General features: G+C 41.5%; 1 protein-coding gene and 1 long non-coding RNA gene across 4 annotated transcripts; both read right to left on the bottom strand.

Annotated features, from left to right (window-relative positions):
• Window positions 1–3,860: 3,860 nt before the first annotated feature.
• Window positions 3,861–39,020, bottom strand: CAPRIN1 (cell cycle associated protein 1). 3 transcript variants are annotated; one of them, XM_084774973.1, is made up of 19 exons: window positions 38,829–39,020; window positions 38,097–38,306; window positions 25,236–25,298; window positions 25,036–25,122; window positions 21,459–21,697; window positions 21,281–21,363; window positions 20,226–20,363; window positions 18,234–18,286; window positions 18,065–18,151; window positions 17,174–17,329; window positions 16,981–17,089; window positions 14,583–14,644; window positions 13,611–13,721; window positions 13,314–13,463; window positions 12,549–12,699; window positions 8,633–8,827; window positions 7,611–7,711; window positions 7,244–7,307; window positions 3,861–5,711 (listed from the first exon to the last, which is right to left on the bottom strand). In XM_084774973.1, exons 2-19 carry the CDS (start codon window positions 38,304–38,306, stop codon window positions 5,647–5,649), a joined length of 2,124 nt encoding a protein of 707 aa, XP_084631099.1. In that variant the 5' UTR covers window positions 38,829–39,020; the 3' UTR covers window positions 3,861–5,646. The 3 variants fall into 3 exon arrangements, with proteins under 3 accessions (XP_084631099.1, XP_084631100.1, XP_084631101.1); XM_084774974.1 differs by lacking the exon at window positions 38,829–39,020 and having other exon boundaries at window positions 38,097–38,453; XM_084774975.1 differs by lacking the exons at window positions 38,097–38,306; window positions 38,829–39,020 and adding an exon at window positions 30,633–30,655.
• LOC311593629 lies at window positions 35,465–38,090 on the bottom strand. The gene is made up of 2 exons (XR_014777789.1): window positions 37,541–38,090; window positions 35,465–37,115 (listed from the first exon to the last, which is right to left on the bottom strand). It is a non-coding gene; the product is annotated as an uncharacterized lncRNA (long non-coding RNA).
• Window positions 39,021–62,583: the final 23,563 nt, after the last annotated feature.

Below are 62,583 nucleotides of genomic sequence, written 5' to 3'. Positions count from 1 at the left end.
GCTTTTTTCATTTCACTTGACTCTCCATCCCGCCGCTACCGGGGGATCTGAGTATTCGAAGATTTTGTACCCACGACCGTGGTCGCTAATCTTCGCAGATCCTTCTCAGGCTCGTATCATGCCAAGTGTTCCAAAACCCACCTTTGGGGCTGAAGGCTCGTCCAACATCTACAAAGATTACTCAGTATTTTTGCCTGCCTTTGGCCACGAGACTCTTAACTTCGTATATCCTACGTTCTTGAACATCACTAGTTCTGATGTCCAAAAGGAATTCCTTCCCAAAACTTAAGCACTTCCAATTTTACTATCTATACTTTTAACTCGATTAGCAAAACAGTCCTAACTTTAATACTAAAGTTCTAAATGCACTTGGGGCGGCGGGGGAGAACTACCAGTACTTTCTATAGGTGGGCAGAGAAGCCCTATAAAGTCGGTAACATAACCCCAAATTTATAATTAATGACCTTTAAGGGTATTCTACTTAATAAAACAAAGGATAGTACATGGGGAAATACTGGACCAGATATGTGATTTCAGTAGCAATGAAATAGCCACTGGAATTTCTGGGACAGAACCTGTGTGCCGACTCCCTTTAGCCATTGCAAAACCTGATACCATCATGTCAGGGTAGTTAAATGCCTTAATATTGTATAGTTCTAGTTTAGAAAGCGAAAGGGGCAGAGCAAGGAAAGCTGGCCAGCGCTAGATGGCGGAACTGTGTTGTGGAACCACACGATTTACGTAAGGCCTGGAGTATAAAGACATCAAAGACAGCGTTCCATTTACTGCCCCTACCAAGAGGTTGGACTGAAAACGGTGGAGTACGATGCCAGTTTGGAATATAAACAAAATGCCTAACCATATTTATTTAGAGACGATGGGTATGGGCACGGCACTGCACACATGTGGGAGTTGGAGTGTCATGTCCCAGGAGAAAGCTCGGATGAGGCTTGACAAGTGCCTATGCCTGCTGAGCCAGCTCACTGGCCTAGTATCAAGTACTTTAGTGTGAGTTTTGAATTTGAGGAGCGTGGAAATTGGGTTATTTCTAAACAAAATTTTAAAAGATCTGATATTCAAAACTGAAACTGGATATCACCTGGATTAGCATAACCAGAAATGAACTGCATCAAATAAGATTTGCAGAACCAGCACAGGATACTCGGTGGTGACAGGGAAACTGAAATCCTTTGACCACTACCATCTTAACATCTCAATTTTTGCTGCAAAGAATGAGAATGGTGAGCCTTCTAGAGTCGACTGACCCATAAACTTTTGGTCTCAACACTGCAGTGAAGGTCTTTTAAATGGCAGTTTTATTGGATGGCCCACTATCCCAACCCCCAAACAATACATACACCATTTTAAAACCTTCAATAGCTTCCAAATGTTGAGACAAAAACTAAACATGGAAGAAAACTGCCCTTTCCAGTTTCACCAGCCAAATCTTACTAGCACTTAAACCAAATAGCAGTCAATGGAGTGTGGGCCTCATTGATTGTTTTATCTAGTTTACCATTCCTCATCCATTTCTTTATTCAATTGTCTTAATAGAATCTTTCCTGGTCATAAAGACTATGTCTCATATTTATAATTAACCACACTGTTAAATCATGCAACTTAGTACACAGACTTGGGCCACTCCATCAATGTCTTGAGGGGTTAGCTTTGTCACCAGTGAATGGTTAACGCTGGCCATGACTGGCAAGAGATAACCAAATGTGCTAATGTCAGGCTGTCTCCCTAAACAAACAGTATTTAGAGGAAATTCATACTTACAAAATTTGACTTTAAGTACATACATCAGAGAAACCTCCACTTTCAAATAGTGAAGAACCAAGGCCGATACAGGGAACTGGTTAAGCCTCAGAGCAGCTTATTAATATACAGTATTACTGGTATCAAGATTGAGAATAGTCGTCTAGCTTTTTTTTTTTTTTTAATGTTTTGTTGTTGCTTTTGAGACATGGTTTCTCTGTGTAGCCTTGGCTGTCCTGGACTAGCTTTGTAGACCAGGCTGGCGGTGAACTCAAGAGATCGCCTGCTTTTGCCTCCCAAGAGCTGAGGATTGAAAGTGTGCACCAGACCAAACTTAAAGAGTCTTTTCTTCTCTCACAAGGACCAGCTATGGAGTGGAGTTTTCCTCAGATTATATGCAAATCACAGGCTTTGCTTAGGGGCTATGAGGAATCAAGTTATAATTTAACCTAATGATATTTAAAACATTCTCTATTTTTTTCCAGAATGCTTATAAATCCAAATAGCAAAGGAAAAACTTCATTTACTTTTAATTTTTAAAGAGATTTCTATTCCAGTAACTCTATGAAGGGAACAAGCTCAAGGGCAGAACGGATTGAAGTATGATTTATACTCAATAAAACTAAGAGTACTTGCTGGGCGTGTTAATGCACACCTTTGATCCCAACACTCGGGAGGAAGAGGCAGGTGGGATGTCTGTGAGAAGGCCAGCCTAATCTACAAAGTGAGTCTAGGATAGCCAAGGCTACACAAGAGAAACCCCGTCTCAAAAAAAACCTGAGAGTATTTGATAACCCAAGTGGATTCAGATTCAGAGCTTAAGGTTGAAATTCAGGCTAATCTATACCCCATGTCCCTTAATTTTATGTACCACTTAAGATATAAGCAACAAAACAAATTACCTGGCACACATATGAAACTGCTCAACTACATTTTGCACAACATTCTGGACTTGGAAACTGGTTGCCAGCTAAGCACCTTAGTGAATGAACCTGAGAATAAGCATACGTTCTTACGTCTCCTTGAAGTCTCTGTAATAACACTGTATGAGCACATATAAACATGTATATATATATACATATAGAGACAAAAGAACTATCAAGTTAATTTACTATAATCATTGAAGGTCATGTGTTTTAATATCAAGATACAATGATCAAAACAAGAGAGGAAGGAAACACACCTCTTCATTTTTTAGGACTATTTAGAGCCGGATAATAAAATGGCCCTAAGCAAAAAGTAACCAATGCATGCTATCTTTTAAGAAAGCTTTTTTTTTGGGGGGGGGGGTGGCGGGGGAGGTGGCATTTCATTATATGTGTGGTGTATATAGACATATTAGCAATTGTGTATGTACAAAATGTTTTATAGGGGTACCACACTGAGACATGGAGCACAGTTTGCTACACTCGGCTAAAACACATACACCCCTTGTGCAACTTGACAGGCATTTGCATATTACATAAGATACTGAGTAACAAAGACTCAGATCTTAACTGAATTCTTTTTCTTTCTTTCTTTCTTTTTTTTTTTTTTCTAGATAGTCTGTGTTAGCCTTGGCTGTCCTAGAGTTGTTTTGTAGACCAAGTTGCCTGCCTCTACCTCCCCAGTGCTGGGATTAAAGGCATGCGCCACCATGCCAGCTAGATATTAAAGTTTTAAGCATTAAAACTGTAATGGTAGATTAGCACCTAATATATGGTGCTCTTGAAAGGAAAAAGCAACTTTTAAAAAAGAGAGGTCATCAAACTACAAGCACCTTTTACATTCTGCCCTTCTGTGCACAAGCTTGAAGTGTAAAACATTCTCTACATTCAACTCAGAACTAAAAATTAATAGTACAGAGCTTTACTTTTTGACTTCTAAATATGAAATTATATTCTACACACATAGCAAATGTAATTCTCTATATTACTTCAAATACACATACCGTCTAAGGATTCTCCAATAAACCACAAATACTCTATCCATCCCACTAAAATACAACTAACGTATGGTTGTGGTACATCCCAGGCAATTGTCATTTAAAGCACACAAGGGTAGGTGCTGGCAAAAGTAAACAGATAACCCTTCCAATATGATGTACCACAACCACACATGAGAAAAGTTGAGAACTTACTTTTATTTATTTTAAAATAAACATTGAAGCTTCCCCATTATCCACCACCCTACAAAACTTCTGAATGTGGAATGTTCAAGAGCCTAACCATTTTTAGTAGGCTACAAAACCAGCAAAAACTCCAGTTGTCTAATGATGAATATCTGAGAATAATTGGCTTTTGAGTAGCTGATTTACCTGCTGGGGGAAAAAAATGTTTGCTAAAGGCTAAAAGTAAATTTTAATTTCTGTTGAGAAAAATAACATTAACTTGGTAGCCTTTGTTAACATGTGGATTAATTCTCCATGAAGTAAAATGGAATGGGACAACAAGCAGCATTAAGTTCATAGGCACACAGAACTAGTGCTCAAACTGCTAGCACAGATTCCAACACAGAACATATGGCTAAGTCACTGCTAAACTTTCCGTCTCCATCAAACTGTGTATTCTCCCTATGCATCTAAGGCAAAGAATCAACACTTTGAATGTAAATGTCTCCACGAGAAAAGGAGACTTCAATTAGGGCTAAATTAGACAAACGATAAATAAAAACAGCTGCTAGACATAACCACCAAGTGTGCGACACTAACAATGTATGGATGACTCACTTTTGCTGCTAGCTGTTGAACACCAGTGTTTCAAGATACAACTTTTAGAAACATGTTTTATTTGTTTTGCTTATACCATCAGAACTGAAACTGTCTGTCATTTCCCTAAAACAGGGAAATCAACCTAAAACACATCTGGTGCTTTTCAAAAGATAGCATTTTAAAAGGTTGGTAGCAGCAGGCATTTGTTATCTTTTTCTTTTAAGAACTTTCAGGCTGCAGGAGAAAAACATGTGACCAAAAGTGTTATGATTATCCATCCATTAGAGCTTTTCATCAGTACCTATACCAATTTAGGCAACAATACAGCAAGATCCAAGGATTAGTGATGACAATGCACATTATCGTGAGGAATGACAAACAGGACCAATCCTCATGTAAGCCATTGTTTCAGAGAAACTGTTAAGTGTTCAAATTATCTAAATAGTTCACATTGAGCACAGAAGCAGCCCATCCAGATTATGCCCCGTATTTGATGTGTATCTTCCAGAAGAGCCGACCAAAGGCCTAGTTTGCATTTTGGCTTTGTCTTACACAGTATCCACTACTAAAAAAGCAAGTTACATGTGTTTTTAATCACAGTCGTTTGGCCAGATGACTAGTGCTATGTCAAGGCTGGCAACCAGCCTCACTTGTGTGATTAAGGACCCATGCATAATTTGGTATGCGTCTACTTAGTCGGTGCTCCAATTTAACGGGAAAAGCTGTGAAATGCAGTTGTTTTGCCAAACCACACTCCACTCCTTCCATCTTCCTCTCAAGGAAAACGCTTTAACTTTGTCAATTACCATTGAATAATTCTAGGGCTGATTGTAGATTTTATCCAATGTCAGAAAGTCAAACTTGCATTTTTTTTTCAAGCCACTTCAAATAACTATGGAGATATTATCACCCCATAAGTAGATAATGTTTTACTCCTAAGCAAGGGTGAGAAATCTGAGTATCGTGTGCAAGGCTCAAGATGACGCTTAGGACAGAACATGCAGAGTAAAAATAGTTTCCTTCCATATCCAGGTAATATAAAGCTGACAATTGTAGTCCTGTCTTTATGGGATGAAAACAGTCCCTTTACAGTAAGTTTCCTGAAAGGGAGAACAGATAGACAATAACTCTTCTGGTAACATATTATAGTACACTGGCCAGTGTGTTTTTGGCGATTAAACATAATCCTGTGAATCACATTAATTCACTTGCTGAGTGTTCATTTGCGGCATCCCTCTGTTGGGTCTTGGGGGCCCTCCACGACCTAGAAGACAAAAATGGCATTTGATTTTTCTTTCAAATATTATTTGTTTTGCCTTCAAGCAGACTTTCATCTGAAGTCAAGAAGCATGTGGACAGCTTGTCAGCACATTTGTTATGCTTAAGAGGCCAACTCTTCAGCGTTCAAGCTTCACCTGTCCTGGGGGTTGTCATGTGCAATTTGCTCATGTTCTCTAGCTAAAAGAAGAGCAGAGCTAATGGAGCATTCCACCAGTACTCACTCATTCATTCATTCAACAGTATTTATTGAGTGCCTACTATGTGCCAGGCACTGTCATGAGGCGTTGGAAATAGATACAGCAGTGAAGACAGACAAGGTACCTGCTCTCATGGAGCTTACATTCTAATGTACACGCTAGCTTACATTTATTTCAATAGAAGTAACATCATACTATCAAAATTAATAAAAGCACCAGAATGAAAACAGACCTTTTTACCTAAACTGTTAAAAAGAAACTACATAACATCCAAAATTGTATAATGACTTGTAACAGGTAAAATAACTTTTTACATGCTGTTAAAACATATTTTAGCTATCAGTTAACTCAACGTTCATAGAATATGCTACAAGGTGGGATAGAAGAACACAACCCACATTTACATGCAAACGCCTTTGATACTTCAAGTCGGTATTTCCCAGGTGACCTGTTATCCTTTTTAAAAAGTACTTTCTTAATGATCAATTGCCACTAGCATTCAAATTAAAGTACTTTATAATTCCTCCTTAATATACATTTTATACATGTCATGGGCAGCCGATAACTGTAAGAAACCTAATTCTTTAGCTTCCTTCAATCAGAGAACCATTTAGAACTTCAGATTACATGAAATGCTACCTGTAATTGTTCAGCAGATTAACTTCCTGCCCACATAAGAAATTATTTTCCATTACTTGAAACACACACCAAACATAATACTGTTAAGCCTTTCATTTTTATCTCTAATGATGTTAAGTTCCTAAGAATTGTGTAGTTCTGTTTAAACATCAGAAATATTTGGATCATTAACATTGGTCTTCAAAGTAACCATATTCCAAATAGTTGTGTCACTTCTAAATGGTTCTCTAAATATAACTGGCTTATCTAGCCATTTAAAGGGCTTTTTGAGCCTAAAATATAATATGCATGTTTGAAAAATCAAAGAGGGTAATAAATTTATATAAATGTTCAATCTCGTTCCAAAAATGTCTTACAAAAAGTATCAGTAAGTACTTCCTAAAAACATTTAGCAGGTTTTTAAGACCTGAAAAATAAATTTCCAGTTGGAAAAACAGTTTCTGAGGCAGAGAAAATGTTCTAATTTTTCAAGACAATAACAGGGCAAGTCATTCAAAAATTAAAATTTGGATTTAAGATGAAATTTTAGAAACAGAGCATTTCATTTAATCTTTAGCAACAAGTCTGGAAAAGATAAGTGTACTCCTAACATGTAGCTACATGCAGACTATGAACAGCTCTTCCAAGGCCAGAACAGAAGCTCCACATAAGAGCTAGGATCACCACCACAAAATATTACCTCGTGGGGCTCCCCGTGGTCCACTCTGCCCAGAGCCTCGCTTGAAATTCTGCTGATATCCATCCTAAAAGACAAGCTAGTTAGTAATGAAGGGAAATGTAACTTCCTTCCCTATCTAGTCAGACAGCTAAGCACTAGCAGAACACACAGCCCCTTCTACACACCCGTGTGTCCCAGCCAAGTCACTCTTACTGTGTGCTTCTCTGAAGCTCAAGAATATTCTCCCCTAATTCATTTGGAAAACTACTTTTAGCAAACTACATTAAATGGTTAAAAGCAAACAAAAACACAAACTCAAAGTATGTTGTACACCACAAAAGCCACCCCAAATCACTTAGTTACTGAGCTTTACCCCGTGTTTACATACCCGCTGGTAGCCAGAGTAGTCCCGGGGAGCACTGAACTGAGACTGTGTGTAGCCACTGTTTGGAGTGTTCGAGAATGAAGGGCGGTAACCATCATATCCTCCTAGAATTTACAATAAGAAAATAATTTACCTTTCCTTACAAGGACTCAGCTTTCTTTCTTTCTTTTAAAGATTTATTTATTATGTAAACAGTGCTCTCATGCCAGAGCCAGAAGAGGACACCAGGTCTCATTATAGATGACTGTGAGGCACCATACGGTTGCTGAGAACTGAACTCAGGACCTTTAGAAGAGCAGCCAGTGCTCTTAACCTCTGAGCCATCTCTCCAGCCCCCCGGGACTCAGCTTTCTTAAAGTGTAAGAAAATTATAACCAACACTAGTTATTAAAAATAATTGTGAATTCACTGTCTTGATCCAATCAGTATCTAAGTACCATCTGCCTTAGAGGATGACACCCTTTGTCCTCCTAGGATCATGCATGTGCACACACAAACACACAAATCAAATCTCTCAATTGGTAATTCGGACAAACCAATAAACACATGTTTAACACCTCAATTTTTCTCTCCCAGTTTTGCTACTTAGAAACTGTAGTAATTCAGGTAGTAAGGGGACATAGGATTCTAATTCTAGCACTCAGGAAACAGGCAGGAGAATCTCTGGAGTTTGAGGCCACACACATACAACACACATTTCAAATGTTTGGGGTTTTTTTTTTCCCCTTGGTTTTTCAAGACAGGGTTTCTCTGTGGAGCCTTGGCTGTCCTGGACTCACTTATAGACCAGGCTGGCCTTGAACTCACAGGATCTACCTGCCTCTGCCTCCCAAGTGCTGGGATTAAAGGCGTGTGCTACCACACCTGGCTCAAATGTTTACATTATATATTAAGGGACTAATGCAGAGAGGTAATTACAAAACAACAACAAAAAATCAGGAGAGATATTTCTACTTAGTTTACAAATTAGAAAAAGACTTGAAGCTGCAAAAAGTAATCAGTAGTTGCTCTATTTATTTGTTTACCTCTAAATCCATTGGCAGGGCCCCTGTATCCATTCATCAAGCCTCTGGCACCACGAGACCCTCCTCGGGACACACCTCGACTGTTGTAATAAGGCTGGCTGCTACGTGGAAACCCAGTGTTCTGCTGGGGGGGCTGCTGGTGGCTCCCAGGCACTTGATGGGGCTGGTCCTGGGAACCATGGTAAGTTCCAACCACTGTTAAAGGAAAATGTATATACAAAAACACAGTTTATTACTGTTCTTTCTCCCACATACTTTCTGAACTATACAAAATCTTCTGCACTCCTTTTGTTTTGTTTTTGAGACAGGGTTTTTCTGTATAGCCTTGGCTATCCTGAACTAGCTCAACAGACCAAGCTGCCCTCAAACTCACAAGAGATCCACCAGCCTCTGTCCCCAAGTTCAGGGACTGAAGGTATACACCACCACTGTCTGGCTCCTGCACTCCTGAACTATTTTAAGTTCAGTTATTTGAATAAATTTGCCTACTAATATGAAAATTATAATGCTACTGAAGGCCCTATTTGTGTCCTACTTCACCTGTAAGATTAAGCCAGAGAGTCATTTCCCTAACAGTGTTCTAAACACTAGAAGCAGAGCACACAGCACCACTCACTCTTCTATACACAGAATTTGAAAAGGCTCTGTATTACCAGTACCTGTTGAAATTAACTGACCTTTTAGCAAAAACAGACTACATAATTCACAAGAGTCATATGACCAAACAGGGTACGTCATTATTTTTCATTATAAATCTTAATGATTTAAGTTTGTTTATTTCCTTTGGCACTTGTGAAACACACAAAAATACTTATAGCTAAGTGGTTAGACAGAAAAATATCATCCATTTCATTTCTGAAACATTAGAGGCTTTCAGATAGGTGCCTATCTAAAATGACAATTACAGCCAACTTAGAAGACAGCTAAATGGTGCTCACACTGGCATCAAACCTATGGAAAGGGCTGGTTCTAAAAAGGCTCACATTACTTTGAAAACAACCACCCACCTACCACCCTCCATAATGGAAGAGTTCTAAAAAATAAAGTCAAAAATTAAATATTGACATACATTTTCTGATTGTTATTCCAGTTTTTATAATTCACAGGAGAGTAAGGACAAGGAAAAAAAAAAGAAGAAGAAGCAAAAAAGGACCCGATACTAGGAATGACTTCACCTGTACCTACAACACTGATTCCTGGGAATGTAACTGATGTGTCCCAGCACACCGAAAGGAATTCCAAGTACTCTCCTCATTTTATAGTGCCCTTTTTGTCATGGGGAGGTGGGGGTGGGGCAGAAAATGCCTGAAGAGAATAAAGGGTCACAGCTCTTCTTGAGCTACTTAGCTGAACTATATTTTATTATTCATGATATAATCTCACTATATAGTTTCTTTTATTATATTTTCAACATAAAAATCTCAAACAAATGCAAATTACAATATTCATTATCTTTAAGAAAGTTTACCAAGGCTGGCATCAAAATCACATATCACCTGCCTCTGCCTCCCAAGTACTGGGATTAAAGGTGTGCATCACCATGTCAAGAAAGAAGTTTTATTTTAAAAGAATTTTACTAATTTTCCTTTTTTTTTTTTTTTTTTAAATTTTCGCAACAGGGTTTTTCTGTGTAGCCCTCGGTGTCCTGTACTCTCTTTGTAGAGCATGCTGGCTTGGAACTCAAAAGATCTGCCTGCCTCTCCCTCCCAAGTGCTAAGATTAAAGGTGTGCACTACCACACCCAGAAAATTTTACTAATCTTGATAAAAATGTCATTCCATCAAACTCACAGTAAACATACGATTAAAACTTGATCTTTATTTTAATGTAGCAGAAGCCAAGCCCGGCACTGTGATGCATCCTTCAGACCCAGAATTCAGAGGCAGGCTTCTCTGTCTATTCCAGGACAGCCTGTTCTACATATCAAGTTCCAGGCACAATAAGACCCTGTCTCAAAAGGGTTTTTTTTTGGGGGGGGGGGGGAGTTGGGTTTGTTTGTTTGTTTGTTTGTTTGTTTTTAAGACAGGGTTTCTCTGTGTAGCCTTGGCTGTCCTAGACTTGCTTTGTAGACCAGGCTGTCCTCAAACTCACAGTGATCCACCTGCCTCTGCTTCCCAAATGCTGGGATTAAAGGTGTACGCCACCACACCCAGCCTCAAAAGATTTTTAAAAAGAAGAAAAAACCAGGCAGTTCTTTCCCAGGTTTTTTTCATATAGGAACAAGTTAAGAATTAGATTTTATTGAAATTGGTACCAGGCCTAGAATACACCAGGCAGTTTTCCAAACACAAGGGACATAAATTACCAACACACTGTCATGTTCATGTAGAAACTTACTACTCTAAATAGAAGATGATGAAGTAAACAAGTCACCAAAAAAGTATATTTGGAGAAATGAAAGTAAGTATACATACAGATCTGAAAGCCAAAAAGCAAGTACTAAGGAATTAAATTCAAAAATCTCTGTTATACATTTTAGTCTATTACAGGGCTAGTGAGAGGGATCAGTGGATTAAAAGTGTTTGCACCACATCAGGCATGGTGGTACACGCCATTAATCCCAGGACTGGGGAGGCAGAGGCAGGTGGATATGCAATTTTGATGCTAGCCTGGTCTACAAAGCAACTCCTGAACAGCCAACGCTTACAGAGACTCCTGCCCCCCCCCCCACTGTCTCAAAAAACCAAAAAGAAAAGAAAAAAAAGGGGGGGCCCAAATTTACCTATTGTTTCTAAGCTTCCTGACAAGCATCATAGCAGTAAGCTATATAAATGAGGAACAGTTAAGTCTCAATAATTCAGTAACAAACTCAATTCCAGCAAAACTGTAACATTAATTGGTATACAATAAAAACTTCTTAGGCACAGGCACTCTAAATAAAATCTAAAATGCCCTAATACTGTCATATTAAAAAAAATAAAAAATAGATGGCTGAGCAGATAAAGGAATTTGGTGCAGAAATATACTGAATTCAATCCCTGGGACCCGCATTAGGTCCCATGACCTGTACAATACATGCTGTAGCAACACACCCAACATGCATCTCTCACACGTGTACACGAGAGAGAGGGGGGGGGGAGGGTTAGTTTAAACATTTTATAAAGATGAAAATCTCCTAACCCCTTAACAAAGAAATTGCTCTTTCCAAATGAGACCTTTAAGAAAACCACAACCCGCCACTCCCAGCAACACATGCTTTTAATCCCTACAGGCGCTGACTGCAGAATTCAAGGCCAGCCTGGTCTACAAAGCAAGTCCAGGACAGCAAAAGGCACAGAGAACCACGTCTCAGAAACCCAAAGAAAAGAAAAAGAAGAAAACCACAACCAAGTAAAAAGCAGAACTGTGGTGCCCAGTCCTAACTGATTCAACTACAATGCAACTCTCCTGCACCTAAGGTCAGGATCATTGCAGAAGCAGAGATTCTCAGAGCCAGCAGAACATGCACTTTATTTTGAGGTTCTGTCTCCTTGGAGTATCACAGGCTCACTAACATGGATTCTTAAACATGACCTAAGCAAAGAAGACACCAAAAGGTATTATAAAGTGAATGAGGGAAAACCTATGAGGCCTCAAGCCGGGACAAAGAACCAGAGGTAACTGAGGACTGCTGAGAGCAGGCGAAATAGTCTTCTCCAGGGAAGAGCACAGAAATGGGTTATCCTACACCAAATGCTCAGCCCTGAAAACATGCATACAAGTGACAGTACACAGACTGAGCAGGTTTTAATATGTATTTAGGAGTAAATAAACATCTAACAAAATAAAAACAGGCAATGAACTTGAAAGGGAGGTTCTGAAGAAAGGCGGAAAAATGACATTATAATCTCACTGTAGTGTTTTCTCAAAAAACAAAAAACTATTTAAAAAAAAAAAAAAAGGACTGAATAGAAAGTTACCCTAGCTTTCTTCTTACCCGTTTGCAGCTGATCTTGTTGAAGCTCTGTTTGTTCCACTTGGTGCGGCTGACTGGAAAAACTCTGGTTATAACTGGCCTGGTACTGACTCTGCTGCTTTAAAGTCTCTTGCTCGTTGACAGGAGGAACTGGAGCGTTCATATTGAACACCTATAGCAAACCAGGTAAACGATCAGGTGCTTAATCTTCAGACATTGCTTTGCACACTAATTCAATCATATTCAGTACTATAGTACTACCAGAAATTATACAATTTAAATTATTGATGGAAACAGCACTTGCTCAACATCTAAATTTACTTTTAAGTATTTCAGTAAAATAAAGATTAAGCTAAAGAACAAATGTTACCAGTTACATATCTAGATTATAGCTTCATGAACATTTTATACCCATGCTTTTTGTTTTAAAGATTTAGTGTGTGTTTATGTATATGCACTGCACATGTTGAGGTCAGACGACAACTTTCAGAATTCAGTTTCCTTCTGCCATGTGAGTTCCAGGGATTAAATATAAAAGCATCAGCCTAGGCAGCAAGGACCTCTCCTACCTATCTGTTTCTTTTTTGTTTTGTTTAAAACTTTGTTAATCTTTTAGCCTTTAGAGTAAAGCTAAATATATATATATATGTGACTCATAAGGCTCAAAGGTATCACTGAAAAAGCCTCAGATTCAGAATTTAGTGTTCAGTAAAAGTAAGTTACATATCAAGCTGAGCTCGGTCTAGTATGACACACAGTGCACACTAGAAAGTGCTCACTGCTCACCGTTTGCATGGATTGGAATGGAGCTGCATTTACATTGATTCCACTGCTATGCAAAGGTTTACTTGTCCCAGCCTGGAACACTTGAGGCTGAGAAGCAGCAGGAAGGGATGATGATCCTGTAGTCTGGTCTGTATTTAAAGATATTGTTGCCTAAACACAAATAAATAAATAAACTTTAGTGGCAAAATAATGCAAAATTTTTACATGTTAATAATTTATTTTATGAAAGAAAATAGGACCAAAAGAAACCAAACAAAACAAGTACCATGCTAATTCATGCTAGGTAACAAAACTTGCCTGAATCTGGTCGATTGGCTCCTTTTGTGGCCGCTGCTCTGTAGCATGAGAAGGCTGGTACAAGGGTTGAGGTGCTGTATACCCCTCGCTGGTGGAGGAAACCAAAGGAACCTATACAGATATAAAGATCTCAAACTTTATTTTGTCCTAACAAAATTGACCATTAAAAACAAAGAAACAAACAAAAAACTAATTATACCAACTCCAATAAAGATTCAAAGAAACTTCTGTTAAGTGAAGAGAATTTCTATCTTCATTTTGAGACTTCAAGATTTTATACAATATGACTGGATAGGCAGCACACACCTTTAATCCTAGCACCGAGAGGACGCAGAGGTGGCATATATCTGTAACTTTAAGTTCTACATATCAAATTCCAAGCCACTAAGCAATATATAGACTTTTCCAAAACAAAATACCTAAAATTGAAAATTATACTGATATTTAAATCTCAAAGTTAAATTAAACCTTTGTCTAATTAAGTCCCAATCTGTAAAATAGTAAACTGTTTTAATGACAACCGTTGTTTTTTTTTGGGGGGGGGGGTTCTGGCATTTGGTTTTTAAGAGACAAGGTTTCTCTGTGTAGGCTTGGCTGTCCTGGACTCACTTTGTAGACCAGGCTGGTCTCAAACTCACAGAGACCCGCCTGTCTCTGCCTCCCGAGTGCTGGGACTAAAGGTGTGTGCCACCACTGCCCGGCAACAACTGTTTTCTTTTAGTGTACATAACCAAGAATTAATGTGTGTTTTTTTTTTAATTGTAAGACAATGTCCTGTTATATGGAAGCATGAAAAATTTTAGTCCCCAAAAGAAAAGCAAACATAAGCCATGTGGATAAAAGCACCTCACTGCCCATTGCAATGAATCTGTAACAGAACACTTGCAAAGTGATCAAATGTATCCCAGCCTAGCCAAGGTAAGAAATGAGTGCTAAGTAAAAGACCTAAGTAAACTACATATTCACTCTTACCTGTGTGGCTTCTGGTTGTACAGGAACTTGATTAGGTTGGGCAAGTCTAGATTCAGAATGAACTGTAAAATTAAGAGAAATATCACACAAAACCAAATCTTTCTTAAACATTATCTACATTAGTATTATAAGCAAATTTCTATAACCAAATGATTAATGAACATTTTCATATCAATGAGGTCTAAGATTTCAGCTTTCAAATTAGCAATTTAGTTTATTTGCAGTAATTATATTTTACTCGTAGTTGCTTTTCTTTTGTGCCAGTAATAGAAGTACTTGCAACATGAAGTAGACACTGAGATAATATCCAGTGCCAGCACTTTCGAGACCTACATGCCTGGCAGGTAGGATTTCCTGGTTGTCACACTCAGATGGCCTGTTTCAACTCCTGGAGTGGTAACCTCAAAATCTGGTCCCAGAAAAGATCCTTAACAGCTAAGAGCACTTGCTCCTCTTCCAAAAGACCAGAGTTCGGCTCCAGCATCCACAGCAGGCAGCTCACAACCACCTAGTAACTAAACCTCAGGGGATCCAACACCCTCTCTGGCCTCTGCTGCAGGTACGAAAACACAATGTCATATGCATGTGTATATAAATATACACACTTATATACAAACAGAAAAAAAATTATTTCTAAAGTAGCATAAAAAGTAAAGTTGCTTATATTCAAAACTTTAACAAGGGCTGACGAGAAGGCTGCTTGCTGCCAAATCTGAATTCTTTTTATCTTGAGGACCCCCATGTTAGAATGAAATAACCAACTACAAGTTGTCCCTCTTCTTGCACTGCCCCTTCACACACACACCACAGAGAAACCTTGTCTCAAAAGGCAAGGGGGGGCCTTAAGAGAAAGAAGAGAATGAAATTTTAAGAAAATGCTTGGAGGGCTGGAGAGATGACTCGGTGGTTAAGAGTGCCGCCTGCTCTTCCAGAGATCCTGAGTTCGATTCCCAGCAACCACATGGTAGCTCACAGCCATCTATAATATGTTGTGATACTCTCTCTTCTGCATATAAAGCACTCATATGCAATAAATAAAATAAATAAATAAATCTTTTTAAAAAAGAAGAAGAAAGAAAGAAAGAAAATGCTTGGCGTGGTGGCACACACCTTTAATCCCAGCACTTGGGAGGCAGAGACAGGCAGGTCTCTGAGTCTAAGTCCAGGCCAGGCCAATCTGGTCTACCTTAGTTCTGGGACAGCCAGAGCTACACCGTGAGATCCTGTCTCAAAAATTCATTAAGAAAAGCACGCACACCTTTAATGCAAGCACTCAGGAGGCAGAAGCAGGGGGTTGTTGTGAGTTCAAGGACAGCCTGGTCTACAAAATGAGTCCAGGACAGCCAAGGCTACACAGAGAAACCCTGTCTTGAAAAACCAAAAAGAAAAAGAAAGGAAGGAAGAAAGGAAAAACAAATAATAGATTTCTTGTTTGCTTACAGTACTTTAATGTGTTCTGTTGGGAAGAGCAAGATGCAAACTACTACTCAACACACACTGGCTCTTTAGCTGCTACTTCAATGATGTGGGTCTGAGTGCCTTATTCATCTCTTCCCCTCACGCTCATGCATCCCCTTCATGGCTGTATCATCAGAAATTCTCCCTCAAGAGCTACAAGCATCCACAGAAGCCACATCTATTATTTTTACTCCTAATATTTTTGAAGTTGATACTAGTTCTCACACCCCTGCTAAGCAGCTCTGAACCACTTAAAACTCTAGTTCTAGAGAGTCAAGTCTCTAGTCACCAGGCACACTTGAACTCACACATATATATATCCAGAGACACACAATCAAACTTCTGAAAAAAGATCATTGAAATTTAAAACACCATACAAAATTTCACTAACACAAATTGTAGCAACTGTCAAATAATTAAGACTATCAGAAGGAAGCTGCTGTAACTGGATGAGGAGAGAGTAGTTCATAAATGAGAGAACAGTGTGTAGATTCCTGGAGCACTAGTAACTTTCCATTTCTTGACTTAGATGCTGCTGTGTTTAACTTGTGAAAAGCTATTAATTCTATATATCTATGCCAAAAAAATATTACACGAAACAACAGAACTAGTTTTAACTTTAGAGGAACAATTACTCATCAAATTAAAGAACTAAAAAAAAAAAGCATTAAAAATTAGCAAAATTAACTCTGAAGGCTATAGTGGGTCTCATATTTATTTCTTATACAAAAAGGAGGAAAAAGCATTGATGGGCCAGGAGTGGCTAAAAACACTTTGGAAACTGATAAAATGGATCAGAGGATTACAAAAGCAGCTTGCCCCACCCAGCCTGATGATCTGAGATTGTTCTCCAGAACCCACTTAGTCAGAGGTTGGGACTCAAGCAGCACACATGCCACATTCTCTAAAAATGAAAACTTTTACGATCATCATTACTTACCCTGTGGGCAAACCAGCTGAGGCATATCCATGTTTTGTGTAGGGTTCATAGGCTGTGCTGATACAATGGCAGGATCAAGCGTCTGATTTTCAAAATCCAACATTGAATCCTACAAGTCAGGATATAATTGAATTATATCAAACAACATACATTTTCATTTACTGTTAGTAGTACTTTGCTAAAATACACCTACCTGTATGAAATTATAAGGCCCCTGCATTTGTGCCATAAGATCTTGTACTCGCTGCCGTCTTACAAGTGGATCTGACTGAGCCACTGGAGTCAGAGAATGGGGCTCTGGTACTGAAGGAGATGCAGCCTGAGGTTGCTGCTGGAGTGAGTTTACCACCTAAAATAGGAGGGGGGAGGGGAAATCTCCATTATTTTAACAGCCGTTTCCCAAATATTAAGTATGCTGTCTATATTGTAATGAGGAAAGTAAGCCTTAACCCCACTCTACCCTCCCAAAAAATCATTCCCACCCAAACCTGAGGACAGGAGTTCAGTTCCCCAGAGCCCATATGGTAGGAGAGAATCAATTCTTTCAAATTATTCTCTACCACTATCATGCACCTCATGATACAAATGAACATGCAAAATATATTTTTTAAAAGGCTGTTGCCGGGCATGGTGGTGCACGCCTTTAATCTCAGCACTCTGGACGCAGAGGCAGGCGGATCGCTGTGAGTTCAAGGCCAGCCTGGTCTACAAAGTGAGTCCAGGACAGCCAAGGCTACACAGAGAAATCCTGTCATCGACGTCGTCGTTGTCCCCCCAAAAAAAAATTTTTTGAGACAGGCTAGGATTACAGGCATGCACTAGCACGCTGTGATAACCCTTTTTATTTCACTCTATTACATCTTAAGTGCAGTCTGTCTGTGTAACACAGAATGGCCTTCAACACCACCAAGTGCTGGGATCAGAGACTTAATACCAGACAGGCAAAAATCTTTTAAATATATATTGTGATGTGTTCATTATAATTATGTGCCAATGATACAAAAGTCTAATAACAACCTAATTTTTCTCAGGAAAGATTAAAAATCACCAAAGTCAAAAGACTCACAATACTAAGAACTTTTACCTCAACTGTTTCAACTGCCCACTCATCCACTTGCTCCTTCTCACCACTGCTGAACTGTGTTTCTGCCATGAATTGCCTATTGACATACTGAAGAGAAAAGTCAATGTTTGGGACGTCTGTTTGAAAAGTACAAGGTTCAGCAGTACTAAGCTTTTTTAAGAAGTCATACCTCTGTTGATTCAACCTCACTTTGCTCTGTGTACTCTTCAGTTGGCTCAGGTTCTAAAGTTAAAAAGGAAATAAAACAAAAGAGATTTATTTAGGTTGGTGAAACTGTAACAGCAGAAATCTGTTAGATATTTAACTAAATCAACAGAACCCACAAGAAGCCAAGGGGAAGCCACATATATTCAGGTGAAATATACTGGGCTTGTCTATTATAACACATGTATCTCTAACAGGAAAGATGTAGTAAGGAAGTATACCATTGAAGAGGAAAGACAGAGAACAATAGGTGTTTTGCCTATGTCTATGTTTCATGCATGTGAAATGCCAACAAGTCAGAAGAGCATGACAGATCCCCTAAACTAGATTTACACACAGTTGTAAGCTATCCTTTGGGTGCTCAAAATCAAACCCTGGTCCTCTGTAGGAGCAGCCAGTGTTCTTAACTAGGGAGCCATCGCTCCATCCCACTACTAAAACTTCTCTAAGAAAAATGTCTGGCCAGGGCACAAGTCTGTAATCCCAGCACTCTGGGAGGCAGATCTCTGGGAGTTTGAGGCCAGCCTGGTCTACAAAGCAAGTCTAGGACAGCCACAGCTACAAATAGATCCCTGTCTTGAAAAACAAAAAACAAAAAAAAAAAAAACAAAAAAAAAGAAAGAAAAAATGAAAAAAGAAAAGTGTCTGCTTGTAAATGATACCCAAAAGTGAGTGTAATGTTATCAATTCTACTTAAAAATAACTGTATCATGACATAGTCACACAATCTGAATATTACTAATAAATTCTTCCATTTTAACATTTTTATAGCCAGTAACTTTACTTCTTAAGTTTCTTTATTCCAACAGTAGTTTCAATGGCAAGCAAAAAACCTTCTAGATTGGAGTAATTCACTATGTTCACTAGACTGCCTTCATACTCAAGAGATCTACCCACCTCTGTGTCCTATGTAGTAAGAATTAATCCTCACTCTAACCCAACCTAACACTCGGTAGGCAGAGAGGAAGATCTCTAGGAGTTAATTCCAGGCCAGTAGGAGCTATATGCTAAGACTGTCTGAAAGAAGAAAAACAAAAAAACAATAAAATCTCCATGTATTAGTAAAAACAGAAAAACTAAAAACACAAAAGGTCTGTATTACCTATATTCCACCAATAAGCAGTTTTCCCTTCTGGTTTCAGCCTATTAGCACTTGGAGAGTGCTTACCATGTGCCTTATACCCTATATATCCCTCACACACTACAATATTCTAAATGGAAACTTGGGGTATAGAAGTATTCAGTAATTACCCATTAAAAAGCTAGGTGTTAGTTATTTTCTGTTGTTGTTTTTGGGGTTCTTGTTTTGTTTTTCAAGACAGGGTTTCTGTTCTAGCCCTGGCTGTCCTAGAACCCACTCTGTAGACCAGGCTAGCCTTGAACTCAAGAGTTCCACCTGCCTCTACCTCCCAAGTGCTTAGATTACAGGCATGCGCCACCAATGCCCAGCATGTTCTGTTTTTACCTCAAGCAATCTAATTCTGAACTCATGATTTTATAAACTATCACAAAAACAGTATCCAACTGTATTCAATCTTACTCATCAATTTAAGAATTATAAAAATACGCATAGAACACAATTCAAGGCCATAGAGTTCTATACACACTCTCTTTAAATAACATTCTCTTTATCATACTATATGCTGGTATGGTAAAAAGTCAAATCTATACAAGTCAGACAAAAATCTATTTGAAAATCCTTACAACTGCCCCTAACCATACTCTATACTCCTTATCCAACAATACTAAGCAGGAAAGAGAACTACTAGCTTAACTATGATAAAGGGTTCTGAATACCTCAAAGTACTGAGTATACCTTGCCATGCTCAATATGTATGAGTATACAGATAAAATAAACACACACACACACACACAAACGTATAAATAATATAGATATGTATCAAAGGAAAAGGAAATTAAGGCCAGAACAAAGGCTCATATTCACCCAAGTACTCACCAGTGTCAGCTACCTGGTCTTCCACTGTAGGTGCTGAAGCTGCCTCTTCCTCCTCACACAGCCCATTTTGGTGGTTGTGAGTGCTGTCAAAGTAGTTTGACTGAAAGACACGCTCAACAATTTCCTTTAGAGCTTTATCTTTAATTAAAAAAAAAATTACAGTATTACGTTGTTTAACAATACTAGATTTGAAAAAATATTTAATACTCTACGAAAGCAGTAAGAAAAACTAACATTAGTAAAACACACACACACATACATAAGACAATTACAGCATAAAGGAATGAAATACGAACCTATTTAAACTACTATAGTAAGCAAGCACAGAGGGAATAAAGCTATTCTTTCAATAAACACTTCTGTTGTACATACTGTCTGTTTTAGGCACGTGATAGACAGTAGAAAAACGGCTCAGTGATTAAGAGCACTTGCTGCTCTTGCAGAAGACCTAGATTCAACAGGAGTTGGCTCACAAACATCTAAATGCCACATCCAAGGACTCTGATGCTCTCTTAAGGCCTCCTCAGGGCCCTGCATTGCACTAGAACTCAATGTGTAGACCAGGCTGGCCTCAAACTCAAGAGATCCACCTGCCTCTGCCTCTAAGTGTTAAAATTAAAGATGTGCACCATCACACCAAGCTTACAGATAAACCTTTAAAACAATGTTTTTTAATATTTAAAATATAAAAAGGCAGTAGCTGCTCACTAATTTTATAGTCTAACAGAATGGGGTATCAAAATACAAAAATGACAAAATTACATAATGAAAAGACTGGACCTAGTCAAGGTGAGACCACTGAGACTTCCCTGCTGCTTGAGCAGACAGAGCTAAGTAGAGAGGAGGGAAGTATTTCATGGCAGAAGGAAAGCCCATTTACAAGTCTTTCCCAAAGCAGGTATCAAAATAAGAAGAAACAAAGGAAGTCATTGAAGCATGCCAAAAAGCAAGTGCATAAAAATATAAAATTGTTACTTATACAGTTGTAAAATGCCTTAAATAGAAAATGCATTTTAAAGATTTCTAGCTACAAAATCAGAATCTATGATACTCACAGGTTGTTCCACATACAGGCTTTTCTTTCCCTTCCAGCAAATCCCACAAGTGAATGGAGGCATGTTCATATTGTTCATTTAACCTTGTAATAACAGAGAAGACATTAGCTACCTTGCAACTGCCATCTAGAGCACTCTACCTAAGTTTCCTAAAATTTTAAACCAGACACCACTGTACCTTAAACTCATGTCCCGCTCAGGTTCTACCAACTTGTAGAACTCATCCAGCAGTGACAGCTCCTCTTCAGACAGTATTGGCACTCCACTCAACCCTTGTTTCAGGTCAGTTCTCACTTCATCATCTCCCAGCTTATCCAGCACATACTGCAACTCAAGGACAGTTTTTAAGCGCTTCTGTTCTGCTTCTTCTCTCATAAGCTGTTCCCGACGTGCCGTTTTCTTTATTGTTTTCTGAATCTGTCAAACATAACACCAGACATCTGAGTTCCACCTTAAGTACCTGCTATGCAAGAATAAGCATAAAAATCGACTACTTCCTCCTTCTGCAAACAATCATTGATGATATCAGACAGGAGTTTGAGTATTTGAAAAATAGTAAATAAAATTCAGTCTTTATGAATGAAGAATGCTGACAGAGAAAATAGGACTGTGTAAGTTAAAATGTTTCCTTTTTTTTTCTTTTCCAGTTCCCCTGTCCTTCCCTTGAAAGGCTGAAAAACAGCAAAGTCAAGTATTACACTCCTCTATCATGTCTAGCATCAGGTTAGGAATAGAGAAATGCTTCTTTCAAGACTTCTTTCCTTCCTCTTTTCCCACCATCTCAAGCTTCACAAGGTTGAACTGACACAGAAAAAAACAAAATGGAGATATACATACAAAACCTAGCCGGGCATGGTGGCGCACGCCTTTAATCCCCAGCACTCGGGAGGCAGAGGCAGGTGGGATCACTGTGAGTTCGAGGCCAGCCTTGAGACCAGGACAGCCAAGGTTACACAGAGAAAAACAAACAAACAAAAACATTATAGTTTGGAGATTGCAGAGTTGGCCCAGGGGGGTCAAAGAGCACTGGCTACTCTTCCAGATAACCAGGTTTGATTCCCAGCACCCACAGCAGGCTACAACCATATGCAACTATAGTTCCAAGGGGTTTGAAACCCTCTTTTGGTCTCCAAAGATCTGCACGTGTGGTATATAGACATATATGCAGGCAAAACACCCAGAAAACAAAAATTTGAACTTAAAGAGAGGAATGAAGGAATAATGAAGATTGTATTAACAAGATAATCTGTATCAGCAGCAGAGGAGGTAAATGGTATCACAGCAACAGAAATATATAAACAATTATAAGGTCTAAGTTAGGATGGGCAAGTAAGCTTACAAGGTGAAAATGTCGTCTATTGAAATGGATGAGCTTTTCAATGTTGGGAGAAGCAGTTTAAATGAGGAAGGTCTTTCATAGGTAGCTGGAGGCAGAAAACAGGAAGAGAAGTAGGAATGTGAAAAAAGAAAAACTACCCCCAAAAAATAACTGTTTGTGTGTACATATACATCATGTACACACATGTAAACACATGTGCACATACATCTAGAGGCAAGAACTCAGTCATCCCTTCTAAGGTGCCATCCACCTTGCTTTCAGACAGAATCTCTCCCTTACCTGGCTCTCACCAAGTAGAAGAGGCTGGCTGAATAGCAGCCCCAGAGATCTACCTGTCTTTTCTTCCCCAGAGCTGAGATTACAAACAGGTGCCACTATGCCTTGCTTGTATGTAGGTTCTTGGGATCTAACTCAGCTACCTCCCTGGCCCAAAGGTTTATTTTACAGTAATTTTGATGACATATCCAGCTCAGGTAGGTAAAGTGTGAGCAAGAAATTAAAAAAGATAGCTAATAAAGGATCAGAGTAAATTAACTGCATAGCATCTTAAAAAACAAAAAACTATACTTAGAAAGGGAAGAAGAGTGAGGGAGAAAGAATGGTTCATCAAGCTTAAGGTTCTGACCTAAACCAAGTACAAATATTTTCCGCTTGGTTACTATGGTTTCTGTATAATCCCACACCCTGTACTCATGTGCCAGTTGCTGAGGTCCAAGGGACACCACTTTGATGAACTGGTTGATGTTGCTACAAAAAAGGCTTGTGGAAATAGGATCCCACACTTGTTCTACTGTAAGACTGAGACCTTCTAAGAGATCTCTAGTCTATACCCAGAGTCAGAGAGAAGCGGAGTCCGATGTCGATGCAATGCACAGGAATTTTATTGAGCCGACACGTCAGGGGTCTGTCCCACTCTTTCAGGCTGCAGGCCTCCAAAAGCAGGAACAAGTGTTTTTTATATATATCTTTTTGCAAAAGCAGCAGGGAGGGGTTAGTACATTTCATAGGCAGTGGAATATTTTTAGACACAGCTGGTTGTCCTTGGACCCTATACACAGACTGAGACCTTGAGTCAATCTGGACTTTTTAATATTTTTACACATAAGCTATCCATCCTTGGGATAAGCTGGACTCCACAAGTAGGCCAAGTAGCTTTCGCTCGTGTCCCAGACGCATAGTGATCAGTGATTTGATATTGGTACCTTGGTTCAATATTGATATTGCTTCCTGGACCCTCCACTACCCTCTTCTATCTTGTGAATACACAGTTCTAAGGAGGCCCACACCAAATGTCAATACCTTGGTCTTGGCCTTCCAGTGTCTCAATGAGACAGTAAGTTTTTGTTCTTTATAGACTGCCCCATCTTTGATGTTCTATTATAAGAAGAACGGCCCGCCCTAGGCTAATATACTTGAATGCTTAGTCTCCTCACTATGTGAGATTTACTAGGGCAGGCGTGGCCTTATTGAAGGAATTATAACTGAAGGTGGACTTTGAGGTTTGAAAAGCCATAGCCAGGCCCAATTATTTCCCTCACCCTTTCCTCCCTCTCCCCACTTCTCATTTCTCTCTCTTCCCCCTTCCCCATCCAGCAGATCCAGATGGAGAACTCTCAAGATACTTTTCCAGCACCATGCCTGCCTGTGTACCGCCATGCTCCAGCCACAGTAATGGACTAAACCCCTAAAACTTTTAGTAAGTCTCAATTAAATGCTTTAAGAGTTGCCTTGGCCAAGGTGTTTTTTCACAGCAACACAACAGTAATTAAGCATGGTGGCACATGCCTCTAATCTCAGCACTCAGGAGGGAGAGGCAAGAGGATCTCTGTGAGTTTGAGGCCAGAGCCTGGTCTACAGGACAGCCAAGATTACAGAGAGAACCTGTCTCAAAAACAAAAACAAAACAAAAACAAAGAACAGTAGTTAAGATAGCCACAGAACAAACTAAGGCACTGGTTTTTTAAAAAATCTTTTCTCTTTTTTGGGTAAATTATCAATTTTGTACTCAATTATAAGATGTAACAAGCCAGGCAGGCGGATCGCTGTGAGTTTGAGGCCAGCCTGTCTATGAAGCGAGTCCAGGACAGCCAAGGCTAATACAGAGATACCTTGTCTCGGAAAAAAACCAATAAAAGCAAACAAACAAACAAAAAAACACAAATGAAATGAATTTATATCTGTGTGTGTGTGTGTGTGTGTAAAGGAATATATGAAAATAAATTTTATAACAGCTAAGATCTTTCATGTAATTATAATGTTTATCCTATTTTTAACTCAGAATTGGCAAATAGAAGGCATAATGAAATCCAGGCTCTACATCTTACAAAGAATTCATTAACAGTAGTGAAGGAACTAACCACAAACCATAAAGTTTATACTAACTTCATTTTTAATATTTTACATATTTTTAACTTACATCTTGACTTAATGCCATGAAACTCCTCTGTAATTCCTTTGCAAACTCCAAATTATTTGTGACTTCCTGATACTTAGATACAGCATCCTAAAAAACAAAAACAGAAACAAAAATAGAACCCCCTTACGAGAGAAACAACCACAAAATTTTTTTTTAAAAATAATGAGCGTTGCGCCTTTATTAAGATGTAACATCTTTACCAGCTGATCTTGATTGAGCCTTTCCCCTTTGTTCATTCGTTCCTGGTAATCATCAAGTTTTCCCTACATAAAAGAAAAGAAAAGAAATTACATTATCAGTTGAACCATGCCAAATGAGAAACCCTAATCAATATTTAAAGTACTTCTAATTTTGCCTTAATATGCAGATATACTCCAGCTTAAGCAATATCATCTAGCTCAAGTTTTTTAACAGTAAACTAAGAAATAAATTTAAGCCTGACTACTGCAGAATCACAGACAAATGCTAGTACATAAACAAATAAAATACTGTTTATATTCTATAGAGTACTCAAAAGCAGATGCCATCATGTAAGCCAGGCATGAATGAGGGTCAAGGTATAGTTAAGATACTTTTCTTTGCAACTGTAACACCAGTCAATAAAGCTAAATGCATCCGTGCTTCTGTCTATCCTCCCATCCTTCAAAGTACTCACGTAAATAGATGGCAAAAAGTCTATTTTCCTAATGAACTCACTAGTTTTCCCCATTTACCTTAAACAACATGAAGCTGCCATTTCACCTACAGCCCATGCACTGTAACCACTTTGCTACTTTTATGTAATTGAGCAGTTTCAAGCACCATGTGGCTTGAAATCAACTTTTTTTTTTTTTTGTAAAGATGAAAACTCAGCCAGGCACAGTAGCACACACCTTTAATCCCAGCATGTGGGAGGCAGGTAAATGAGCCTGAGGCCAGCCTGGTCTACAAACTGAGTTCAAGGACAGTCAGAGATTTGGGGGAGGGGGACCTCAAAAGGCTTCCCAGGCTTTTATTATTAAAAATGACTACAAATCTTTCTGAGAAGATACTTAAACAGCGAAACAGTGTCAAGAACTCAATCATTACTGTTAAGAGCTAGAAGAGTGAAATTTAACTTAAAGGAAAAATATTTCAAATAATTCTATTACATTACAGTTCCTAGACAATAAAGATAAGAAACAAAGTACAAAGCAAAGTTTGAGTAAAGGATAGTAATAAGAACATCAGAAACCAGGTGCTAATTCAATAAGGTTTTTAAAAGTCAAATCCCCCATTTTCCTCCGTCCACCCTTCTAACTTAACTTTAAAAGCCCATAACAATTACTTTTATAGGAAGTGACTAAAGGGAGACAAAAGACAAGCATGAGACTATAAACGACTAATAAAAATAACTTTTAAATCATTCCACAATATGCTTATACTAGCTAAAATCATTAATTTGGTTATCATCTGGGAAGCCTAATACCAGGTGCAAAACACATACTAAATTACCTCAGAACACCCTTGTGGTCAACTATCTCTGGCCTGCCCACCCTTTTTATTCTGTGCTGCCGGGGGTTGAACCCAGGGGCTTTTGTACATGACAAATTCCACTCTTAAGTTATTAGCCTCAGCCTCAGTTCATTCTCTTTCAAGAAAAAAGAAACTTAGTACATAATGTATCACGATATTATCTTAATTCAGAAACACAGAAGATAATGAAACATCAGGCCCAATATACAATAAAAGTTCTGAACTGGGGTGGAGGGGGTCAACACTGGCAATTTCTTTTTCAGTTACACATTTTTTTTTCATTTTTACTTATGTTTTACATACAAGTATGTATATTTTACATACTTATATTTTACATACAAGTGTGTATTCAGAGCCCACAAAGGCCAGTAGAAGGCATCAATCCCTTGGGGCTGAAGTTACAGACAGTTGTATGCCTCATGTGAGTGCTTGGAACCGAACTATTTATTAACATGGATATAGGTGCTCAAACGACTTTAACCTGAGAAGACAACATTTTTAAAGGGAGAACGATTGCTGCAACAAGAAATGCATTCACTGTGAGGGAAGAGGTGCAGGAGCTATACGACAATCTCAAGAACCTTTATCAGAATTGCAAAAATCAGACCCGCTCTTTGGTCACAAGTTCCTCCAAAACATACACACACACACGCACGCACGCACGCGCGCCGGGCATGGTGGCACACGACTTTAATCTCAGCACTCAGGGAGGCAGAGGCAGGTGGATCATTGAGTTCCAGGCCAGCCTGGTCTACAACAAAGTGAGTCCAGGGCAGTCAAGGCTACACAGAGAAACCCTGTCTCGAAAAAACAAACAAGTAAAACAAATAAAGCCACTGTGATAGTTTCTTTGTAGCACTTTGTAACACTTTCTACATTTAGATATAAAACTACCCCAGACACTAGTTGTTTTATCAGCATATGTAACACAGGATCACTGCTAAAACAAACCATGGAAGATGAAAAAAAGGAACTCCGTTCACTATTACAATCAAAGCTCTACAAAGCAAGACTGCTGTTCTAAGTCAGCAACATCAGCTAGGGAAACCTAAAAATACAAAATCTTGGCACCACCCTACACCCAATAAACCAGAGAGAGGACTATGCTGGCGGGTCCAGCAATCTGCATTTTATCATGCTCTGTGATTCTGTGCAGGGCTAAATTTGAGACCCATATAGGTCAAACACATAGTAGTTCCCTTTAATATGAGTAGAGCCTGGAAATTTGAATTTATTCTGAATAAAATACGAATAATCACAAGGCAGTCCAAACTTACAAGTTGCTTAAAGGTTCACCTATGAGCAATTTAGAAAACTTGATGGTTTGGTTTCTAGACCAATTTATAATCTAACCCAGTAACTACTGCCAAAAACAAAAAACAAAAAAACAAAAAAACCCACTTACGATCTGAATACTTCTTAAAATTTGCATCTGAAATTCTTCCCCCAAGGTACATGCCTTGGTCTCAATGCAGGAGTGTTCTGAGAAGTGACTAGATTAGTATTATTAAGTAATCCTCATCTGTGGATTAATCTATTGACAGGTAATAAATATTAGGAGGTAGTCGATTCTAAGGAAGTGGGATCTGTCTGGTCCCCATTCCTTCCTCTTTTCTTCTTCCCAACTACCACGAGACAAGCAGCTGTGTTTCATGCACATGTTCCATGCCATGTTTCAACACACTGCAGCCAAATGAACACAGACTGCAACCTCAGCCAAAGTAAATCTTTTAAGTTGATTTTTTTTCAGGTTATTTTATCATAGCTATGGAAAGCTAACTCACACTGAATAATCACCACCTGCTACTAAAAAATAGTGCTTCTGTTAAACCTTGGTAGTAAGCTGAAGTCCCAGAAGTTAAAAGTGGATTATGATTTAATTCAGTAATTAATGTGAAAAACTTTAACTAGACAGAAAGCCTCACAGAGTCTGTTCCTTGACACAATACAAATAGCTTGCCATGCTAGTAAAGTTAACCACCAAATAGCCTTTAGTGGTAAGGGAAGATGCAATTACTTAGCTGCTCAACACCACCACTCACATTATCTCAAAAACAGACTAGAAATGACACTACCTTAAATATTTTTGCTCCACTGGGTGTGATGGTACAGCCCTTTAGTGCCAGCACTGGGGAGGTAGAGGTAGGCAGATCTCTGTGAGTCCCTGGCCTGCCTGGACTACAAACCAAGTCCAAGACCGCTAGAGCTATCACACAGAGAAACCTGTCTCCACTCCCCAAATGTTTTTGTTCCCAGTTTTATTTCCAATTCAAATTAAGCTCAACCAGAAACCTATCCATTTGGTTTAAATTTCATATTTAGGAGGACTGGCTACACTAACAGGTCAAACATAAAACAAAGGTACAAAGATTAGAAAAATAAAGGGCAGGAGACAGATATGTCCTTCCTTACTCATCGAATCACAGAATAGGTAAGCCTTTTTTCTCCTGTGAAATGGAACTATACTCATAGCATAAAGTATAAAGCCTGCCCTATATTAACATTAATCTGTTCTTGATGCTTGAAACACCAATTGTGAAAGTCAAGTTAGTTTCTTTTTTCTTTCCTTTTTTTGTTTGTTTGTTTGTTTGTTTTTCGAGAGAGGGTTTCTCTGTGTTAGCCTTAGCTGTCCTTGACTTGCTTTGTAGACCAGCCTGGCCTGCAACCCATAGTGATCCACCTGCCTCTGCCTCCCGAGTGCTGGGATTACAGGCATGTGCCACCACACCCTTTTTCAACTTCTACATATCCTGAAATGTATTTGAAGTTTTCATAATACCACAAGGAAGATAAATTCAGGGCATTTCCCAAAGTAACACATCTTTGAAGAGAAGCCATGCAACAGAACCAGGGCTATGTTCAGAAGTCAAACCTTTGTCTTGTGTTACAGAGAAATAACTATACCAAGTGCTATTCTGTCCCGTTCCGTTGTTCTTTCAAGAGTCAGCAGTACTATGTGAAATTCTAACTTAACTATCAGATAGCTACCTTATCAATAAGGCTCTGTTATCAATCATATTTCACCTAATTGTAAACTAAAAGGTTGCCGAATTCACTTCATTCACTTCTGCCTTTAATACTGTTGGTTTCTTTTTTCCAACCTGAGATTATGATAATAAGCTGCCATGTATCTAAAGTTTCTATCCTTCCTAAAAAGGTCTTTATCACCTTCAAAGCCCCTTTACTGACATAGGCTTTTAATATCAGTACAGCATATGTGCCCCCAAACTTTACTATTACAGCCAACAACTTCCACTAAACAATCATCTTTAATTTGTTTTCTTTTTTTCTTATGCGTGTTTGAATGTATGTATGGGCACCATATGCATACCTGTTGCCCAGTGAAGTCAGAAGAGCAGCTCACATCCTCTGAACAGACAGAACAGTAGCTACAAATAGTAAGCCACCTTTGGGCACTGGAAATTGAACAGTTTCTTTGCAAGAGCAAAACATGTTCATAACTGCTGAGCCACCCCAAAAGTAAACATTTTTCAATTATGTACCTTAAAAGATATCAGAAGATGTGAGAAGCCTAAAGCACTGAAACTATTCAACTATTTTTTGTTACCCAGGAAAAAGCAGGTAACTCCTGGCAATTTTGTTTGTTTGTTTGTTTGTTTGTTTGTTTTTTTAAACAAGGTTTCTCTGTGTAGCCTTGGCAGTCCTGGTCTTTCTTTGTAGACCAGGCTGGCTCGCCTCTGCATCCCAGAGTGCTGGGATTACAGGAATGCGCCACCATGCCCAGCTCATAACTCCCGTTCCTAATGAGACTCTAACCTGAAACATATTAAAATGAAGCCTAAAATAGAAACAGCATCTACCTATATTTTATGTACCCAAGCCAAATAAAGCCAACATTTTAAAAACCATAAATCTAGACACAGAAAGGTAAAGATTTCAACTTTGCACGAGTGACCTCTCCAGATATTTCAAGTTATTAATGCCTCATTATCCCCACTCATCACCTAGGGAAATACTACTTCTGATATCTAAACAATGGACAGCTACTTCCGTCACTCTCCACTGAGAATTAGTAGCTGGTAAAATTCATACAAGCAGCAAAAAGTGTCAGTTTTTCAGAGAATAGTGGAGAAAACACGTACAACTCAGAAGATCTGTAACAGTTCTCTTCAAATGCTGAAGGCCTGTTCGTGTAGCATTACTCTGCCCTAAACAAAAAAGTATTAAGAGTGTAAGAGGAAGGTATTTCTCGGTATTTATTAGACGTTATCTAATCTCATTCTAATTTTTTCAAACAGGTTAATATACAAAAGTTTCATTTCACAACTTAAAAAGATAATCCTGCAAAACTCTTACTCACTGTCCATGCAGGAATGGAAGCAACTGGCCCTGGTAAGAAAATGTATTGTCAATGAGTACCAATACCATCTACTTTCAATCGCATTCTTACAAAATCTGAAGCTTAGGACTAAATATAGTGTGCTTTTTCCTGATAAATCAAAAGTCCTAAGTTTGATCCTCAGTACACCACCTAAAATAACGTTAAAAGTTGAAAAAAAAGTGATTACAAAGTGGAGGAGAGGGGATGGCACTAGTCTAGGAGCTGAGCATGGTGGCCCATGCCTTTAATCCCAGCACTCGGGAGGCAGAGGCAGGTGGATCTCTGTGAGTTCGAGGCCAGCCTGGTCTACAAAGTGAGTCCAGGACAGCCAAGGCTACACAGAGAGACCATGGTGGTGGCGGGTGGGGGGGGAGGCGGCCGGGGACGGACACTACAAGGAACGCACTGTCTAAAAATTTACAGTGGTTCTACTGCCAGGAATACCTTTGCCCTCCATACTAACTAAGGCTATGGACAAACCCTGCTTACAGTCCCAGAACTGTTCTACTTGTCTGCTCATCAATTCCTGCCCACCTGAAAAATAAAAATTCAAGCCCCTTAAAGGGAGGGAGAGGAAAAAAAAAGAGCAAGTAAGTAAGTTTTCCACTCATGAATTAATCCAGTTTAAGTGGATTTTTTTGTTTTTTAAATTTTGGGGTTTTTGTTGTTGTTGTTGTTTTGAGACAGGGTTTCTCTGTAGCCTTGGCTGTCTTGAACTCAACTTTGTAGATCAGGTTGGCCTCGAACTCAGTGATCCACCTGCCTCTGCCTCCCAAGTGCTGGGATTAAAGGCGTGCGCCACCACCCCCGGCATAAGAGGATTTTCCCTTCCATTTTAAGGTTTTTGTTGATGGTGCTACAAATATTTCTAGGTAATGATTTCAATCAAAGTATGAGACATTCCTATTTAGTACATGTTATATGTAAGGGAAGAACAACAAAATGGTTTACTAAAGATCTTTACTTCCAATAAGATAAGCACCAACTTAACAGTATACAAAGTACAGTTGAGAAGCAGAGACAAGAGGAACAACAGAGATCAGGGCCATCCTCCTACACTGCAAATCTGAGCTCAGCCCTGACTACATTATATCATTTGCAAAGGTCTGGCAAGATGGCTAAGTCAGTAAAGGCACATGCTATCCAGCCAGACGACCTGAGTTCAGTCACAGGATCCACATATGGCATATATACATATAAATAAACTTCATTAAAAGTTTTTGAAGTTTGATTTGATTACAAAAATGTCACAAAAGCTGACATTGCTGTGTTTAGCACTCATACCTTGAGAACTTTAAAAACTCAGTAATGTTAACATTAATAAAGGTCTAACTAGTGCTGGGACTAAAGGCGTGCACCACCATCACCCAGCTAAGATGGTTCTCTTTGCATAATAGGATTTTAGATACTTTTTCTCCTAGCCAAATATAAATTTAGTGATTGTTCAGTTAAGATTATGACAAATTATACACTGACCACCCTCCACGGTAGGGTCTATGTTCCTCTGGCTGTCCTGAAACTCACTATGTAGATCAGGAGGGCCCCTGCTTGACAAATTATGTTCTTTTTTAATGTGTCTGAGTGTTCTATTTGTTTGCACGCATGCCTGCACAAGAGAGCATCAGATTCCCATTATAGATAGTTTTGAGCTACCAAGTGGGTGCTAGGAATTTAACACAAAAATCACTGGAAAAGCAGCCAGTATTAACTGGCAAGCCATCTCTCCAGACTTAACAAATTATATCAGTTGTTTGTATATAACACAAAATGTATTTTTCCCCCTTCCTTTTCGTTTTTCAAGACAGGGTTTCTGTATAGCCTTGGCTATCCTGAACTTACCTTGTAGATCAGGATAGCCTGGAACTCATAGATATCATCTTGCCTCTGTCTCCTGGAGTGCTGGGATTACAAGTGTGCAGCACCTTGCCTGGCTCACAAAAATGTATTCTTATTCACATAAGTATCCTAATAAAATACTTTAGCCAAGTAATCTATCATTTACCCTATCATCACAACACTCATGAGTCTACTCTCACCCAAGAAAAGCAGTTCACAACTTAATCTTTTTAAAATAACACTGGGGGGGTGGGGACAAGAGACTTGAGAACCAGCTACATTGCACCATAATTTTCTCCCTTAAGGTGAATTCAAAACAAAGTAACCTTGAATAGTGGCACATTCCTTTAATCCCAGCACTCAGAAAGCAGGGGGAGGTGGGTCTGTGAGTTCCGGCCAGCCTGATCTAAATACCAAATTCCAGGACAACCGGAGCTACATAGAGACCTATGTCAAAAAATAAAATAACCTTGCTCTCAAATTAGGTGTCACAGCTTTTTCCTGATTCAAGAATGCAAAACCAAATAACTTTAGCCTCTGTACTGTTGATGAATGCATCTTGCAAACCAATGAAGAAGCTAACTCATGCAACATCTGTCAAAAAAACAAAAAACCCCACCTAGCCTTTAGTCACAGTACTCAGAGGCAGAGGCAGATGGACTTTTGTGAGCTCAAGGCCAGTATGGTCTACAAAGAGAGTTCCAGAACAGCCATGGCTAAACAGAGAAACTCTGGCTCAAAAAACAAACAAAAATTTGTATTAGCCCAAGAAAAAATTTTATCTATAGTTTAAAGGCTGAGTATCTTATCAAAGGACTTAACACAAATCCCGTAACAGTTGCATAAAAAATTCTAAAAGAATCACTGCAGGTCTAGAAAGGTTAGTCTCACTGGTTTTTTTGTTGCTATTGTTGGGTTTTTGTTCGGTTTGGTTTAGTTTTTGGAAACAGGATTTCTCTGTGTAATCTTGGCTATCCTGGAACTCTCTCTTTGTAGACCAGGCTGGCCTCAAACTCAGAGATCCACCTGCCTCTACCTCCAGAGTCCTAGGATTAAAGGCGTGTGCCACCACAGCCTGGCTCTATAGTCTCACTGTTTGTAATGAATACCATTAACTACAAAGATATAAAGTACAGTTTTTTACAGTGGTTCTCAACCTTCCTAATGATGCAACCTGTTAATAATGTAGTCCCTCCTGTTATGGTGAACCCCAAACACAGTTATTTTCATTGCCACTTCCTAACTGTGATTTTGCTACTGCTATTAATTGTAAATTTATGTGTTTTCCAATGGTCTTAAGTGACCTGCCCCGAAAGGGGTTATGACCTACAGGTTGAGATCCACTGCCTTAAGGAATGACTTAAAAATATACTTTTCCCTATCAGTTTGTACTTCAGATAAACTTTTTTAAAGCAAACAGAACACTGGCTAACTTTTCACATAGCAGAGTTGTCAGTCATTTTAAATGCCATCTGTTAAAAACAACCTTTACTAGGCTGGAGAGATAGCACAGTAGTTGAGAGCACCGACAGCTCTTCCAGAGGACTCAGGTTCAATTCCCAGCATCCACATGGCAGCTCATAACTGTCTGTAACTCCAAGATCTTACACCTTCACACAGAAATACATGTAGGCTAAAAACACAAATGCACCCCCCAAAAAATAATTATTTTTAAAAAATCCTTTATATCAAAACCAATTATGCTTTATGCTATCAAATGAGTATATCTTAAAATTTAGATTTTTGTTTCCAGCTATCTTGTAATAGCTAAGACCCTCTTTTGTGCTGAAGGAAAACTAGGTAATAGCCATGTGTGGTGGTACATACCTTTAATCCCAGCACTCAGGAGGCAGAGGCAGGTGGATCTCTAAGATTGAGGCTAGCCTGGTCTATAAAGCGAGTCCAGGCCAGCCAGGGCTACACAGAGAAACCCTTGGGTGTGGGGAGACTACATAATAAGTCTTTCAATTCAGTGTCATTTGTGCTTTGTGTAATTTCTGTTTTGGTTTGGTTTGGTTTTGGTTTTTCAAAACAGGGTTTCTCTGTGTAGGCTTGGTTGTCCAGGACTCACTTTGTAGACCAGGCTGGCCTTGAACTCACAGCCAGCCACCTGACTCTGCCTCCAGAGCACGGGAATTAAAGGTGTACACCACCACACCCAGCTGCATACTTTGTGTAATTTCTAAGCAGAGATAATTTTTCTCTAAAGGCAGAAATTAACAAATGAATGAAAAACTTTGTTTTCTTAAGTGAAATACAATATATCAGACCTCTGCTGTGAGGAAATATATTATCTACTCATAACTTTTGTTAAGATAGCTTCTTGGTCTAGCAGGTTGCAGTACAAATAGGGAAGAATCAAATATAAGTTGCTAAATTGAAGCATAGAAAATATAATGGTTACGTTAGAGCTTCTAAAGAACTATCAAATTTGATGATTCATAGGGCTGGAGAGATGGCTCAGAGGTTAAGAGCATTCACTGTTCTCCCAAAGGTCCTGAGTTCAATTCCCAGCAACTACATGGTGGCTCACAACCACCTATGAGATCTTGTGCCCTGTGCAGGTATACATGTAGGCAGAAACCTGTACATACAATAAATAAATCTTTAAAACTGATTCATAGAGTAAATTCTATTTTAGGTAATACAAATGCTCAATCCTACTGAAAACTTGTCACAGGGCAAATCTAGTAATAGAAAAACAAAATAAAATCCAGACGTGCGCATATTAGTACAAAATCCAATGCCTTGTTAATCTTCCAACATTAAATGTAGTTTTAATAGCCATTAAACCACAATATTAACAGGCTAGTAAGCGAGCAGTTCAGCCTGTGGTTTATAACTTCATCACTGAGAAAAAAACATTTTCATGTAGATATGTTGTGTTCTATCATCACAAGTCAATCTCCATAACAATAATTACATTACTCTCTCACTGTCTTTTTTTTTTCCCCAGTTTTTGTGTTTTGTTTTGTTTTTTCCAGTTTTTGGACTGGGTTTCTCTGTGTAGCCCTGGCTGTCCTGGAACATATTCTGTAAACCACGATGGCCTCAAGAGATCCACCTAAGGCCTGTTGAAGGTAGTCAGTGATGCCTCACACCTTTGATCCCAGCACTCTGGAGGCAGAAGGCAGAAGCAGGCATACCTGGAGTTCCAGGCCAGCCTGGTCTACAGGGCAAGTACCAGGACAGCCAAGGCTACAAAAAGAAACTCTTGTCTGGAAAAACCAAAGAGATCAACCTGAGTGCTGGGACTAAAGGAGAGGACCACATGGCCCAGGTGATAACATTCTCACCTATAGCTGGAGAGACAATTCAAATGTTATGGGCCAAGACCACTTCATAAGGCTTATAACCTAGGTTTTTATTTATTTGTTTATTTTTGGAGACAGGGTTTCTGTGTAGTCTTGGCTGCCCTAGACTCACTTTGTAGACCAGGCTGGCCTTGAACTCACAGCAATTCGCCTGCCTCTGCCTCCCAAAAGGCATGTGCCACCATGCCTGGCTTATAACCTAGATTTCTATGTCTTGTTTTCAAATGCCCTTAAGCACTACAATCTGTCAGCTCACAAATACAATAACTGCTACTCAGCATTATTCTTTCATGAACAGATTTGAAGATTTTTTTCAACCACCAACATCGATACATAAAATATATCATTAAAGTTCATGTTGGTTCCTATTAAGAAGAAACTGACTTCCTAGAAATTCCAAAAATTAAACCATTTGGAGCATCAGACAAATTCTTACTGCATTAGGAAAATTTAAAGCTACCCAAGTTAGACTCAGTTTCACACAGGGTAGAAAATACACAGAAAGTATCAGAAAATTCTGACATGCAATTCCGTATTTGAATGTAGCTTAAAATGTTTCACTGTTTTAATATAGTTAATACAATTACTAAGAAACACTTGTCCATGAAATTAGCAAAAAATCTTGGTATCTCAATTTAATGTATATTCTCAATTCCAAAACTCTAGGAAATTAAAGTAAAACTGCCAATCTTCCACCACTGAGACAGAAAAGCAGCAAAGGTGAAATGTTTCAAACTCACCAAAAATGGAAAACCAGTACATAAGCTATCACAATTAAGATTTAAACATCCTGTTTTTCTCCAACTTTCTTCTACAGCTCAGATTTTAGCCACTATTCCTATCAAAATCCTATCCTCTGACTGACTAAATAAGCATCTTCATGGGTATTTTTCAAAATTGAAAACTATGTCCTAGAAACTGGCAAGCATAAGTTACATTTTACTTAAGGTAAAGGGCAAGTTAGCATAATAGTCCCAGGTGTAATTACATCCGTTTTTTTTTTTTTACTGTCCCTTTCCACTACTTTTCTTCAAGGTAGAAATCTACTACTACTGAGACCCTTCCTCTCAACTGCGTTGTTACACAGTCCTGCACTGAAAGTATAGAACAAAAAGCCGATTTAAGTAAGTAACAGTGTGGCCCAGAATGGCTAAATATTAAAGCCAAAAATGGAGTGGGTGTGGCCCGATTTCTTTTTTGGTGGTGGGGGGGAAGCTAGGCGGGGCGGTGGCTTGGTCTCTGCCCTCCCCCTATGCTTTCGCTTTGTGCTCACAATGCAGCTCCTGTACAGCGCTTCCCTCTCCCGCAGCCGCCGCCATGTTAGACACTCCATGTGCACAGAGACCCAGAGGCAGTCTCCAGTCTAACCTAGATCCACCCACTCAAAGGATCGCAATCGATAATGTCCCCCTGCCCCTTTAGAAGGCTACAGCGATAAAAATAATAAAAATAGTAATAATAATAATAAATGATAATAGTGATAAAGTAAAATCGCTGCAAAAGGGGAAAAAAAAAACACCTCGTGACTAGGCTGGGCTTGAGGTTCCGAGCACACAGACAATCGAAACAAAGGAGAAAATGTAGGGAGCCCATCAGAAAGGGGCGGGGGTACCCAAGCAAAGGCCCGCTCCTTTCAGGCCTGAGGGGCTGTAAGCCAAGTTCAGGACTAGCTAGACACACATCTTTCCACCGGCCTCGAGGCGAGGTAAGAGAGGCAAACGCCACTGTTTATTAGAAGGCATGGGCCGCTCAACTCCACGAGGCGATCGGCCGACCCAGCACACTGTGTTTCTTCCCCATGGCTTCCGTCTGAGGTCCGGCCTCGGTTCCGGAGTGTATCCGGCTGTGGGCCCCACCACTTAGGCAACCCGCCACGGGAGTGGGGGGCGGGGAGAGGGGGGGAGGCCCAGCACAGCGTGGTGCGAGTAACCGAGGCCTAGAGGCAGCGCCGCGTTAGGGTCAGGTGACAGCCACCTCCCCGAGGCGCCCGTTTTCTGGGCACGAAGCTCCATCCACCGCGGAGACAGGAGCAGGGTTGGAGCCATAAGCCCTCCCTCTCCGCTATCTCCTCGCACCTTTTTCTTCTCCAGGTTCCGAAGTTTCTTGTCGATCACCCCGAGAATCTGCTTCATGGCCTCGGTCTGGACCGCGCCGGTGCCGGTTGCCGGATGCTGGGAAGCCGGCGCAGCTGCCCCGGCCGCCGCCTCACTCCCGGAGGAGCCGGACGGCGGCGGCGGTCCCGACGACCTGCTGCCGCTTCCGCTGTGGCTGGTGGCCGAGGGCATCTTTAGACCGAAAAGAGAGGAGGGGAAAAAAAAAAAGCGGGAGGGAAGGACAAGAGCAGCGAGTCAGGAGACGGACGGGGCGAGACGCGGGACAAAACGCGCAGCGGGCGGGAGGCAGCGCGCGCGGTGGGGGGAGGGGGCGGCGCGCGCCCGCCGGCAGGAAGGGGCCGACGGGCACGCGCGCGACCCGCCAGCGGGGCGCCGGACTGCCCGCCCCTCCCCCCCCTTCCCTCCCGCCAGCCCCGAGGCACCGAGCTCGCGCCGGGGGCGGGGCATGACACGGCGGCCGCCAACCGCCAGGGCAACGGTCCCCATTGGGGCGGGCGGCACCCGTTGCCTTGCGAGAACGAGAGGGGCAGAGGTCGGGGTTAGGGGTGGAGAAGGGCGGTGGGAGTGACCGGGGTGGGGGTGGGGGTGGGGAAGGCTTGAGCGAGCCCCTCGGGCCGCCCCGAAGGTAAAAAGGACACTCGGGAGCAGCGGCCTTCTTCCCCTTGGGCGCCTTGAGTCCGGGATGGCGCTCACCGTGCGCGCGCGGATCCGCTGGACGTCTGGAGTGGGCAGCCGAGGGGGCCAAGGGCAGCGCTGAGTTGCGAGCAAGAGACGTGCGCTCCGTGGGCGCAGACCGCTTCGCCCTGTCCCCGCTGCACGGAGCTGCTCCTACTGGGACGAGAGCCGGCGCGGGAGGGACTTAGCCAGCCAGCGCTCGGAGACGAGGGGGGCGGGAGCAATAGGGAACGGGGGCCTTCAAGCCGCTGGGGCTGCCCGACGAAAACGCCTGTCCGAAAAGGTCACCAGACCGCGTCCCCGCCCGGCTTGAACTTCTGCGTCAGGTTCCTGCCACTTTTCAGATCTGGACATTATCCCCCACAGAGGCCTCTACAGCAGTCCCTTCAGTTCTGAGTGAAATCTAAGCTGGGGTCCTTCAGGCGAAATCACTTAACGTCCAAACGGGGACAATAGGTGTCAAGCCTCCGGCTCCCGAGCTAGGGACTGCCCCTTGTAGAGCCCTTATTTGGAGGGGGAGGGGGAGGGGGATGGTGGGCAAAGGTTTCTGCACGTAAGGGGTGCGTGGAGTGGGTGGTGCAGTCCCGGCTTCTAGAATTCCTTCTATATGCAGAGCAAGCAAGCTCACCCTAAAAGGTCTGAAAAAGACAACTTGCCACATAACAATTACCCAGTAACCTAGGCATTCTCTATAGAATGCATGGAGAATGAGCATCCTTAATGGCTTTTTGACGCCCTAAAATACCCTAGTCATGTTAAAAACAAAAACAAAAAAAGCCCCCATCACCTACCCTGAGATAACAAGTAACCAATAGGCCTTAGCATGAATTACTCAGCCTTTGTTTTAGATTTTACTCAAAACTTTAAAGACTGTGCTATTGGGGGGGTGGGGGATGGCGGGGGTTAGCCAAGAGAATTAGTTATTCCGTAATTATTCCAGGATAGGAGTGGGCAAAATGGGGGTGGATAAAGAGTAGAAAAAGGAGAGTTCTAAAGAAATGTATGAGGAAAAAAATTTTCCGTGGAAAATTCAGCAAGATAATTTTGTGTGAGAACAGTAAATGACCAATTTATAATTTAAATTCTATGAAAAAATGTTATTTAGAAGAGGATTAAAATGAATAAGGCACTGGTATATCTTGAGGGAGCCTGAGAAGCAGCAGACGCCTGTGGCCTTGAGATGTTCAGTTACCTGTTAAGTCTGTAGTCTGTACATGAAATGTTTACTGAGCACTTTATGGCATACTAGAAAATCGTCAGTGCTAGGGATGGTGCATAAACATTTTTCATTGAGTTTGTAGAGGGTGGTGTTTACAACAATAACAAGAAAACTAAAGGAAGAAAAAAAGGTGAAAAGCCAGTGAAAGCCTTACTGGGTACACACGAGCCAGAACCGGAGGGAGCAAGGAAGGCTTAGAGGAGTTTTCTAGCAAAAGGGAACACCATAGACCAAGATTTTGAGAGGAGCCTGGCATGTGTGTGCCCCTGCTTTTAATCCAAGCACTGGGGAGGCAGAGGCCTGCAGACCTCTTTGAGATCAAGACTAGTCTAGTATATAGTAAATCCCAAGCAAGAGTGGCATAACGAGGCCCTGTCAAGAAAATAAACTCTTAATAGGTTCCCCAGTGGCTGGTGCAAGGAGTAAGAAATAAAGACACGAAAGGGGCCTGATGTCAGTATTTTATGAATAAGGTGGGGAATGTTTCATCAACCTGTTTTTTTTTTGGGGGGGGGGTTAGTTTTTCAAGACAAGGTTTCTCTGTGTTACTGTAGCTGTCCTGGACTCTCTTTATAGGTCAGACTCGCCTCAAACTCACAAGATCTGCCTGCCTCTGCCTCCCAAGTGCTGGGATGACAGGTGTGCGCCACCACACCCAGCTCATCAACCTGTTTTAAATCACTCCTATTGCAGTTGGTCTGTGGTGGCACACACCTTCAATTCCAGCACTTGGGAAAGAGAGGCCAGCCAGGGCTACACAGTGAAACACTGTCTCGGAGAAACAAAAAAGTAAAATTCAAAGAACCACTCTTAACTACTATAAAATTGTGAAGGCGTGTGTGTTCTGAAGGTCATAGGCTAAAGAAAAAAAAAGAGACCCAAGAATTGGCTTTTGAAATCAGCCAGCACGCCATGGGGTAGCCTAGACCAGGAAGAAGCAGTAAAGTTGAGTTGAATTCATTATAGATTGTAATTATAGAACCAGTGCAGGTGATAACAAGTGCTGGCTTCATTTTACACTGTAACAGTAGAACCAAGAGATTTGCTAACCAGTTGATGTCAGGTATGAGAAGAGTAAAAGTTTACCTAAGATTAAACTTATGTAAACTATCACTATGATTTTTTTTGTAAAATTTTACCAATGTCTTTGAGATCAGACATTAAATGCTCCAGTAGACAAATTCTCCACAGACCTACAGGTCAGAAGCCTCTGGCATAGAGCCCAACAATCTTTTAACATGCTCTGTGGGTATTTCTGATGGATGCCAAAGTATGAGAGCCAAGGCCAGCAAGATGGCTTGGTGGGCAAAGTATACCTCCAAGCAAGTGCCCCCCCCTCTAATTTTTGTTTTATGGTTTTGGATATATGTGATGCATCTATGTATGTCCAGGTGCGCTGTGCCCAAGCATGTAGAGACAAAGCAGGACTGTTGTCTCTGTTCTGTACCTTATTGCCCTGTGACAGTGTCTCTCCCTGTAAGGGACATTGACGGTCCTCCTGACTTGCCCCAATGTTGGCGTTACAGACACAAACAGCCATGCTCAACTTTTACATGGGTTCTGGAGATTCAGACTTAGGTCCTTGTGCTTACAAATAAATGCTCCTACCCGTTAAGTCGCTTCCCAGATCCGTTTGTATAACGATCTGTTGAACCATATCTGTATCCATTCATGTATTTCCTATGGTGACTTTCATGCTACAGCAAATCAGAGTTAAGTCACTGTGATAGAGTATGCAACATCGAAAATGCAAACCACCAAGATGGCTCACTGAGAAAAAGCACTTGCCCCAAGCCTGACAACCAGAGTTCGGGCTCCGAGAACCACATGGTAGAAAGAGAAAATGGACTCCAGCAAGTTGCTTTCTGGTGGTCATATGCTTTCAGTGGAATGTGTGTGCCCACACAGACAAGTCAGAAATCTAAAGTACTGTATCATCCTCTTCTGTAACGAGTTCTCACGTCCGTACCTTAAACAACAGAGGGCCCTGCTCATAGTAGTTACTTAGTAGACCAAACTGCTAGAGAGGCTGTTGACTAGTGTCCTGCAAGACTATCAGAGTTGTCGCCAGACAGTCGGGGTGCACTCAAGAGCCAGAGGCAGGCAGATCTCTGTGAGTTCGAAGACAGCCCAGACTACAGAGCTAGTTCCAGGAGAGCCAGGGCCACACAGAGAAACCCTGTGGAGTGGGGCAAAGGAAGAATAAGAGGTATCTCGTAGTGGGAAATAGGGGCTGTTAAAAGAGCATCTCACTGCATAGCTTAGGCCAGTTTGAACTCACTGTACTCCTACAAAAGTCTCTGCATGATGGGATTACAGGCACATATCACCATGCCTAGCTCTAGAAGTCAGACACGCAACATCTGCCAGGGTTACGTGACCTACCAGCAGTGAGAGGGTCAGAAGACGATATTCTGTCAGAGAGCTGGGTTGGGAACTCGGTGCACTCGAAATGTTTGGTGGCCAAGTGTAGCTGTCATCATTTCACTTCCTATAATCTGTCATCTCAGTGTCCTTTCTTCTTTCTGCTCTGATGTTCTTGCAGTATCAGCAAGTCCAGAAAGACAACGCATTTAAGGGAAAGCTGTGTCTTCAGGCTGACTTCCTGCCTAGCCCAGTGCAGTGATCTCAGTAAACCAAGTATGTCTTTTTCCTGTTGGACAGAAAGGGGAATGTTTATTTAACATTGTAAATCTTTGATGTATTTTTGTTGTTGTTGTTGATGTATTTTAAACATTGTTTCTCTCCATTAGAATTATTTTATTGGTGAAAAAAGAAGTATAAAGGGTGTTCTAAGGAAACCTGAAGAAGAGTACAAAGCATTAGTGGAAAACACTTGCCAAGTATTCTCAAACCTTGGTACTATGCACAAAGCACATTTTAAAAGCTCAGATTTCCCAAACTGATATACACTTTAATCCTGAGACCACAGCAGCATTTTGATGTTTCCATAGTGCTTTTGATTAACAGAAGTACTTGATTTTAGTAGACTTGGTCCAGCTGTTTCAGTTTGAATCAACTGTTAACTAATGCACTAAGGCCATGCATTGGTTTGTTTGGTTGTTTTTCTTTGGTTGTTTATTTTACACACACACACTGCGCGCGTACGTCTCATTTTGCAGCCTAGGCTCACCTTGAATTTACTATGTAGCCCAGGTTGGTTATGAACTCATGGCAATCCTCCTGCCTCAGCCTCCCAAGTTCTGTGTAATGTCAAGTTCATGTGTAATGTGTAGCAAAAAAAGATTTTTTTCATCAGGTACTTCTTTGCTTCAGCTTGACAGTGAGAAACCTGGTGAAAGTATGAATGTCACACATACAAGTAAGGCTCTTAAATTCTCCTGTTTTCACTCATTTTAATACAAATCATGGAAGTATTTGTGATGAACTATTTTTAATACCTGTGTACCTATTAACTCAGCCAACTATGGTCAATGAGCTACCATTTAACCTAAGCTTTGATTTTTCATCTCTGCGTTTTCAGAAGTAATATCATGCCTGCCAACATTTTTTGTCAATATATTTCCTCCATATTAGTATATCAGTTTGATACTATTATCATAATTGATCCATCTCTCTGCTGTTTTAGCAGCCTAAGTAGTATTCCTTTTATATTTTCTTAGGTATACCTTTTCTTAATCATGACATTATGCCCAGATATAGAACATTATGTTTTATAGAGAGAGATACAGTATGTTAAGAATATGGTTCATAGCTAGGTGGTGATGGCACACGCCTTTAATCCTAGCAAAGGCAGGCAGATCTCTGTGAGTTCAAGTCCAGCCTGGACTACAGAGGGAGTCCGGGACAGCCAAAGCTACACAGAGAAACCCTGTCTCAAAAACAAACAAACAAACCCACAGAAATATTATAAGAATGTTCTTTTGTTTTAATCCCAAGTGTAGGACTGCTTCAGACTTTTTGGAGCAGCTGACTATGATTTGCCCTGTGCTCTAGCAGAAGCATGTTTTTGCCAGCTGCAGATGATTTCTGCAATTGCGTGACATTTGGAATTCTGGGAACTCTTCAGAGAGTACATAAATGCTAGGGCTGGAGAGGGGGTGGTGATCAGGGTTGTGGGTCGTTTAGGGAGGTTGTTTGCAGTTTGCTATTAGATATAATCAAAGAAGAAACAAAAGGAAAGAAATTAGATTCCGGGATTTTCCTAATTCCTCTTTCCTCTCTATCCTTGTTTCTCTCCTATCTAGTGTTGGGAGGGGGTGTGACACCTGGAGGATAAAGCGTGGGGAAAAGAGGAGCCCACAAAGTAGCAAAGACTAGCTACAGTCATCCTGGCGTGGAGCATGGCGGCATGCAGGCAGACATGGTATGCGAAGTCTACAACCTGATCCGCAGGGAAACAGGAAGAGCATCTCTGGGACTGGGCTATGGGCAGGGCTCTCTATAGAGTAGTCCAACATGGCTAGCTGTGGACAGAAAGTCCAAGAGTCCAGTAGTTGCTCAGGCTAGATGTCTTGACTGGTCTTCAGTTTGTGCTAGAATCCCAAAGAAGTAGACTCCAGTGCCAGTGAAAGAATGGATGTGCTAGCAAGGTGAGGGCAAGCATGCAAGAGCAAAAGCTTCCTTCTCCTGTGCCCTTATATAGACTTCCAGCAGAAGATAGAGCCCAGATGAAAGGTGTGTCTTCCACAGGGCATGGTGGTGCATTCCTTTAATCCCAGCACTCATGAGGCAGAGGCAAGTGGATCTCTGTGAGTTCGAGGCCAGCCTGGTCTCTTCCCACCTCAAGATCTGGACTTGGCTATGACTTCCTACCTCAAATGTTCATACTTAAAGTGGATTTACCCACTTCAAGAAATAACAAAACTAAACAAAACCTTTCTCATAGGTACGCCCTCCATTTCTGGATTGTAGTTCATTCCAAAGGTAGCCAAGTCGACAGCCAAGACTAGCCATCCCAGTTTTGTATGGGCTTTTGACACCTCAAAGTCCCAACCTCTAGGGTCATACTTCCTCCAACAAGGGCTTAACCTCCTGATCCTTCCCAATAATGTCACTCCCTGGTGACTAAGTATTCCAATCTATGAGCGTATGGGGTCTATTCTTATTTCAAAGACCACAGAGAGGGTAATGTGCAACCATGATCATCTTCAGACAATATAGATGTTGTGAATTATATACACAGCCCTTTGTGAATAGTAATTTGAGGGGAAATTTTTCCTTCTGGGTAATTGCTCCAAAAATGTTATAGGGACTGAAACTATGTGTCCCAAACTTACAGTAAGAGCAAATAGAAGTATCAAAACAGCTGTTCAGGGCCAGGCATGGTGGCACACACCTTTAATCCTAGCACTCGGGAGGCAGAAGCACAAGGATTGCTGAGTTCGAGGCCAGCCTGGTCTACAAAGTTAGTCTAGGATAGCCAAGGCTACACAGAGAAACCCTGTCTCAGAAAAACCATTTAAAAAAAAGAAAGAAAGAAAGAAAGGAGGAAAGGAAATTGCAAATGAAATAGATGTGGGCGCCTCACCCCACCAATTTGCATCCTTGAGGCAGGAGTTCTCAAAATGAGAAAGGATCAGAGACTTCAAAATCATCTAGTGTTTTTATTAAAATTAAGATTCCCAGGTTCCAACCCAGATATTGCATCTATATCCCCAAATTTGACACTTGAGGTCAATGCATTTAAAAAAAACTCAGGGTGGATGTCCTGACCCACATCTTTGGTCCTATCAACTGGGAGGCAGAGGCAGGCAGATCTCTATGAATCTGGCCTAAATAGGGAGTTCCAGGACAGCCAGGACTACAAAACAAGCAAACAAACATACATGTAATTTAAAGATCCTCTTTGCACACTTAAGTTTGTGAATTTCTATTAACATCATTAAAAAAAAAATTTTTTTTTTTGGCCAGGCATGGTGTTTCACACCTGTAATTCCAGCACTCCAGGAGGCAGAGGCAGGTGGGTCTCTATGAGTTCAAAGCCAGCCTAGTCTACCAAGGGAGTCCAGGACAGCCAAGGCTGCAGAGAGAAACCCTGTCTCAAAACACAAAAAACAACAACAAAAAAACCACTTTTTTTTTTTACATATACTGTATGATGATATTGAGAAGCATCTTTGAGTGCAATTATTATCACTCCTTCAAATTGTGTCATTAAAAAAAAAAACACCTCCATACGTTGCCAGATATCTATCTCTAGGGAGCAAAGTCACCGCAGGTAGACAGACATGCATTAAAGCAGAAACATGAAGTTAAAACTATGTGTTATACACTTTCCCAAAATAAGTGCCCAAAATACTCAAGCAAAGGTTTTCCTTCCCGTGCCACCAATTTGTCTCTCTTCCCCGGGGAGTGCTGTGAGGAACTGTTAAACAAGTGGGAAATGTCTGCAAACTCTAGTGACTGATTCAGGAAAGAAGCAAAGGAATCCTAAAGCAGGAGAGAGACTGTGAGAAACTCCTTGGGAGAAGAGTGCACACAGAATGGTAATGGAAGTTTAGGGTAAGGAAAAGGAAGGATGACTCAGCAAGTCAGGGAGATGGAGCCAGTGTGAAGGTTGGAAAAGCTCCATACACTCTGGACTCCTTCAGAGCACTGCTTGTGCTGCTGAGATACTCGCAGGTTGAGAGCACTGGCTGTTCTTCCCAAGGATCTGGATTCAATGCCCGGCATCCACGTCACAGCTCACAACCATCTGTAATTCCAGTTCCAAGGGACCTGGCACCCTCTTCTGTCGTCTTCGAGCACCAGACATACATACAGGCAAAACACTCATGTCCCTAAGACAATTTAAAAAAAAATATCTGGGTGTGGTGGAACATGCCTTTAATCCCAACACTCCAGAGGCAGAGGCAGGTAGATCTCTGTGAGTTTGAGGCCAGCCTGGTCTACAGAGGAGCCCAGGACAGCCAGAACTACAAGAGAAGCCCTGTCTTGAAAAAACAAAAAACAAGACAAAACAAAACAAAACAAAAATTTAAGCACTGCCTATGGACCCATGCCCTGTATCTTTAATTAACTAGCGTGGGCAATCCTTCACAGGAGATGCACCATAGGACGGACCAAAGGCCTTATAGTGATGCTTGCTGATACTGCAAGTCTGAAGACGGCAGAGGGCTAGAGAATTCAAGTGATTTTTAAACTTTTACTTACTTTGTTTTTTCTGTGGAAGAGTATTTTGCCTTCATGGATTTCTGTGCACCATGTGTGTACGACATCCTTGGAAACCAGAAAAGGGCATTGAATCGCTTGGAACTGGAGTTACAGACACTTGTAAACTGCCATGTGGGTGCTGGGAATCTTGGAAGAGCAGCCAGTGGTCTTAATTGCTAAGCCATATCTCTGTATAGTCCTGACAGGCTAGAACTTTCCTAGTAGGCCAAGCTGGCCTTGAACTCACAGAGATCCACTACTCCCAACAAGATAGAGTGTGAGTAGAAGAAGATAAGAATAATAACATTGTATTTTCTGCTGCTACTCTTTAGTTTCATGGTGGACAGGCTAGTCATCCCTACTCAGACGTTGTTTATAGAGAGTAGTGGAAGAACTAGCAACCTCTAACTCCTTTAAGCTGGCAGCCCTGCACTACTTCAAGATCAGGTCCCAGTGAAATGAATAGATGACTGTCATACCTTACAGGGTGGACAAGTCTGCATGATGCTGAATCAAAGAAGAGGCACACTAAAGCATACTGATGTTCCCAGGAGAACTTCAGATCATCTCACTGTGAAAAGCATCTATAAAAGTCACAGTCTCTGACATTTAGCCATTGACTCTTGGTTCCTCCATCCCAGACTCCAAGCGTCCTTTTTTTTTTTCAGGGTTAGAGATGGCTTAGAAAGCGGGTGTGTGTGTGTGTGTGTGTGTGTGTGTGTGTGTGTGTGTGTGTGTGTGTGTCTGTGTCTGTGTGTGTGCGCGTTTTGTTTTCTTTGCTTCTTGTTTTTGCTTTTTTGTTGTTGTTGTTTTTTTTTTTTGCTTTTGGGGTTTGTGTTTGTTTGTTTGTTTGTTTGTTTGTGACAGTGTCTCTCTATAAAGTCCCTGCTGTCCCATAACTCACTATATAGACCAGGTTGGCCTCCTGCATGTCTGCCTAGGCCATTGAAATCTCTCCCTACCTCTTGGAAGTCCTTGGTTGCTCAGATTAAAAGTGTGAGCTACCACACTCAACCCACTTCTAGGATTCCTGAAGTTTCTAGCTTGAGTTAGTGGTCAGGGAAAGAAGAAAACAGAACCTAGACAAGAATTAAGAACAGTTTGGTTAAAGATCAGCTAAGGCAATGGTGTCTCTTGGACAATACTTGACCACACGCACAGGCTTCAAATGCCCAGGGATTGGGTAGGGCTCAGCTCTCCCTTCTGTGAGACAGTATACTTGGGATTGCTCAGAAACGACCAGCATGCCCTACTTCACAAAGCCATTAGGGCTTGGCCTCAGAAAATAAAAGCAGAATGAATGAATAAATAAATAAGAAAATAAAAGCAGGCTCTGACACCTACCAGAATGACTTAGCCCATTGTGTGAACTAAGAGGTGTGTGTGTAAAAGAAGAGAGTGGCAGTTTGTCCCCTAAGCCCGTGACATCGAGTCATCAAAGCTGAATAGAAAACTTCCAGAGATTTTGTTTTTCTTTCTCTCCTTATAGAAGTAAGTGCTGTTGGGCCCCTAGACCATCAAAGCTCTTCTTCTTTTTACTGAGTGGATGTTAGTTACCCTGGGCTCTTTGGTCACGTCTGGCCATAGCAAATCACACTGCACAGAAGAAAATCTACAAATACCATGGGTAGAAGCTTGTGTTTCGCTGACAGTCCCAGCAAGTGAAAAAGAATCTGCACAAATTTTCCAGTTCTGTTTGTTAAGACAATCTGAACTTTTGGAATTTGAAATTATCACACAAGGGAGAGGAGTTGAAGGCTCAAAGTCATCTGATTGGAACAGTGAGAGGAATGTGACCCCATTTTCAACCCCAGGAGAGTGAAACAGGATATATTGGTCTAATCAGATCTGTTTTTTTTTTTTTAAAGCTCACTCTGGTTGCTTTGCAGAAAATAGATCTGAGAGAGGCAAATGTGCACGTAGGAAAATGAGAGGCCACTGCTGTCAGAAAAGTGATGGTGGCTTAGACCAAGGACTTCCAGGAGATATGGAGAGATCTCAATAGGCTGAATAGACATGCACATATTTTATATACAGCACTTCAGAGGTGGAATAAGTAGAGGGTGGTAATTGATTAAATGTGGGAAGGAAGGAAGGGAGAGGAGTCATAGGTGGCACAGTTTTGCGCACCCAGTAAACGATAGAGCCCTTTCTGCAGAGGGATCAGGTGGTGCAATGGAAGTTGCAAAGTTCGGTTTTATGCATGTTAAGTTTGTAGCTGCCATAACATATTCATATGGACTTGCCAAGCAGACATTTCAGTCAGTTCTAGAGCTCAGAGGCAAGGTCTGGTTAAACGGTCAATGTGGGATTCATTCATAAACAGCTAGCAGTTGAAGCTGGTGATGAGAATTAATGAGATCTACTGAAACATTGAAAATAAGAGGAAGCAACATTTAAAAGTTATGTGAATGGGGAAAGACAGTACAAGGAAGGGAAAAACAAGGAAGAAAATGAGAATGTGACATCAGAGAATTCAAAGGAAGAAAGCATTTCTTCCTTCCTTTCTTTTTCCTGTTTTTTTTTTATTTTTGTTTTCATTTCGTTTTGTTTTGTTTTTCAAGACAGGGTTTTCTGTGTAGCCTTGGCTGTACTGGACTCCCTCTGTAGATCAGGCTGGCCTCAAACTCAGAAATCCACCTGCCTCTGCCTCCCGAGTGCTGGGATTAAAGGCATGCACCACCACTGCCCAGCTGGAAGAAAGGATTTCAAACAATCAATCAGCTTTGTCAAATAATTCTGAACAGTCAGGATAGAAACTGGAAATCTACTGTTTTTAAGAACTGGAGCCAGGGGCTGGAGAGATGGCTCAGAGGTTAAGAGCACTGGCTGCTCTTCCAGAGGTCCTGAGTTCAATTCCCAGCAACCACATGGTGGTTCACAACCATCTGTAATAGGATCTGATGCCTTCTTCTGGTGTACATGAAGGCAGTCTACTCATATACATAAAATAAAAAATCTTTTAAAAAAAACCAGGTGTGGTCTACAGAGTGAGTCCAGGACAGCCAAGGATATAAAGAGAAAGCTTGTCTCGAAAAACAAATACAAGAGAGAAAGAAAGAAAGAAAGAAAGAAAGAAAGAAAGAAAGAAAGAAAGAAAGAGAAAGAAACCCTGTCTCAGAAAAAAGGGGGGCAGGGGGTGCCGGGCATGGTGGCATATGCTTGTAATCCCAGCACTCAGGGAGGCAGAGGCAGGCAGATCTCTGTGAGTTCAAGGCCAGTGGATAGCTAGAGGTCGAGAAGGTGCAGTTTGTGTGGTTTCTCCATGGAGGCTAAGAGTTGGGCATAGATGGATGGTGGACACTAGGGCCTCAAGCCACAAAAGGAGAGACACTTCTTCAGGGTGAATGACTGAAGGAACAATCACTGCAGGACAGTTTCTTTTTATTTTTCCTGTAAAACAGAGGTGATAGTTATTTACTGAAAATGACAGGGGATGGAAAGAATGAGAACAAAACTCTGAGAGTGAGTAGGATAAAGCCTTCAAAAACTTGGACTGTAAGTTACCTGGTAGAATGCTGCTGCTCTAGGCTCATACCTCCAGAGAGCAGGTCTGAGACAAGACGTTTTTGTTGGGGTTGTTTTACAGCGCTGAGGACCATATCCCAAGGGTTTGCAAGTATTTGGCAAGTGCTCTACCACTATGCTGCACTCCCAGCCTTCGATCAGTTCACCTCCCAGCTGGACCTCAGCAAAATTCTCCTCTCATGCCTTGGCTCCATCCCAGTCTCCCCATACTGTGTCACTGTATTATCTACACAGCTCTCTTGCTCTCTCCCTCTTCCCCTCCCTCCCCCCACCTCTCTGTCTCTGTCTCTGTCTCTCTCTCTGTCTCTCTCTGCTTCCTGATGGAATTCAATGTAATCAGCTAACTCAGACTCCAGACTCTGGTGCCTAAGACTTTCCTGCCAAGAAGGACTATTATCATTAAACCTTGAGCCAATAGAGCCTTCTTCCCCAGCTGGGCTGTGGTGGTGCACGCCTCTAATCCCAGCATTGAAGGCAAAAGACAGCAGATTTCTGTAAGGCCAGCCTGGTCTACAGAGTGAGTTCCAAGACAGGTAGGGTTACACAGAGAAACCTTGTCTCAACCAACCAACCAACCAACCAAAAAAAAACAAAAACAAAAACAAAAACAAAAACAAAAAACAAACAAAAACAAAAACAAACCAAACAAATGAACAAAAACAAAACCAAACAAACAAAAAACCGAAAACATCTTCCTCCCCGAAGTTGCTTTTGACTGGAATTTTGTTACAGCAAGGAGAAAAATAACTAGCCCAGCCCTCGGTGGATTGAAGGACGCCCAGCAGCATTGGTGAGGCTGGATGTTCTTTCTGTAGTCTACTCATTTTTTGTTTGTTTGTTTGTTTTTTCAAGTCAGGGTTTCTCTGTGTAACCTTGGCTGTCTTGGACTCACTTTGTAGAACAGGCTGGCCTCAAACTCACAGAGATCTGCCCGCCTCTCCTTCCCAAGTGCTGGGATTAAAGGCGTGCGCCACCACCCATGTCCAGCTGTAGTCTACTCATTCTAATGTTGATTCTAGAAACATCTTTACAAAACCCACGCAGGAATAATGTCCCACCAGACCTCTGAGGCATGTCTTAGCCAAACCAGGTTGACATTAACTTAAGTACTACAGAGCACGAGCCTTGGAGAATAGAAGACTGCACAAAGAAATTGGGATAAAAGTAATGATCTAAGGCCTGGCATGGCTCTGGCACACTCCTTTAATCTCAGCACTCGGGAGGCAGGCGCAGGTGGGTCGCTGTGAGTTCGAGGCCAGCCTGGTCTACAAAGTGAGTCCAGGACAGCCAAGGTTACACAGAGAGACCCTGTCTTGAAAAACAAACAAACAAACAAACAAAGTCATCAGCACAGAGATCAGGTTTCAATCCATGCAAACACGTGGAGAAACATTCCTGGGTGGTGGAGGGTATATAAGGGCATCTGTTGACCAAAGAGCAGGTACTCCAGCATGTATGTGGGAGGTGGTGATAGGTAAGGCCTTAGAATAATGAGAAACTGAGTCAAAGAGTTGGGGAGCGGAGAACATACAAGGACCCTGAGAAGGTGAGGCAGGACCAGGAAATGGCTAGTATATGAGGACACAGAGGGCAGTTATAGTCACTTTCATACTTTGAAGGATGTCAGAGTGACAGACAGAGCTTATTACAATACAGATCCTTAGGCTACAGCCCAGAGTTTGTAATTGAAATCATATGTAATTGATATGAGAATTTCATTACAAGATGGCCCAGAGGCCATACCATTCAGACGACTGATGGAACAGAAGACCAGCAACAAACGTGGCAGTGAAAAGGGGGATCATAATCTACAGTGAGATTAGCCCGAAACATTTCCTGAAGCCTGCCAGTCCTTGCGCTGATGGACAATGGGTCTGACTCTACTTACCATCAACTTGACCAGAGGCCTCAACACATTAAGCGTGGAGATGGCTGCAGGGCCGGATCTTCCAATGCTGCTGAGCAGCTAAGCCCCGGAGAGCGTGTCACTAAGCCCCGAAGAGCTTAGCTGTCACTGGGCCCAGAAATCTTCACACAGTCTGAATGAGGCTCATGTGTTAACACTTGATCCGCAGTCTGTGGTGCTGTTTGTGAAAATGGTGCAGCCTTGCTAGAGGAAGCACGTCACTGCACATAGGTTTTGAGGGTCCAGAGCCTCACTCACTTCCAATCTGCTCTCTACTTGGCATTGACGGTTGAAGGTGTGATCTCGCAGCTTCTTAACTCTGGCTGCCTGCTGCCATCCTTCCCCTACCATGTGTCTCCTTCTGGAACCCTAAACCCAAATAAACTTTTCTTCTATGAGTTGTCTTTGCCGGGGTGTCTTATCACAGCAACAGAAAAGTGAGTAAATAAAGTATGGCACACTCCTTCCAGGAGCCTACCCCAGGGTATTTCTACCCCCAATGAATTTGGATGGTGTTTATACTTCATCCCAGGGAATTAGAAGCCTGAAAAGCTGGCTTGTTGGGGCTTGGGTTGTGGAGTCTCTGTAGTGATATAATCAGGCACCTGGCTCCCGTGGCAAGCAGCAAAGGAGCTAAAACAACACAGGACTGTCAGGTGTACAGACAACGTGATCAGGCCAGCAGTGACTTAGAGCTGCTGATAAGACTTGGGTCTCTCAGACTTCAACAGGCTCAGACCAATGAAGTCACGGTTGTGTCAACAGCCCTAATCTTGATGTTCTGCAAACTCCCTTAATCAACTAGTAGGGATTCCAGCCATGTCCAGAGTTCTCTTTGAAAATACCTGGGAAGGGGTGATAGAGCTGAAATTTGGGGAACTCTCAAAGCTGGATTTATTGATTGTTGGTTTGAATTCTAATTTTTGTTGTTTTGTTTTTTATGATTCAGTGTCTTACTAGGTAGCGCTGGCTGGCCAAAAACTCACACAAATCCTTATGCCTTGCCTTATGCCTTGCAAGTCCTGGGATTAGAGGCATGCACAGTCCCACTCAGTATGGTTTAAAATGTCTTAATGAGGATGTGGAGGCTTTCAACCTTGACTTCCCTCACCCCACCATAGGAAATTCCCAGGAGCATTTACACATGCCCAAGAATCACCCCATCACTTGCTGCTGATGGAGGAATGAGTCACCTGTTTAATTTTCAGAAACACTAGTGTGTGAGAAGGGTGATGTTAGAAGTGCAGTCTGGCCGGGCGTGGTGGCGCATGCCTTTAAGCCCAGCACTCAAGAGGCAGAGGCATGTGGATCACTGTGAGTTCGAGGCCAGCCTAGTCTACAAAGCGAGTCCAGGACAGGCAAGGCTAAACAGAGAACCCTGTCTCGAAACTGCCCCCTCCCAAAAAAAGGGGGGGGGGACTGGAGAGATGGCTCAGAGGTTAAGAGCACTGTCTGCTCTTCTAGAGATCCTGAGTTCAATTCCCAGCAACCACATGGTAGCTCACAATCATCTCTAATGAGATCTGGAGCCCTCTTCTGGCCTGCAGGCATACATGCAGGCAGAACATTGTATCCGTAATAAATATATCTAGAAGGAGGAGGAGGAGCAGCAGCAACAGCAGCAGTAGCAGAATTGCTGTCTGGACAGACCTTGGAACTACAGTAGGAAAGTGAGTGGCATTTTAGATCAGAGCCCAGAGAAAGTAGAATTGCAAAATTCCTCCTCTGGCATCAGTGGCTGAGAGGGCTATAGAGTACTCTGTGGGGTCTTCTGAGGAGAGTAGTGGCCCCCAAAAGACACATTAAACCCATTAGTCTTTGCAGAGAGAGTAAAGCTACCACTGCCTCTCACTTCTTGAGATGAGCCTGAGTTTACACCAGACTCTCCCCTTTAATTGGTTGTGGGGAAGAAGTCAGGCCATCCATAAATACCTGTGTTCTTGCCCCGGCTGGGGAGGCCCTTACAGACCCAGGGACCTTCAAGAACATTTCAGATCTGTCTGATCAGTTCAAAGAAAGTCTGAAAGTATAGTGCCCTGGACCCTTGGGGAATACTAAAGCCAGGGGAAATTAGGGTGTGTTAAGTGGGACCTTGGGGGTCTGGTATCCATTCCTTTCAGTAAATAACTAGGTTCATATCAGACTCACCACAGACGCCTTTCCCCAATACACATGGTTTCATACACTTGCTTTGCACAGCCATCCAAAGGCTTTGTATTTCTTCCAACACGCTGTGCATGAAACTTAGAAACAGAAGTAGTGAATCTCTGTAGGACTACATATCCAGTCAGATATTCCAAGTCTTAGGTAACTTATTATTTTTTTTTAATTTAAAATTTTATTATTACTGTGCGTGCGTGTGAGTGTGCGTGTGTGGGGAGAGGGATGATAAGTCAGTGTACACGTGCAGCTCAGAAAACAACTCTGAGCAGCTAGCTCTCTCCATTCACCTTGATGTGGCTTCTAAGGATCAAACCCAGGTTGCCAAACTTGATTGGCAAGAACCCTTACTTGCTGAGCCATCTCACGGGTCCTGGGATAGCTTACTCTTAAAAATCATCCCACTTAGCCGGGCATGGTGGTGCACGCCTTTAATCTCAGCACTCAGGAGGCAGAGGCAGGTGGATCTCTGTGAGTTCCAGGCCAACCTAGTCTACAAAGCAAGGCCAGGACAGCCAGGGCAACAAAAGAAACCCTGTCTCAGAAAAAAAAAATCATCCCATTCTTTTGTAAAATCATTAAACAAATACTATCCTTTAAAGAAAAAATAAGAGAAATAAATAGTAAGTCAAGTTTGTTCTTATACTTAAAAAAAAATATTTTTCGCCAGGCAGTGGTGGTGCACATCTTTAATCCCAGCACTTGGGAGGCAGAGGCAGGCAGATCTCTGTGAGTACTGAAAAAAAATCAGTACTATTGGTCTCATTATGACTTTTTGTTTTGTTTTGTTTTGGTTTTTTGAGACTGGGTCTCTTTGTGTAGCATTGGCTATCCTGGACTCGCTTTGTAGACCAGACTGGCCTCAAACTCACAGAGATCCACCTGCCTCTGCCTCCTGAGTGCTGGGATTAAAGGTATGCACCACCAAGCCTGGCCTTATTCTGATTTTTAAAATCAGAATATATTAGAAATAATCCAAGTAGAAACAATTATGACTACCACCTTTTGACCACCTGCTGTATGGTGAGTGCTTCAGAATGTTCTCTTTTAATGCGTACAATAATAGCAATTTCCCCCTTCTTACCAATAATAAACAACGGAAGCTGGGAAGATGGCTCAGTCTGCAGAGCATCTGCCACACAAGCATGCAGGCCCAGACACAGTCTCTAACACCCATGTAAACACTGAGCATATTGGCACATGTCCACACCCCGAGCACTGAGGGAGACAGAAGCTGCCTGATTTCTAGAACTGTCTGACAAGAAGTTTAATCAGGGCTGGAGAGATAGCTCAGAAGTTAAGAGCACTTCTAAAAGTCCTGAGTTCAGTTCCCAGCAATCACATGTTGGCTCACAATCATCTATAATAACGTCTGGTGCCCTCTTCTGGTGTGCAGGTGTACATGCAGGCAGAATACTGTGTACATAATAAATAAATAAATCTTAAAAAAAAAAGTCTAATCAATCTGGGAGTTCTGGATTCAGTAATAGATCATGTCTAAAGAGGGGGGAGGGGCAGGGATGCAACAGAGGAAGACAATGGACATGGACCTCTGGCCTCTAATCTCATGCATACTTGTATACACATGTACACACGTGTACACACACACACACACACACACACACACACACACACACACACACACACCAAAACAGGGAGAGTCTCAGTGATTTATTTAGAGCTATGACGTAGATCAGAGTAACTGAAGCGTCTGAGGTTGGGCATACATTTGCAGTTATATATGTCTGGTGGTTTGACTAGGAATGGTCCCCATTGACTCACGTGTTTGACATCTTGGCCCAGAGCCAGGTGTGGTGGTGCATGCCTTTAATCCCAGCACTCAGGAGGCAGAAGTAGCTGAATGCTGTAAATTCAAGGCCAGCCTGGTCTACAAAGTGAGTCCAGGATAGCCAGAGCTGTTACGTACAGACAAACCCTGTCATGAAAAACCAAAAAAGAAAGAACACTTGGCCCATAGGGTGTGGTGCTGTTAGGAGGTGTGGCCTTGTTGGAGGAAGAGTGTTACTGTGGGTGGGCTTTGAGGTCTCAGATGCTCAAGCCAGGCCCAGTGTGTCTCAGCCTCTTCCTGCTGCTTTCAGATCCAGAGGTAGGACTCTCAGCTCCTCTTCAGCACCATGCCTGCCAGTGTGCTGCCATGCTTCCCCAAATGGACTAAACCTCTGAACTGTAAGCCAGCCCCAATTAGATGTCTCCCTTTATAAGAGTTGTTGTGGTCATGGTGTCTCTTCACAGCAATAGAAACTCTAAGACAATATATTTATATTTGTATGTATGCATATAAAACATTTGGATATTTAGGAAGTGCAGGAAGCGCCCTCTACTCTTATTTCCTTCCTCTGAGAAGGCCCTGATCTCAGCAACCAGGAAAACCTGCCTGTGAGAGCCTTGACTTCTATCCAGTCTATTGACCGTCGTGGTCTTTCTCCGCAGAGTTGGGTTTGAACTCAACTTAAAGTCAGTCTTGAAAGACCTTGTAAATTATCCTTTTCCTCTTTGGTTTCTTTCCCCATTTCTCCCTCTCCTGTTTGTTTGTTTGTCTTTTAATTAAGCCTCTCCTACCACACCTGGAAAAAGAAATTTCATCTCATACTGAAACTAGAGTCCAAAGCCTTTTTTTTTTTCATCAGTACAACTTGGCTTCTACAGCCTTGCAGCTGAAAGTCAACCTAAAGGCCCAAGCCTGCGGTTCCTGACCATTGCTTATTCACTCTGTGCTAAAACCAGCTTTCAGGGGGAAAGAGGTGTACACATGTGCGAGTTCAGGACAACCAGGGCTACACAGAGAAACCTGTCTTGAAAAACCAAAACAAACAAATAAACAAATAAACAAACAACAACAACAACAAAAGGCCAGACATCAATCTTAGTCAGATATGGATGGTTTATTGAATGCAACACCCCAAGTCTGTTCATGGCCAGAGACACAGTGAACTCCAGAGCCAAAGTCTCACACCGACCTGTTTCTAAGGCAGGTCTTTTATAGAAAAACTGTAACTAGGTAACAATCAGGTAACCAGGTAGGAAGCAAGGGGAGGGCAGCATTACATCATTTTGACTAGCTACACAAAAAGAATCTATTTTGTTCCAAGTGCATTGTAACCAGGTAGCTAGACAAAGCATCTTAAACGGATTGCCTAGGATATAGGCTTGGGGACTTTCCAGTTCCCCACCGGTCCAGAAGAAGGGAACATAGTATGACATTGTGATTTTAAGTAGAATATATATCATCAATTCAAAGAACATGTTTAACAAGTATTGAATTATAAGTAAAAGACTATTCAAACTCCCAGGCACATGAAGACTTAAAAGCAAAATGACTCCTGTTATGTGAGGAGCTACAGTTATGCTTAGAACTAAAATGGGTCTCAACAGAAGGGCTATAGAGCTTAAGCAGGTTACAACAATCAGTTGCTACTTCTGTCACCCTGCGCTTCTCATAGAACACATGAAGTCTGATGTGGTGCAAGCCTGTAATCCCAACACTAGGGAGGCAGACAGATCGTTGTGAGTTCGAGGCCAGTCTGGTCTACAAAGCTAGTCCAAGTCAGCCAGGGCTACATAGAGAAACCTTGTCTGGGGGGGGAAAAAAAAGTAAGAAGTCTGTGCTCACCATCCACTTCCTTCCATGAGTGTCAGACAGCCAGTGGCAGGGAAGGAAGTATTTAGCTTCCTCTTGACTGCCGACTGCCTCTGTGGCACTATAAAAAAGAGCCACTAGCACCTAAGTCTTAATGACTAATGAGCATTTCTCCAGTAGGGAATGTTTTGTCTTGTCTCTGTGTGTGTGGCTTTGTTTTTTATTTTGTTTTTGGTTTTTTTGGCTTTTTGTTTTTTGTTTTTTTAGAAATATACTTTATTTATTTATTTTTTACATATACATTCATATTATTACACATACATACAATAAACTACCTATAGCAAGAACTATGACTCAATCAGGAGTTATATAAATGTTACATTCTTAGTGTTCCTGGCTATTTGTACTTGGCAGCCTTGAAGAAAATTCTTTGTTTTTGTTTTTTTATGTGTATACCTGCCTGTGTTTGTTCCATACTCATGCCTGGTGTCTGTGGCGTCCGGATGAGGGTCTCAGATCCTCTGGAGGTGGAATTACAGAGGGTAGTGTGAACTGGCATATGAGTGTTGGGAATCACCCAGATCCTCTGGACGAACAGCAAATTCTTTTAACTGGCGAGCTTTTGCTACGTTTTATGGTGCTGAAGATTGAACTAGGTAGGGCTTAAGCCTGCCAGACAAGTTTTCAACCAGTGAACCGTGACCCTAGTCATTTTGATTTTGAAAAAAAAAAGGGCTCACTAAATTACCCAGGCTGACCTTTAAACTTAGATCTGTTGGCCTCAGCTCTCCGAGTAGTTGGGATTACAGGTCTATGTTATCAGGCCTGACAAGTTTTGAGTATTTTATTAACTCAGTTTAAAATGTGGTTTATTGAAAAACCTGCTTAGTTTAATCTTAGATAACTTCTGTTTCAACAACTATCAAATCGATTGAAAATTTATCCGACAACTTAGTAAGCTGGTGCACACTGTACCAACTGCTTTCTCCAACATACCACAGATCGAACGTTTATTCATAATAAACCACAAAAAAGTGTATTTAAAAACCGTTCTCTGAGCAGGGCGCGGTGAAGCGTGCCTTCAATCCCAGCACTCGGGAGGCAGAGACAGGCGGTTCGCTGTGAGTTCGAAGCCAGCCTGGTCTACAAAGTGAATCTAGGACAGCCAAGGCTACACGGAGAAACTCTGTCTCGAAAAACAAGGCGCACACACACACACACACACACACACCAAAAAAAAAAAAAGAAAAGAAAGAAAAAGAAAAACAAACAAACAAACAAAAAATAGCACTCTGGCCTGGGGCTATATATAGTTCAGTGGTAGAGTGCTTTCCTATGAGGATCCCAGTTCAGCTTCCCCCAGTACCACTGAAACAGGAACAAACCAATCTTTCAGGATGCATATAATTTATTAAAGATAAAAGAAAATTTGCATAATGATAGTGATGTGCTTGTTTATTTTTACATAATGACTAAATATTAAGACAATATTTGGTACTTTAGGGAGTAGATTTTGTTCAGTGTTTTTCAGAGCTGATTCTGAGGAGGCCTGGTTAAATAAGTCTAGTTGACTCCATAATAGGTTGCAGTTTCTTGTTAGCTTGGAGCATGCCTGAGCCTCCATTCCTCAGAAATTACCTCAAGGCTTACTAGGAATACCACAGGAAACAGACAGCCAATCAGGGACGACCAGGACACCTGGCCTGTGGAAGATAAGGTTGCCTAGCTACCAGTTTGTAAAAGCCCTAACTCCTGACTAGAGTCACGTAGACTCAAGAACACCTACCAGTTTGGGCCGGTTTGAACCAGTTTAGAGAGCCCCTAGCCCTAACCAATCCCAGATGCACTCGAGGCCAGCCTGGTCTACAAAGTAAGTCCAGGGCAGCCAAGGCTATACAGAGAAACCCTATCATAAAATAATAAAATAAAATAAAATAAAGACAAGGTTTTTCTGTGTAGCTCTGGCTGTCCTAGAACTCACTGTGTAAACCAGGCTGACCCCAAACTCAGAGATCTGCTTGTTTCTACTTCCTGAGTGCTAGGATTAAAAACCACCACTTGACCTGTATTACTAGTCTATTAGTGTCAGGTTTTGTTTTTGTTTTTGTTTCTCTGTGTTGTCTTGGCTGTCCTGGACTTGCTTTGTAGTCCAGACTGGCTTCAAATTCACAGTGATCCACCTGCCTCTGCCTCCCCAGTGCTGGGATTACAGGTGTGCGCCTGCTACCACTCCCTGCAAGGGTCAGTTTTGAGACCACCACTTTGCATAAATACATACTAGAGCCTGGCGTGTCTCAAAACCCTCACTCAAAAAACAAACAAGGGTTGGGGATTTAGCTCAGTGGTAGAGCACTTGCCTAGCAAGCAAAAACGCCCTGGGTTTGGCCCTCAGCTCTGGAAAAACAAACAAACAAAGAAACAAGAAAAAATACATACTAGAGAATAGCAGGAAAGTGTTTATGAGACTCAAGTCAGCAACTCACACAATCTTTTTTTTTTTCCTTTGAGACAGGGTTTCTCTGTGTAGCCTTAGCTGTCCTGAACTCAGTTTGCAGACCAGGTTGGCCTCAAACTCATAGCAATCCTCCTGCCTCTGCCTCCCGAGTGCTGGGATTAAAGGCTTGTGTACCACTGCACCCAGTTTAGAGTAAACAATTCTAACAGTACAACCCAAGAATATACTAAATTGATACTTACATGCTGAGCAATGATGTTAGGAGAATATTAAAAATCTTCATTTTGGCCTGAACAGATGGCTCAGCAGTTAAGAGCATTTGCTCTTGCAGAATCCAGGTTCAGTTCCCAGCACACACATGGTGGTTCACAACCATCCATAACTTCAGTTCCAGACGACCCAGGGTTTTCTTCTGATCTCCGCATGCACTGAGCACACACAGGATACATAGACACAGATGCAAGAAAAACATTCATACATAAAGTAAAATGAAAAAATGTAATTAAAAAAAATTTAAACCTTTGCTTTCCATAACTAAAACCACGTTGTTACTATAAGACAACTTGTACACACAATAGAAATATTACGGCTCAGATCACACAGCCGTCTCAGATCTGAGCTAAGTTGTGTCAGGCAGCTTTCATGGCGTTGGGTTGCTTGATGGCAGGCACAGTGCAAACAACAGATGCCGTGTGTTCAGAAGCAGGGCTGTAGTGAAGCTGTGTGACACAGCATGGGTACGTGCTGTCACAACCAACCTCAGGCTCCTTTCCTGTTGCATTTCCTAAAAGCGCGTGTCCATTGTTATAGTGCGATGTGCACATGTGCCGTAGGACAAGCATGGAGGTCACTGGATAGTTGGTGAAGTCTTTCTCCCTTAAGTGGGTTCTGGGGATCAAACTCAAGTAGTCAGATCTGGAAATGCCTTTGGTCATTCAGAGACATTTTACTTATTGCCAAACGTCAGGATTCTGACAGTCAGTTGACTTATATGGAATTGAAACCAATAGGTTAAAAAGCTGGGACCCAAGCCGGGCGTGGTGGTGCACGCCTTTAATCCCAGCACTTGGGAGGCAGAGGCAGGTGGATCTTTGTGAGTTCGAGGCCAGCCTGGTCTACAAAGCGAGTCTAGCACAGCCAAGGCTACACAGAGAAACCTTGTCTCAAAACAACAACAACAACAACAACAAAAAAGCAAAAACAAAAAACAAAAAAAAAGCTGGGACCCAAGCGAGCAGGATGGCTTAGTGGGTAGAGCTGCCAAGCCTGATGGCCTTGAGTGACCTGGGACTAGCAAGGTAGAAGGAGAAAACCAAATTCCACAAATTATCCTCTGACCTCCATGATACTGCTATGGCACACATGTCTCTACACATACACGCACACACATGCATAGGATATAATTTTGAAAAGAAAAAGAAAAGCTTGGCTGGGCATAGTGGCACACAGCACTCAAGAGGCAGAGGCAGGTGCAGACCTCTGTAAGCACAGCATGTTCTACCTAGCTGGGACTAAACAGTGAGGCCTTATCTTTTGTTGTTGTTATTTGTTTCTGGTTTTCAAGATAGGGTCTCTCTGTATAGCCTTGGCTGTTCTGGACTCACTTTGTAGACCAGGCTGGCCTCGAACTCACAGAGATTCACCTGCCTCTACCTCCTGAGTGCTGGGATTAAAGGCGTGAGCTGCCACTGCCTCTGCCGCCGCCGCCACCACCACCAGGCTGTGGCCTTATCTAAAAAAAAAAGAAAGAAAGAAAGAAAGAAAGAATGGAAGGAGAAAAGAAAAAGAAAA

Source organism: Acomys minous, assembly GCF_964271855.1.
Source record: "Acomys minous genome assembly, chromosome: 3".
Lineage (NCBI taxonomy): Eukaryota > Metazoa > Chordata > Mammalia > Rodentia > Muridae > Acomys > Acomys minous.
This window is presented reverse-complemented; position numbering and strand designations above follow the sequence as displayed.

Bases quoted from the DNA above. Each gene is read 5' to 3' on its own strand.
- CAPRIN1 (XM_084774973.1), bottom strand. From the start codon at position 38,306: ATGCCCTCGGCCACCAGCCACAGCGGAAGCGGCAGCAGGTCGTCGGGA. The intron at 21,364-21,458 runs GTACAGTGGTGT...TGTTATTACAAG, and splicing joins GAGCGGGACATGAGTTTAAG to GTTAAATGAACAATATGAAC. The intron at 17,330-18,064 runs GTAAAAGTTCTT...CTCCTATTTTAG, and splicing joins GGGCAGTTGAAACAGTTGAG to GTGGTAAACTCACTCCAGCA.